This window comes from Leucopleurus acutus (genome assembly GCF_964270905.1).
Source record: "Leucopleurus acutus genome assembly, chromosome: 2".
NCBI lineage: Eukaryota > Metazoa > Chordata > Mammalia > Artiodactyla > Delphinidae > Leucopleurus > Leucopleurus acutus.
Window position 1 is genome coordinate 141,796,375 of NC_139143.1, and position 72,089 is coordinate 141,868,463.

The following is a 72,089-nucleotide window of genomic DNA, read 5'->3' on the forward strand; positions in this document are numbered from 1 at the left end:
TGTTAAAATTATTAGCTCTGTTTACCTAATCTACTGTCAGCTCATCGAGGTCAGGAACTGTACTTCGTTTGGCTTCTTCTTGAATGGAGTGCCTAAAAAAGGAAGGTTCTCAGTTGGTGTTTGTGAATGGAATTGAACTCAGTAGTATGTGTTTTGGAAGGAGAATCTATGGTAATTCCAGAGGTGGGAGGTTTTCTCAGCAGACCTTCCAACATCCTCTTCTTCCTCGGATTTGTTCAGTCCTTCTTTACCTTCTTTGATTGATTTGTAGAACAGGTTAGATACAACTCTAATGAAGCCAATTTTTTTTTAACAGTACCTCTGGGGATTGCTGTACTTACTTACCTCCTAGAGATGATTGTTCACTTCTCTTACTTCATTTTTGTTCCTTTATTCAGAGATGGGAATGCTTTATGCCTCCTAGAGGGTGAGAGAAGCTCCAAGTTATTTAAGTTGGTCAACATAAAAATGTGGTGACTATAGTGGGCATGAATATGCCATGTCTGTTTTCTGGGAGGGATTTGTGATTTTAGAAAACCATTGGATGGATTTTTAGTTCTTGATGTGCCCTTAATCATCTTTATGATCTTTTCCAGATATTTTCTTTTATTTTAATTTACTCTCCATTGATTTTTCCTGCCCTCAGACATTTTGGTGCTGTATTATCGGAATGAGGCTTCAAGAGCTCAAGGGTGGGTCAGGGCTTTCCCTCTATCAAAGGATGAGATTGATAGAGTTCTTTTCCACAGGGTAGCAAAGAGGTCCAGGATTGGGGAGCAGGGATGGGTTACCCAGTGCAGCCAGAAGCAAGGTACCCATTTGGGAGAAGGAGAGCAATCCATCTTCCAAGTAGTCTGTGTTCTTGACTGTAAAAACACAGTATGAGTAAAAGGGTGGAGGGAGACATGATGCAAACATGAAAAGATAAACCATTTCTAGAACTCTCTATGTTGGAACAGTGTGAGATGTGAGCTACAGAAAATAGAAAATGGTTAAGGAAGGAAGTCGTGAGTGGAAGAAGCCACCAACACAACACATTTAACTGGAGGAAGCCACCAACACAACTCATTTAACTGTTGCCTCATATAAAGTAGAGACAGGTGCAGCACCTTAAAGATCCCAGTAGTCTGGTTGGAAGATATAGACAAAAGGGTCCTTTTTATAGGGCTTGCCTTCACCCCATAATACTTTCCAGCCCCTGGAAACTTCTCTGGAGTGGGATTGTACTATCTGTGGAGAGATTAAATATCTCAGGCAGTCATGCCTTTTATGATTTTCCTCCAACATCTATTTCTCATTCATTTGATTTTACTTAAAAAAAAACCCTCAACCCACAGACTTACCACGCCTGTACTTCTCCCGTGTGGTATTTGAGCCTGTGGGATAGCTATGAAAAATCAAATAGAAAACACATGCCCAAGCCCTACAAACAAGAGAGAGCAAGACCAAATTGATTCCAGTACCATGCAAGAAACACCTCCATCCCAATCTGCAGCCTCCATCCCTCTTGTGGCTTCGACCCTCCCATACATATGCCGCATATTATGGAGCTGTAGCACGAACAAGAAAAGGATGGTTTCCATACAGTTCAGCTCACAGCTCTCCTGTCTCCTCTCATATTAATGCTGGCATATCCACCCAAAGAATAAGTCCATCCTCTCAACCCAGATGGACCACAATGCCATATTACTTTTTAAGATTTAAATTCTTACAGAGTGGTTGCCAAAGAGCAAGCAAGCCTTATACTCGTTCATTACAACCTTGGTGAACTATCTACCACAACCAATTCCAACTAGTTATTTCTTTTTTCTTTTTCTTTCCTTTTCTTCTTCTTTTTTTGTTTTTTGGCTGCATGGTTTGCAGGATCTTAGTTCCGCGACCAGGGATTGAACCTGGGCCACCTGCAGTGGAAGTGCCAAGTCCTAACCACTGAACCTCCAGGGAATTCCCCCAACTACCTATTTCATAAAAGGTACAAATTTCAGAAATCTAATTACTGAAAACCATGGACTGAAACTCAAGATGTTCAATTCAATAAGTGTCTCTTGATTTTATAATGGAAGTGAAAGAAATGGAAAATGCATGGCTGTCCATGGGAAGCTTAGTGCATCAAGTGATTCAATACACATATTCTGCGTGCTGACAGTGTTAGGCTCTGTGAGGACAACAGACATGGTTTAGACCTTGTTCCTGGCCTCAAGGAGCTCACAGTCTAGGGAGGGAGATATTCAAGGGCACTATCTGCTGATACAGCATGATGAATTCCACTCCTATTGGAGGCACAAATTAAACATTTCTGAGTCCCAGCTCCATTTATTGCAATGAGGCCTTTCTTCTCAACACAGAGTCACTACTGTAATTGAGTCAAGAATTCCCAGTAACTTGAAATACATTCAAGAGGTCAGCCCTGGTTAATATCACCATGCAGAGAAAACATAAGAAATTCTGCATTGTGACCTGCATTGGTCCTGTTCTCTGCTGTAGTTATTCTCAGAGGGAGTTGCCCCTCAAAATCAGGCTGTTTCTTGGCATATGGCCTGACCATTGCAGTAAGTGTTGCAGAGTCCCAGACCCAGTCACAGAGACCAGGCATGCCTGTCTGATGGGAGGTCAGGCAGTCAAATGCAAGAAACACTAAAAGTACAGACTTGTCCCCACCCCTCTGCCGTTGGTGGCTAAAAGGGCATAACATTGCCTTTGGTTTGGAGTTCAGAGAACTGAGAAGATGTTTTGATGTGTTTTCCGTATTAATGTTTAGGATCTTCAATTTGATAGAATTGTTAGGATGGAATTTCTGGGAACTTTTTACAAAGACAGAAATACCGGAGAAAGTGCAGAACTGGGGGGAGTAGCCCTAAGTTCAGGTTTGCTTATGTTGATTCTTGGGCCCCTGTGAATCATCTGAGAGCAAATTTCAAGTAAGCATTTGGATATAAAGGTCTGGAGCTGAAAGAGCGGCTGAGCTGGAGATATAAATTTGTGTATCATCACATTATTATTAATCTTACATTGACGATGAGGTTAAATAACTTGCTGGAATCTCTCCTATATCTTACATGATGTCTCTCTGGCTAACTGTGTTTCTCTCTCTCTCTCTTTCAATCATTCCTGTATGTCTCTGTGCCTAGAGTCGAGTCTTGTTCCTAGAGATGCTCACTAAAATTTTTCATATATTCTAAGGGCTCCCTAGATAGGCATCTCAGACCCACTTAAAATCTGCTGGAGACTCTAGTCATTTGGAAGAGTGTTTTGAAAATGTGAGCTTTATGACGGCTATACTCCGGGAGACAACAGACGAGGAAACGCACGGTGAGACTGCTAATTGCATTTACTGGACCACACGCCTTCCCTGGCTCTCAGAGGAATACACGTTTCCAAGAAATATGAGGTTTGTCTGAGGTCCAAGGGCACTTAGACAATGGAGAAAACAAGTCCCCCAGATTGTGGTGAATGTCTCTGCCTGTCTCAAGACCTAATTCACTATTGCCTTATTTATGTCCAAACAATCAGTGCTTCAGGATACTTGTGTTTAGATTTCATGGTTACAAATTTAACTCCCTATCCAGGGTTTTCATACTCTTCATGTGAAGTGGATATGGGGGTTTGGATTTGGAGACTGAAGACCAGGCTCTGTATGGTACTTCTGACCTCTAGAAGCAGATGACTTGGGCAAGTACCTGTAATTGTCTGAGCTCTGTTTTCTTTACTCATAACAAGGATTAACATTACCTGCCTCCTAGGGTGGTTGTGAGGGTTCAGTGAAATGGCCAATGTGAAAGCACGTGGTACACATTCATTAAAAAATAGCTGGCAGGTGGGCTTCCCTGGTGGCACAGTGGTTGAGAGTCTGCCTGACGATGTAGAGGACACGAGTTCGAACCCTGGTCTGGGAGGATCCCACATGCCGCGGAGCAACTGGGCCCGTGAACCATGGCCCCTGAGCCTGCGCGTCCGGAGCCTGTGCTCCGCAACGGGAGAGGCCATGACAGTGAGAGGCCCACGCACCGTGATGAAGAGTGACCCCCGCTCTCCGCAACTGGAGAAAGCCCTTGCACAGAAGCGAAGACCCAACACAGCCAAAAATAAATAAATAAATAAACTAAAAAATATATATATATATGGCAGGTGTTAGCAAAGTCCAGTCCTGCAAGGCTTTTTCCTGTCTTCAGCTGGAGAGGATCCTCTTATTCCACACTTCACCCCACCTGTGGATAAATTAAGCTCAACACTATGCCAGCCATTGTGCTAAATACAGAGGATAGAAAGTTTTGCACAGAATATCTATTTAAGAAATTTATAACCCAGGGATATATTTCCTAAAGCATCTTTTGAAAAGTTGGGCTCCATAGAACATTAAACATTTTATGAAGAAGAAATTTATGTTATCAAATATTTGAGAAATGTGGGGTTCAATTAAAATCAGACATGCTTTTTATTGTAAGACTTTTAGGGCATTTAATGTGCATCTATTAGCCCTGAACAAATGTTTATCAAATGAAGCTTATTGAACAAAAGTGCATTGTAAATCTCCAAGGTAGAGGTAGGATTCTCTGACTTCAGAGCTTCTTTACTCGAAACTTACATCTGAACTATTTTATTGTGGAAAATATTTTAGGAATGAGAACAGAAAGGGAAATCAAAGCATTCCTTTTCCATTTCTCTTTTTTCCTTTCAAGTTGACCTTGTCCAAGGCCTGAACTTCTGCCTCAGTTTCCCTGTGTCAATTCCTGTCTAATGATGAAGTATAGACACAGCCCTGAACCTCAGTCTGCTGGTTGAAATCTCTGACAATCTTTCTCACTCTTGCTAGGACTTCTTTCTGGGAGCTGTGTCCTGTGTCAGACACCTCATGGACAGACATCTTGCTTCGAAGGGAATAAAGTTCCAAACCATGAAGCCAGTATTCACCAGAGTTTGAGACTTTCCCATTCATTAGATTGAACCCCAAATGCTGCCTGCCAGAAGCATGCCTGAGTTAGCTGGCCTCTTCTTGGCGATTGACAATAAGACTAGTTACCATTTATGAAGGAATTACCTTGGGCCAAGTCCTGGGTGGAAGTATTTGCAATACTTTATATTAGATTGAACCACACAAAGTTATGACTTTTGTAGGTCAAAACAGTTAAATATTGGCAATTGTGTGGTTCCACTTAATATCACTTAATCTTTACAATGTTTCTATGAGTTAAACTTTGCTGGGCCAGAACAAGGCACATGGGCATCGTGGTAACTGAATAATTTGTGCCCTTTCAAATCGATCATCTTTAAATGTCTAGTACTTATAGAAAGGCTAAAGGAAAGATGCGGCAAGTAGATAAAGGGGATTCCTGCCATGCCAGCCATTCTTCTAGTTTACAAAATAATTAAGGTCTGACCGAAGATTTCATAAAAAACTCCGCTAAACAAAAGTCCTCCTGTTAACCAGACACACCTGTCTTTAAAAGGCGGTTTAGCAACTGTTTATTATAACTTAATATTGCCTCCCCCACAGACAATAATTGATTAAAACATTTCTTCCTGCCACATATTTTACTCTTTGTGAAAGAAGTTCTGGAACATACTTTTTTCTTACCTCATTTCATCTTCAATGATGTTTTGATGTATCATAGATAACTGCCTAGAAGGCTTGAGAGATTTCCTCTGGCTCTGGGTATTGTCTCCCCATTTTTCACATGGGGAACTCAAAGCTCAGTGGGTTAACGAGTTTGTTAAAGTTCATACTGCCAGTATGTGCTGGAACTGGGACTTGAACTTAGATCTTGATGACTCCAAATCCACCTGTCTTAACCACTATAGGGTCCAGCTCTGGCTGCCTTCAGACATAGTTTCCCTAGTTAAATTAACTAAAAATATGGTCTTAAGGCTGTGGGCAGCCTGGGCTTGAATTCTGCTTTACCACTTACTAGCTGAGTAAGTAGGGTAAATTACTTAACCTCTCTGTTTCAGTTTCTTCATCTGTACAATAAAGATGCATCCTTTAAGATATTGTGAAGATTCAATGACTTAAAAATACTAGCTACTGATATCATTTATTATTCTCTATCCTCATACCACTTATTTCTATCTTCCTTGCTTTTCCACTGGCTTATGTTGCTGAAGAGTCAGTATGCCTTGGTCTGGCACTTATTTAATCTGGAGTCAGCCAATTTAAGACCCCATAGAAGCTGCATACTCATTCCCAACTGATGCCCAAGAATTCTAAATGGCTAACATTAGGTCCTTAGATGGTACAAATTAAACAGCCACCAATAATCCCCTAGTGTAAGATATTTAGATTGTGCAAAACTTTTGCAATTATAAACGCAAAGAGCAGGTACAATTAGTAGAAAATGAACTGGAAAATTTAAAAGACTGAGAAACAGACAATGGCAAAACCATGTATGAAAATAGAACTCTGACCTCCATCTTACCCATGAGCCAGATATGCAGGCTATAGTAGAATTGAAACCATGAACCCAAGCTGAATTAAGAAATATAATTAAGGATTTCCCTAAACCCAGACATGGCCAGCAACAATTTACAGAAGAAGTTAGAAGTGTTGAGCATATGATCCAGGGTTGATCTATAGTCAACTTTTACAGATAATGGCTGGAAAATTAGATGCTAATCCTGGGTGGTGAAAGGAATTGGACTGACCCAGAAAGGGACCTACAGGATCCCTCTTTCCAAAGTAAACCTGAGGTTCAAAGAAAGGTCTAGAGAGTAGGGCAGTCTCCCTAAAGCCATACCTGAAACATTTCCAATAAAAATTGATTGGATCATAATTTAATTATGTAAACAGTAAAGATGAAACTATAGGAGATTTTGTTATAGACCAGGAAATAACTTCTGACAACACTTGGGAGTTAAAAAGGCACTGACATAACAGAAGCCCTATCACTGGAGACTTAAAAAGGAAACAGAAATTAGAATGGAAATCAGCCCTTTTACGTGAACTACATTACCTGATAGAAGATTTTGAAAGGACTCAAAAACAAAAACGAGACAGGACCACAAGTAAAAGTGTGGTCCTGAAGATCAAAAAGTTGGGTGGCCCACTTCCTAACAGACCACCTATTGACAAGGATGCTTGTAGAAACTATAAAGAACAATGAAAAAAAGATGGTCCCATCTTGGAAAAGAAAACACAAGACAAAGAAAAATTTCAGTTCAGATCAATGAGGGTGCTCCAAAGAGTGAAAAAATGTCCAGTATTTTGCCTTAGTCTTATTAAACACGCAAGGTAAATTAATTATAAGTATAAATTTTCAACCTCACTAATTCCTGGTAGATATGCATGCTACTCTTTCTACATTAAACTCTGCTATCTTTGATCAATCTCTTCCTCGGAGTAAACACACCACAAAGGTGGTAGGTATTTCAAATAACCCAGATTCTCTGTTTCCTAGCCTTTCAATATAACTCTTGGACCCTTGACTGAAAAATATTCCTTCCTGCTCTTTAGTTCAAATTTATGACATTCCCACTGAGAACTTGTCTTAATATTATTTCATGACGGATCATACTCAAAAGAGAAACTGGTGGTTATCAAGCAGGATATGGTATTACTAACTTAAAATACCCCTTTAGAATATACTCCTCTACCTGAGGCAACATCAACCTAGATGGCAGAAATTACTGCATTTATTAGAGCTTGTATACTATCCAAAGACCAGAGTGTAAATATATATACAGATAGCAGGTACATTTTTGGAGTAATACCCAACTTTGAGATGCTTTGGAAACAAAGAATTTCTCACCTCCTCTGGAACTTTTATCAAAAATGGACAAGTTAAGAAACTTTTAGATGCTACACTTACTTCCTAGAAAGATAGCTATTATAGAAGTTGAGGCCCATGCAAAAAGAATGGGATTTTATCCAGCTTCCACCCTCCATGGGGTTTAAACATGTTTTAGTTATTGTATGTCTATTTTCAGGATGTGTTGATGTTGAAGTATTTCCTTGCCAAAAAGCTACAGCTTTTACAGTTGCTAAAAAGCTGCTTGATTTTTTTTTTTGTTTCCAAGCTAAGATATACCAACTTTTATATTTATGTTAGCTGATTGAGACACACACTATGGGAACATTATAAAAAAAACTCTATAAGGCGTCATTAAAAACTCAAAAACTATACTGCCGTTACCATCTAAATCTTCTGGAAAGATTAAAAGAACAAATGGCATCCTTAATTAGAAGGCCTGAATAGACATTTTTCCAAAGAAGACATACAGATGTCCAACAGGCACATGAAAAGATGCTCAATATCACTAAGCTTCAGAGCAATGCAAATCAAAACCACAATGAGATATCACCTCACACCTGACAGAATGGCTATCATAAAAAAGACCACAAATAACAAATGTTGGTGAGGATGTGGAGAAAAGGGAACCCTAGGACACTGGTGGTGGGAATGTAAATTGGTGCAGCCCTATGGAAAACAGTGTGGAGGTTCCTCAAAGAAATAAAAATAGAACTACCATATGAACCAGGGTTCCACTCCTGGGTATATATCCAAAGAAAACAAAGGCACTAATTTGAAAAGATACATGCACCCCAATGTTCATAGCAGCATTATTTACAATAACCAAGATATGGAAGCAACCTAAATGTCCATCAACAGATAAATGGGTAAAGAAGATGTGAGATGTATATACATATATATATATATACACACACACATATATATTCCATAATATATATATAATGGAGTATTACTGAGCTGTTAAAAAGGATGAAATGTTACCACTTATAAAAACATAGGTGGGCTTTGAGAGTATTATGCTGAGTGAAATAAGTCAGACAGAGAAAGACAAATACTGTATGTTATCACTTATATGTGGAACTTAAGAAATAAAACAAACTAATGAATATAATAAAATAGAAACAGACTCACAGATATAGAAAACAAACTAGTGGTTTACCAGTGGGGAGAGAGAAGGGGGAGGGGAAAGATAGGAGTTGCGGATCGAGGCACAACTATTATGTATAAAATAAATAAGCTACAAGAATATACTGTACAGCGCAGGGAATATAGTCAATATTTTATAATATCTTTAAATGGAGTATAATCTACAGAGATATTGAATCACTATGTTGTATACCTGAAACTAATATAATATTATGAAACAACTATACTTCGATAAAAATTTTGCATAATTATCAAAAATTTCAGTAATCCTTGGTGAAAGATACTTCTACTAGCCCTTATGGCCATATAGTCCACTCCCCTGGGGATACAACAGTTATCCTCTTAAGAACTGGTAAGTAGAAGGCCCATGCATTAAGAGATTTCATCTCTAATACTAGACTCTTCCCTTTCGCATGAAGACATGGCAAAATATTGCAAGGGACTCATGTACTATCCTTGGTTGTTTCACCCATAGTTTAAGGCCTCTTTCCCATAAAATCTACCTGAACAACCTTTTCATGATTTTCAAACAGGAGATTACATACCCCAGAAAAGACATAGGAAAATAAATTGCACTTGAGCTTGATTGGAAGGTGCTTTCACAACAAATACAGTGGAGCATTCCTTGGGATCATGTTTCACAACTAAACAAGCAGCACAGAATTCCACACAATTCTACTCAAGTAGAAAATACAAAAAAAGGTTCTCATGGATCCTCTAGAAATATCTGATCTTTGGAAGTAAATATCTGACCCAGGATCTTCAGAACAATCTGCTGACATTAGCTCATGGACAGCTTGCACCCAACATGTTGGACCAACACCTCAGTATAATTCCTATTTTGTTTCTCATCTGCTTATTTATAATCATTTTCTATAGAGTTCTGATTGTTGTCTACCTGTAATGGCCCCTTTTCTTTTATCATTCTTCTTTATGATAATTGTTAGGTCAGAACATACTCATTGTAACACCATTCTTACATTATCCCAAACAATAGTTCTAACTTCCACTGTAACAACTTTTGGATGTGCCATCAACCACCAGACCCCCATGCTAAAAACCTTAGAGCAGTTCCAGTCTCATCAATTGCAGTCTCACAGAATTGCAGCTAATACTATTTCCATTTGCACCTCCATGGACAGAGGCCCTTAAATAAGTCAACCAGTGTCCCTCTTTCCTAGAAAAAGAATAAATTATTACAACCTATTGATCATACCTTAGATAATATAAATTTGAATTCAACAACCATCTTAGGATGAATGGCCAAATAAATACCCACCAACTGGAAGAGACTAATAAAGATACAAATATGTAACCCAGCTCAAGTGAGGCCTTGACCTTATGTCATGAACAACTTTTTCCTCTGGATGTCCATGTGCTCCTACCATGTACTTTATGGTTAGGACTTCCTGATTCTTTTTCCCTCAGAGTAATATTTCATGCACTTTAGGAATAGCATGCAGAAATTGTCAGAACACAGGAACCCTAATTCTATAAAACATCAAAGCTGGAACTTTCAACTCAGATTTGAGCTCCAAAGGAGGCCACCCTTGATTACACAGGCACTCAGCTTGGGGGAATTAATCATTGTTTACATGAACAATCAGAGCAATGTTCCCAATTGTGTGAATTCTACAAATAGAAAAGACTGTAAGAAGCATATCACTAACTCTAGAAGGGGTTATTAATGGTGCCACTCTTGCCCTAGACTGGTATGGATCAGTCTCAACTTGTTGGCATGAGTAGTAATGGACAATTGCATTGCTCTAGATTTTTTGTTGGCTAGTCATGGTGGTGTTTGTGTCATTGCTAATAGCCCTGGATTATGTAAATCAATGAAACAGGCAAGATAGAGCAAGCTATAAGTCACCTTAAGGAAAAAGTGATTTGACCCTCTAAGGCCAATCGTCATGGTCTATGGGATTTATGCTCTTTGCCTGGATTAGGCAATTGGAGTGTCTAGTTCCAACCATTTTAAAGAGACTATTGTTCTTGTTTTTGTCATATTAGTTATAATGCTGGTTCATTACATTCAATGCAGGGTTGTAAATTCTTCTGTGCAGCATCTCTCTCATCACCATACTGATTCAACAATTAAAGGTCAAGAAGATCTTGGGATACAGTTAACTATGGAGACAACTGGACAATCCCTCATCAGCTCAATCTGGATTAGTCTTCTTTGAATTGATCAACCTCTTGCAGGTGAAAGAATGATCAAAAAGGGGACTGAATATACAAATGGAAAATGGCCAGGTTGTATATGACAATAGAGCTCTGACCCACAGCTGTAAATAAGGAGTTTGGATTTGGATAGGTTACATCAGGGCTCAGTAAACTTTTTCTGTAAGGGGCCAGATAGTAAATATTTTAGGCTTTGCAGGTCATTTGATCTCTGTAGCAACTAAAGCAGTCATAAGCAATAGTAAACAAATGGTCATGGCTGTGTCCCAATAAAACTTTATTTGTGAAAACAGCAAATAAAGTTTTATTGGAAAAACAGATGGCACGCTCATTTGGCCCACTGGTTGTATATGCTGACCCTTGATTTACTTCTTTGTAGGTGAGAAAGCTTCCCCCTTCTTTGACAAGAGGGGCAAAGTGGAAGGACATTAACCTTGATTGAGTTCATACTATAAACTAGGCACTGTACTCATGGGTTTTATATTCATTCTATCACTTAATTCCCACAATTTAATCCCTATACTACTGATCAAAAAATGGAGTTTTAAAAAGCTGAAATAGATTGTCCACAATCATATGACTGGTGGGAAGCAGAATCCTTGGAATCCAAAGTGCTCTTTCTTCCTCATCATCACAACTTCCCTTATTTCCCACACACGTTTTACCCCTAGTCTCTAGTCACACTTGCTTCCGTCTCTATAATAACAACGAAGACAAAGAAACAACAATAGCAGCTAAATTTTATTGAGAGAGATTCTCCCCGTCTCTCATTTTTATTTAATATCCACAAAAATTCCATGAAGTATATTGTCCCTTCTTCACAGAGTTGGATCCCCAAGTTTGAAAAACTGGAAATTGGCAAGTCCACCATAAGAACCCCAATTTCCTAACTCCTAATTCTCTAACTAGGACTTTATTTCCTGGTCAACATTTGTTTAATTAACACAGGAGAATATTTTCCTCTCTCTGAACCTCTCTAAGTACAGCTGCCAAGTCAATTTTGACACACAGAATTACCTGAGACTGGGTTGATGGTTTTGGAGGGAATATCAAGTTCAATGCAATGAAATCCTGTTAAAGCAATATGGATTGGTGTCCAGGAAATATCACAAATGCTGGTGCTTTGTCAACAACTTGGCTATCAGGTTGAAGGCCACCAGGATTCCTTTTTAAGGAGTTTCCCATATGAAAAATGTCTTCTCAGAACATCTGACTCTTAGATCACTCAAAGTTCTGGGCAGGAAGAAGCCACTGTCTTTGGCTGACATGTCCCAAAATATAAATATAGTGGCTCAAGGGTAGGAAATCTTTTTATTTTTTTAAACTGTGCATTGAAAGAGAGAGAATTCAGAACTATTCCCACATGATACTTTTGGAAACTCTTTAGCTTTTTTCCTTTTGCAGACTCATTTTAGGTAGTTTTCTGGTTTGACTTGAGGCAAGCTTCTGCAGGAGAAGGCTCCCTGTCTTCCAGGCTCCCACTAAACTTCCCTGTGCCAACATAAGTGTTGGGGAGCACAGAGCAGGTCTGAGGGGAAGCTCTCAGTGGAACTTGTCTGATTAGGAGAGTGTTATGTGAGCCCCAGCACTGCTCGACTGTGTCAGGATCTGATCTTGCGACATTAGACACTGAGATGCCATTAAGGAGGGGAGGAAAAGAGAGGAAGGAGGAGCAGGGGAGTGGAGGGGAGGGAGGGGAGAGGAGAGAAGAGGGGAGGGTAGGAGGGAAGGGGAGGGGAGGGGAGGGGAGAGGAGAGAAGAGGTGAGGGTAGGAGGGAAGGGGAGGGGAGGGGAGGGGGGAGGGGAGGGGAGGGGAGGGGGGAGGGGAGGGGAGGGGAGGGGGGAGGGGAGGGGAGGGAGGGGAGGGGAGGAGGGAGGGGAGGAGGGAAGGGGAGGGGAGGGGAGGGAGGGAAGAGAAGAGGGGAGGGTAGGAGGGAAGGGGAGGGTAGGAGGGAGGGGGAGGGGAGGGGAGGGAAGAGAAGGGAAGGGGAGAGGACATATGTACTTATGTCCCTAGTTCCTGGTTCATACCTGTGCTTTAGATGCAAATGAGTCTGGGAAAGCAAGTATCTAGCGTCTCTGCCTCTATAAGAAGAAGTAATTTTACCCTCCAATAAGATCCATGCTGAGTAGCCAATGTAAATGACTAACGTCCATTACAGTCTCGTGCCGCAAACGAACTCTTGGCTTCTGAGGAACACTATGACAGCAACCTCTGAGGAGGACACTCTGAGTTCCAAACCTTTCCCTCCTTATCTTTGACCTCTCAGAGCCCCCCTCTCTCATAACAAGCTTGATGTATAAACCACAGAACCCTAGCATCTCTGTCACAGAGGCACCTGAAGGGCCATCCAGGTCAATGTTTTCAAACATGCTCTGGGGAGCCACAGGGCTTCCTCAGACACCCCACTGAGGTGAAGATCCCCTTTCTCCCTTCCCTTCCCTCCCCCTCCACACACAGCCTGTTTCAATTTGGAGCAGCTCAGCTTGGAACTGTGTTGCTTTTGTTCTTTTGAAGGAAGATGACAAGACTCAAAAATGTTTGATAGTCACTGGTGCAGGCCAAGCCCCTCTGTGAGTCTCATTCATCTTTGTAACCCTGGTGCCTACCACGGACCCTGGTGTAATGGAGGTGCTTCATAAATATTTACGAATGAAAACAAATACAAATTTCATTCATTCATCTAGTCACCAGAGAAACACTTTTTCATCTGCTGTTGGGTTGTGAGGAGAAGTTGCCCATAACTTCTATGACCCCATTGACTGCCAGCCTTTTAGTTAGCCAGTGTATGTGGTTAGAAAGCATCCCTTTCTTCCCTCACCATCTCTGTGGGACCCAGGCCGTATCCCAGGCCAAATCAGCCTGAGGGTTAAAAGTGAGGTCATATTAACAGGAACAGACATTATTGTTTTGGCTTAACTCCCAGTCTGTTATTGCACATTTTCTCTCCTTTGCTGGCCTCATTTCTCTTTGAGACATGCTCTGGTTTTAAGCTTTGTCTCCTTCCTAGCACACAAGATAGAAGCGGTGGGAAGAGCCTTTTGCTGCAAAGAATGTATATCTGAAAATTCTTTGAGCAAGGGAAACTGCTCTTCAAGGGTCAGAGGTTGTTATTAAGTAGGACTGCCTGCCAGCCAGCCGGGTACTTGTGAGAAATTTAGGGTGCCAGGGAGAAGATATTCACCCAGAATAACTGATGCTGTTGTTAAAAAAGCACGTTGTGGTCAAGTCACAGCCAAATCTTAGTCTTCCCCATGGGGAAAAGCCACAGCTTGTTGGTTTTGTCTCTATGTGGTACTGGTATCATTCTATCAGCTATCTGAGCTAAACTATGGCCCTTTGCTTCATTCAACTAACATTTAATGAGTCTCTTTTAATGTTTCATTCACTCATTCATTCACTGATTCATTCAATAAATACTTATTGAATTCGCACTAGGTGCTAAGGGTACAACATTAAATGAAAGAATCAAGAATCTTTGCCCTTTCTGATTTTATATTCTAGTGGTGGTAACATTTAAGTGAAAAGAGAGATACAGTTGTAGAAATATATGGAGTATCAGATGGTGATAAGAACTGAAGAGAAAAATACAAGCAGGGAAAAGAGAGAAGGAGTGTTGGGGGCCTGGGGTTACCATTTTAGTTAATATGACCCAGGTAGGAAAGACCTTGTCACAAAGTTGATGGCAAATCTATGAATTAGGTGTAATTTCTATTTTATAGATGAAGCACCTTGGCTCAGAGCGGTGAACTGACTTCGCTGAGGTCACATAGGGAGTTAATGGCTGAGTACGTATTTGGACCCAGATCTGAGTGACCTTGAATCCAGGCTATTTCTGCAATGCTACACTGCCTGTGGTTTTTCATTCGTAAAACATAGGGCTAGACTAAGTCAGGACATGTAGAATTCTTTTTCTCTGACTCTAACATGCCTTGTGCCAGTGGTCTTTTCTGAAGGTGATAGAACATTCTTAGCTGCTGTCAGTAATATCAGACATAACTGATGTTATATTACCCACCTTCCCACTCACTTTAGAATAAAGTTAGAGATTTGACCAAAAGTTAGATCCTTAACACACAGACACAATCCTAAAAAGTAAAAATGGCCGAGCTGCAGGTTGTTGTGAAAATGTAGCAATGTGGTTGGCATCAGTATTATTTATGGTAATAAATTATTTAGGTCTTTAATAGTCAAGAAGCTCCTAGAATCATAATGCTGAATAAATCTAAATACTTGGTATACCAGAAAATCCTGGAAGGGTGGGTCACACAATCAGGCTGTGGGTGGTGTGTGAGAGTTGGGGGCCAGTGAATCCTGTGGGGTGTGATGTAAGAGGCACGTTGCTACTCGAAGTGCCTTGAGGGCAGAGCCCGCAGGATCATGTGCTGAATGTTGCAGCTAAGTTCCCACCATGAGGGCAGGGACTGCCTTCTCATCCTCCTGAACCTGTAAGGCCAGGCACAGTACTTAACTGATGTTTCAATAAATATTTGCTGAATGAATAAATGTATGATGACAAAGAGATCTGAAGCCATAAAAGACAAGGAATGGATACTGGAATTGAGAATATACATTGCTTTGTCCACATCCCCTCATCTACCCTTGAACTTCACTTCTGCTCCCTAGGATTACCTCTATATTAGTTTTCTAAGGTTGTGGTGAGAAATACCACAGAATGGGTGGCTTAAACAACATGAATTAATTTTCTCATAGGTCTGGAGGTTAGGAGACCAAGATCAAGGTGTTGGCAGGACTGATTTCTTTGGCGTCCTCTCTCCTTGGCTTGTAGATGGCCATCTTCTCCCTCTGTCTTCACAAGGTCTTTCCTCTGTGCCTGTCTGCGTCCTAATTTCCTTTTCTTATAAGGAGACCAGTAATAATGGATTCAGGCCCATTCATATGACTTCATATAACTTTATCCCACTTTAAGGGCCTATCTCCAAATATAGTTACATTCTGAAGTATTAGGGGTTAGGACTTCAACATGTGGATTTTGGAGCAACATAATTCAGCTCATAACAACCTCTTAAACAAGTTACTTGCACATAAGTCCTTCTCCCAGCTCTGCTTTTGCAAGGGAACATAAGCTAAGCTATGATACTACTAAATCTCTCTTTCTCTTTCCCCTCTTATATAAATGTACACATCTACACATTATCTATCTATCTATCTATCGATCATCTATCTAACTGGTTGTTTTATTTTTGTTGTTGTTGTTGTTATTGGTGGTGGTGGTGTGTGTGTGTGTGTATGTGTGAAATTGCATCCAAATACAAAATCGCATCATCTCTTCAAGAAATTCTGTTAAGAAAATTATAACAGTGTCTGAGAAGAAATAGACTTTTCTTTCATGCCCGATGTTTAAGTAGCCTTAATTGTCTAGTGCTTTCGACAATGCCCTGCTGATGCCTGAGTTGTTGTATGCTATGTAAACCCCAATAAAGACTATACAAACCCCTTTTGAGCTTTCTCACAGCTAAGTAATTATGCCTTGATTGATGGAAAAGTAAGCACACCTTGATTGCTTATGTAATTTTGAATTAATTACATTACTTCCAGATTCGTAGGCTATTGAGGAAGGTGCTTATCTACTGATTCTAATTAATATATAACAACTTTATGATATATAGAGAGGCTTTAAACACTTAAGATAATATAACCCCCAAGGTTCAATTCATTCATTCATTCAACAAATATTTATAGAAGTTTTAATATGTAGAATTTACTTTGGGAGTCAGCGTGGTGACGAAGGTGAGGGTTTCTGGAGCCCAGGGCTGGGTTTCACTGGGAGAATCTTGACGATGGCTAGTCTATAAGATGGGATCTGTACCTATGGAAATGATGTGGCTCTCGAGCATAGAGAAGGGGTGGGGGATGCTCTACTTCCCCCTCCCTCTTGCCTCTTCAGTCCTCTCAGAACCTTTCCTGGGAGCTGCAGGCTGTGAAGGTGAGCCTCAGCTATGATACGGCACAGGGGAAGGGTGAGGGCTGGATCTGAAGGCAAACTGGCCTCAGCCTTGCACAGAACTCTAAGATTTATCACTGCCTAATACACATTACCCTTAAATGTAGAGAAAGTGTATACATCACCCTGAAAACACATGTAAAGTCTGCTGTTTGCAGAGGAAACTCTCAGTATGAGTGTTTCTCTGTGTGTGTGTGGTATGCACACCTAAGTGGGTGGGAGTGGGGTGGGGTAGACAGCTTGCCTGGGAGAAAAGGGAATGACAAATTCTTCCCAAGTAGTGGATAAATGGGAGATCGTTAGTGGCAAACTGTCTGCCATCAAGGTAAGATATTTGGTAAAGAGGACAAAGGATTGGAGCTTACTTCATGATTGAGCTGAGGTGGGGATCCATAATATAGAGGGTGTAAAAATATAGCCTCCCTGAGAAGCACTTAGCAGTGATTAATCCATTAACTAATTAATTCAACAAACATCATTAAAAGCCAACTATGGACCAGGTGCTAGCGATAATAATATTTGCAAAAATAGACTTGCTTCTGGCCTTTTGGATTTTGTAGTCAGTGGGTGAGAAAGATGCTTATATTTCAAAAGTGATAAGTGCGGTAAAGGAAGACTGCAGGGAGCTATAATGGTATATTGTAGGGGATACTAGTCTAGCCTGGCAGATTAGGGAAGGCTTCCTAGAAAAAAAAGTAAGTGATCTGAGATTTTTTTTTTTACATCTTTATTGGAGTATAATTGCTTTACAATGGTGTGTTAGTTTCTGTTTTATAACAAAGTGAATCAGTTATACATATACATATGATCTGAGATTTTTTTAGTATCATAGGAGGACTAAAAACAAACAAACAAACAACCCCCCCACAAAAAAAACAAAGAGAGGGTGTGGGGAAGAGAGTTCTAGGGACAAAGAAGAGCCATGCAAAGGCCCTGGGGTGGGAAGGAACCTTCTAATGAGATGGTCTGTGGTGGGAAATAGAATCTTTTGGTGGAGTTTTCCAACAAGTTAATCAACTATAGCTAAGAGGACTCACTCATCACACCTTTCCATAACCTTCCAATCCTAAAATGACATGATTTACAGCATTTAATTGCTTGGGTTCAATCCAGTGAGAGCTGCTCTGAGAAATAAAAGAAGAGCAAGAGACAGGGTGCTTTGGTGAGTAGAACCTAACACGCCAGCAAGTTGAGCAACCATATATGACAGCATATGATTAAGGACCACAATGAGGGGTCTAAGTGGCTCAGAGAGTTGGAGGTCAGGGAAGAAAGCAGAGTGGGATGGGGCTTCCTGTTGTCACGTCTCCTGATCAGACAGCTGGAATTCTCCACTCTGCAGAAGGGAGTCTGACTGAAGAGGAGAATTCTTGGCAGCCAGTAGGTAATCCCTCCATCAGCCGTCAGCGAGCAACTCTCAGGAAGGAGCAAGGACACTGGGGAACCATTGCTGCTTTGTACCAGATGCTTCAAGTGTACTGTCTCAGTCTTCACACCAGCTGTATGAAATAGTATTATTATTCCCATTTTACAGACAAGGAAACTAAGATTTAGTGATGTGGAAAACATGCCCATGGTCACGCATTTAAGCAGTGACTGGAGTTAGAGCCCAATTCTGTCTGGATTTAAACTCAGTGTTCCTACCATAGTCCTAGGTTTTTTCCCCACTGTGGAGTGTGAGTGTGTGTGTGTGTGTGTGTGTGTGTGTGTCTTGCTTTATTCTATTTTATATATTTTTAAAATATGTATCTAAAAACATATACTAGAGTATATGTTTTTAATAAGGGAAGGAGATGAAAGAGTGGGGAAAGGAAGTAATTTTTTGAAAAATCTGCTCTTCACCAAGGAATATGCTTGCTTATTACATAGACCATTTCACTTAATGTTAACCACAAACTGTGTGCCACATATTATTCTCTCCATTTTAAAGATGAGGAAAATGAGTTAAGTGTTTTGTCTAAGACCTTTCATCTACTAAGGCAGTAGAGCTGGGATTAGATTGCAGGTATGCTTGAGTCCAAATTCCGTGCTTTTTATAGCCCATCACCTTAGTCTCTGGGGCCCTCAAAGTCAATGTTATATTCTGCACTGTGTCATGTGCCTTCTAATGTTCAATAAATATTTGTTCACTTATTTACAAAAATAAATTTATTTATTTATTGTTGACTATGCTGGGTCTTTGTTGCTGCATGTGGGCTTTTCTCTAGTTGCGGCGAGTGGGGACTACGCTTCGTTACAGTGCGCAGGCTTCTTGTTGCTGTGGCTTCTCTTTTTGCGGAGCTTGGGGTCTAGGCATGCGGGCTTCAGTAGTCGTGGCACATGGGCTCAGTAGTTGCAGCTCGCGGACTCTAGACACAGGCTTAGTAGCTGTGGCACACAGACTTAGTTGCTCCACAGCATGTGGGATCTTCCTGGACCAGGGCTCGAACCTGTGTCCGCTGCCTTGGCAGGCAGATTCTTAACCACTGTGCCACCAGGGAAGTCCCTGTTCACTTATTTACTTTTAAAACAAACACGGTGCACCATTTTTGTGCTGGACACCATAGTGAGCATAGAGAGTGGAAAAGAATTCTTTTAATTCCTTTTCGCTGTTATTGTCAGTACCAAACTGTGTGACAATTAATTGTTCTCATACTGTTTCTTGGATTTTACTCGATGGATATTAGAATTGAAAAGGATCTTAAAGATCATTTAGTCAATGTTTTTATACTTTAAAAGATTCTTGTAATTAAGATGCAAAAGTTTAAAAGTAAAACATTAGCTCGAAGAACCCAGCAGCATATTAAAGAATACTACAGGGCTTCCCTGGTGGTGCAGTGATTGAGAGTCCGCCTGCCGATGCAGGGGACGCGGGTTCGTGTCCCGGTCTGGGAAGATCCCGCGTGCCGCGGAGCGGCTGGGCCCGTGAGCCATGACCACTGAGCCTGCGCGTCCGGGGCCTGTGCTCCGCAACGGGAGAGGTCACAACAGTGAGAGGCCCGCGTACCGCAAAAAAGAAAAAAAAAAAAAAAAAGAATACTACACCATGAGGAAGAGGAATTACTCCAGGAATATAAAGATGAATCATTATAGAGACATATATTAATAAAATTCTTCATACTAATAGATGTAATGACATAATTTCTATGATCATATTCCAGAGATAATGAAAGGCAACTGATTAATGCAACATCCCATAATTTTATGTATATACAAATTATATATGCATATATAAGACATTATATACATGTATAAAAGCAAGCACACACTTGTCCACTTGTCTACATGTGTACAATATACACACACACACTTCTGAAATTCCACAAAAGAAGAGCTGAACAAATAGCAAGGCATATATTAAGTTCTTGGATAGGAAGACCCAACCTAATAAAGATGCAAGTTTTCCCTACATTAATTTATAAATTAAATATAATTCTAATAAAAATACCAAAATAATTTTTAAGAAGTTCTTATGGAAAAATAAACAAATGAGAATAGCCAGAAAACACAGAAAAAGAGTAATGAGGGAGCACTTGTTCTAGAAAATATTAAAACATATCATAAATCTTTAACAAATTAGTGAGGTATTGGCTAGTAAATAAGACCTATAGAAAAGAATAAATTTCCAAATATGTATGGAATTCCAATATATATACAAATTAGGATATAATAAAGTTAGCAACTAAGCCTGTGTGTGTGTGTGTGTGTGTGTGTGTGTGTGTGTGTGTGTGTGTGTGTATAGAGGAAAGGAAACAGACTAATCCATACAGCAATAACTAGGTAGCCATTTGGAAAATAATTGGATTGACATTCACACTGTACACTAAGATGAGTTCCAAATGGGTCAAAAATTTAAAAGTAAAAAAAGAAATTGTAAAGGTAGTAGAAGACATGTGAGAGTTACTTTATTACCCAGGAATGGAAAAATCATTTCAATTATTATACAAAATGAAAAAGCCAGAAGAGAAAAAAAAAACTCACTTTATGTATTTAAAAAATCTCTCTGCAAAAATGCCTTAAGCAGAGTCAAAAGACAAATGACCCTTGGCGAAATGTCTGCAACTTATCACAGAAAAAGGGGTAATGTCTTTAATATGTAAATAGCTTTTACAAATCAGTATAGAAAAGATCATCAAACCACTAGAAAAGTGGGCAAAGGATATGCATAGATAGGTCAGAGAAAAGGAAAATCCAAAACTAAACACTCTATAAAAGGGAGAATTGACTGTCTTTTTGCATAATAAAAGAAATGAAAATTTAACTTATTCTCATATACCATTTTCATCTTCCAAATTGGCAAACTTTCAAACATTTGATAATAACTTTATGTTGCCAAGACTATGTGGAAACACTTTTATATGCTACTGGTGAGAAGTAATTGGTACAGTTTAAACAATATCAAACAAAATTACAAATACATCTATTCTTTGACCCTATAATTCCACATCCAGGAAATTATACTATGGATATATTTGCCCATGTGAAAAATGACATAAGCAATATTATTCTTCACAGCAAAGAATTAGAAATCACCTAAATATTCATCAACAGAAGACTGGTTAAATGGAATTAGGCAGCTGAAGCTTTTTAGGAACTGATATTGAAAGACCTCCAAGTTGCATTTTTGAGTGAAAAAGCAAGATGTAGAAAAGTGTATATGGCATGGAAGAAATGGAAAAAAAGAATAAATATTCATCTTTGCTTCTGCATTCATTAAAATATATACCTGAAAGGACAGAGTTGACTTAATGACAGTGATAACTTTTTCTGTTCTCGTTTTGTTTTTTTCTTTTGGAGACAGGCGAACTGGCAGCTGTAGGATTTGAAGAGGAGAAAGATTTTTCATTGACACAAATTTTTTACTTTTTGAACTTTGAACCATGTGTAATATAAAAATTATTTTAAGAAACTCAACACCTACAAAATAGATCAATGAATAAACCCCAAATTTTCAGGTACTTTTTCTGGGTAAAGTTGGGATGGCCAAACACAGAGGCCCATCCAATGAACCTTCTTGCTTCTCAATGACCTCTAAAGCATCATTTGAGAATCCTGTTACCATGTGGACAGTTTGAAAACCAACTTTTAAAATCCAAGAGTGAGTGGATATAGAGCATCTCTAAAAAGTCTGGCACATAGTGATTATCTTGGCAAATCTTAGGTATTATTTTTATTTTTATACTTTGTAGGTGGGCAAACAATAACACAGAAATAGTCAGTGAGATTTTAAGATCCTCTTTTTTTCTTTCTTATATGGTGCTTATTAATGTCTTGACACACAGTAGATAGTCAACAAGTGCATGGTGATGGATTGACCTCATCCTGTTGTACCGTCAGTGATTAATAGAGGTCATATTGTTGGTGGAGGGTAACAGATATCACAATATGGTAGCTTGTCCTGTTGGGGCCTGAGGAGCTTCACCTCCTGAGGGAAGAACATTCAGCAGGCAAAATTAATTTCAAATCACGGCCTATGGAGGCCACATGGCATCATGGAAGGCACATGGAATTTGGAATCCAAAGATCTGTTTAGATTCATGATTCATTCACAGAGTAGCTTAGTAGACCATGGTTGGTTCTTTTCACCTGTATCAATCATTGACCTCATCCCTGTGATATCTGTCCTCCTATCCTCATAGGCTGTTCTAAAGCTTGAAAGATCTAACTAGATTTGAAAGCTTTTCAAAACTAAAAAGTAGCACAGAAGTGTGCAGCATAATACATAACGATTTCATAATAATGTCAGGCCTGTTTGCTCTCTGCATAAGTGGTGGAGGATTTGTGGCTGGTGAGGACAGTGTTAAATTTACAAAGCAACCTAAGGAGAGACTCGCCTGCCATAAGGGGAGACCCAGGACTGATGGCAGGCACTTAACAGCATGTTCCAATTACAGCATTTAAATCTAATTGCATACTCTGTTAATCTCTGTCAGTGCAGCATCATTTAATATCATCTCGGCAGCCTCTAATATCGTGAGCAATGTGAGCTGAGCTGAGACTATTGAAAAAGTTCAGTCCCAGGTCTTCATATCCCCTTTAATTCTCTCTGTCAATTATGCCTCAGCCAAGAGTTCAGATAAAGGTCTTGGGATCCGGGGTAGGAGCTACCTTTTTGAAGCAAAGCCTCTTATAAATATATAGATTATGTCAGGAGCCTCCAATTCCTTGTGCTGGTTATTTTTGACGGGTTAGTTGCAGTGACTAGTCCCTAGGGTATAACTTACTGTAGACTTATTCAAACAAATACTGTAAATGCACTCTGTTCCATAAATTATAGTTCTGGAAATAACATGATACCACTTGCACATATATTTTCTCTCCTCCCCCATCCCCCTGGCTTGAGTAAGGTCGATGGGAAAAAAAAAACCTCAGACTCTTACTTAGCTCAGTTTTTTGCACATAGTAAGCTTTTAATCTTTGTTTATTCTTACCATAAATTTTAGTTGATTAGCATGAAACCTCTGGTTATGGACTTAGATTTTAAAATACAATTCTCGAATCAGAAAAATCAAATTTAGGAATATCATCAACCCTATTTAAATCCTATTTTAATTAAGAATCATTTATTCAATCAACAAACACCAGATAAATGAGTGCCTGTTGTGCCAGAAATTCTGGCTGAGGAGTTATGTTCTTTCTGAAAGAACTCTAGGGCTCCAGTTTCAGATCCATGTTTTACAAGTCACATGGTTAGGTAATTTTCTAAGCTTCTCTAAATCTAAACTTAGTTTCTGTAATATTTCAATACTTTTGCCTCCCTTGAAGCACTGTTTGGGGGATTAAATGAGATAATGTATGTAAAGTACCCGGAACAGTTTGGGGCACTTTTTATGGCTGTTTAGTTTTTGCTAATAGTTAATGAGTAGTTATTATCTGTCAGTCAAAGGACTAAGCCCCTTCCATGAATTATTATTTTATATAATATTTTTGGCAGCCCTATAGTTAGATACCATTATTGCTCCCATTTTACAGTTGAGGAGATTGAAACACAGGGAAATTAAGAATTTTGTCCATGGTGCTATGGCTGGAATGTGGAGAGCAGAAATTTAAACCTAGGAGATGAGAAGCCACAGGTGTGTTCTCTAAGATCATAGTAGGATCAATTCCATGCCTTCAAGGACTTTCTTCAAATCTCGTTAGGGAGATGAGACTTACCAAAAACTATAATTGGTTAGCCACACAGCCATGTGTGATTAAGTGCCCAAAGGGATTCTGCCTGTCTTGGAAAGCCCTGAGACAAAGTGGCTGGAGAACAGGCTGAGCTGCTCAAAGAGACTCGAAATCACATAATGGAAATAGAATAGAATATGTTTCTCTCTCAAGGAGTTATCCAGGGATGTGTGGTCCTGGGATGCCCGGTTTTGTCTGCCATCCTCACGTGAGGGTTGGGTCCGAGGCAGCTGCTCCAGTTGTTACTGGTCTTGGGTTCCTCCTATCTGGGTGGACACCTGGTATAGTGTAGTGATTAAGACCTCTGTCACTTTATGTCTGTGGGAACTCAGGCAGGGTATTTACTCTCTGTGCTGCAGATTTCTCAACTGAAAAATAAGCAGAATAATAGAGTTATTGATATAATTGAAAAATGTCTAGAATAGTGCTTGGCATATAGTGAGTGTTATATTATGTGCACGTGATTTTTATATGTATATAGTGGGGTCTTAGTATTTTCCCATCAGTTGGTTCCTGGAGATGGGTGTCCCCCTTTCTGGAGATGCCTAAGGTGAAATTACTCACTGGAGATAAATGAAGTTTGTAATCTCCTCCACCTGGAATTCCTGCAGTGGAAAGGGGGACCCAGATAGAGACTAGGGGAGATGGGGACAGAAAGATCAGCCCACAATGCAAAGAGTGTAGGGCAGGCCCCTGTGTCTGCAGGGGGAGGGGATGGGAAGCAGTCTGGGTGAGTGATGGGACACCTGCACCCTCTAGTTGAGGTGAAGGATTGTTCCATCTTTCCCTTCATTTCCTTACTCCTTAAGAGAAAATGAACTCCAATTTTGGCCGAGGACATACCATGGGCCATGGAACTAGGCAGGGATGGTCTAGTATTCTGGGCAGTCTTTCTTTGGGAGGTCTTGCAAACATATTAAAATGCAGCCACATTCCCTAGTTCCTATAATTATGAATAACCCTAGGAGTAGAGTTGTAATCTAGTAGCTGACAAAATGTTACGTTTATATAGATGCTTAATTCAACATTCATTCATTTTGATTTGCAGGGTTTTTTCCTTATTTTGGATCCTATTAAATATATTTTTAATTTATTTTATTCAAGTATATTTGATTTACACTGTTGTGTTTATTTCTGCTATATAGCAAAGTGATTCGGTTATACATATGTATATTCTTTTTCATATTCTTTTCCATTATGGTTTATCACAGCATATTGAATATAGTTCCCTGTGCTATACAGTAAGACCTTGTTGTTTATCCATTCTATATGTAATAGTTTGCATCCACTAATCCCAAACTCTGGATCCATCTTTCCCCACCCCCTCCTTCCCCTTGACAACCACAAGTCTGTTCTCATGTGAGTCTGTTTCTGTTTCATAGATAAGGTCATTTCTGGATCCTATATTTTTTTCTGCATGCAGGTCTAAGACCCTGAGCTCACAGTACTGAATAGATGAAGCCACTTTGGCACTGGTGGTTGGGAGCAGATGATTTGGTCAAAACAAGAAATTGGTTGAAATGACGATTTTTGGTTTTCACTGATTTATTTTTGGAAATTTTACTCAAAACTTTTGTGGTTGGGATTTCTTATGCATGAAAGGGGAGAAAGAGGTCACAAGCTCTTGTGTTTTTTCTTCTTTTTGTTTTTTCCCTCTTCATTCTGGATGGTGAGGTTAGATTATCTGGGGCTTCTTCTCACTGAGGAGGTAGGACTCTACCTCCAAAGGCACCTCAGAGTCAAGATGCTGCTCAGTGAAAGGAACCTGGAAATGGATGCTTAGGTCTGATGCTTGAGTGGGAAAAGGATTCTGGAAATGTCCAGTCCAGATAGTTAGGGTGGGGAGAGGGCTTTAATAGTGGCGTGACCTTCAGCAGGGGTTAGTGAGATCACAGATGGGGGAAGTTGGAAGCTATGGGACCAGGGATTCCAGTTGAAAATCCGGCAAACTCCCCATTGATATGACCAGCAGAAGGTTTTGCAAATATATCTTTCTTTGTTCTGCAGGGGCCCAGAACCTTCTGGGAGTCACTTAATTCCTAGCATCCTGGAAGCAGTGACCCTCCCTAGGGCCAGAGTTGGGAGAATTTCCCTAAGCCAGTCACTTTTCTTACTCTACTAGACCAGAGAAAGTTCTGCAGGAGCTTAGTAAAATGCCTTAAAACTTTAAACTTCTCCTTTTGGCTGTTTTGGTGAACACTTACCTGTTCCCTGGCAGTGATGAACAATACAAACCCTTATAATAAAAAGGGCTAACGAGCTTGCCTTCCAGGCAGCAACATATATTTTAAAAGATACTTAATATAACCTGAATGAGAGGTACTTATGGAAAGGCAAAGGTGGGTCCACAGTTGGGGACAGGTTTGAGATAGGGAGAAAATAAGTGGTCAAGGACCCAAGTTTTTGAGTTAGATCAACTTGTGTTTGAATTTTACTTTGGATCTTATTAGCTGTGTGATGCTGAGCAAATGATTTAATCTTTGTGAAACTCAGTGTCCCCATCTGTAATATAGACCTAATTATTGCTGTGACATAATTCCTATAAAATGCTTATCATGGTGGTTTGTACACACAGACATGTAACATGGAGAAGTAGAATAACATAGAGGTAGCTCACAGCTGGGAACAAATATGCTGTTGCCTCCCCTTCTAAAGTCAAAGAACCCTCTGCTCCAATGCTCAGTGATGGCCACACATTGGTTTTGCACAGCATGGCACTCCATAAGGAAGTGTATGACAACCCTACCCCCACTTGTCTAAACAAATAGAGGGGTGTGTGTGTGTGTGTGTGTGTGTGTGTAGAAGTAACTTTGCAGAAAGAGTTTAATGGAGAGTATTATGTGGAAAGTTAGCTCCCTTTCCCTATTCTAATTGAATTCTTGGTTTTTTTTTCAAGAAGGGAAAAACTGGTAGCTCATTCTCCAGATGGTTGTTTGCTAAATTTAAGACATGCCCCCAAGACCTTGGAGTTTGGAGACAGAAGTGGTGCTGGATGTTGGAAAGGGACAGAGACTGTCCCACATACTATTGTGGGTTCTCAAGGGACAGTGAAAAATCCCACTTGCTTCCACAGACTTTGAGTTTGGGATGAGGAGGGTAAGGATATTGGTAATCTGCAATTTTGCCAGAGATTATTGTGTATCTTGAAGATAGGGGTCTGGAGTCAGACTGAAGATGTTCTTGAATGTCTTGGGGTTCCCTGGAATAGGGCCATGTCCATGAATCAATTCCCACCTATCTCAGATGAATGCACAGACCATGACAGAGATAGGAGAAAGGTCACTGGAACTGCTAAGTGTGCCCCTCACATTCTCCTGGGAAAGAGATTGCTTCCCCACCTACCCCTCCCCCAGGTTAGCCAGTCCATGAGACATGGAGGAGAAAGAGGAAGCACAAGAGCGCGAGAATGAACGGTCAGGGGTGAGCAGGCCACACTTCTCTCCTTTCTTAGCAGCCCCCTGCAGCTTCTTCACAGAAGGTGCAGGGATAGGGGATGGTAATTCCTGTGAGGGATTAAATATCTGCCTGGAATGAATCAGAGGATCAGTCCAAAAATTGCTGAAACAGGTTGAGTTATTGGAAGGACTAAGATATTGTCAAGTGGTTATTTGATAACCTTAAGGCGTCACCAAACCCTTCCCCTCACTGCCCCTCTCCACTAACATGTGGCGGTGATACTTGAAAAGCAATCAGCATATCAACAAAATATTATAAAAGAATGGGAAAATAGTGTGGTAGAGGTAAGTAGGGGATGCTATGGGTACACAGTCAAAAACTGAGGACTGAGTCCATGGAGAACATATGTGTGCAGAGGTGTAAATATTGAATAATGGCTCTCTGGAAAGAAAAAGCTGTGATTTGTAACATTTGCCAATTTCTGTGGTGTAAATACTCCTACCATGGCTATCGACATGATGTTACAAGATGACAAGTTGAGAAAAAGTGTGCACAATCTGCTCAAGTGAGCTATTTCAGATACCTCCAGCATACCTGTGTGTGTGTGTGTGTGTGTGTGTGTGTGTGTGTATGTGTGCACATGCGTCAGTGAAGGCTTTCTAGGAGAACGGACCCCTGATCTAAGTCTGAAATGATGAGTAGGAAATAACCAGGCAAAGAAAGGTAGGAAGGACATCCCAGGTAGGGGAACAGAACGAACAAAGGAAGGAAGCCCAAAGTGCAATGACGTATAAGGACAGAGTGTTTAGTCCACTTTAGGGTGGTTATCGAAGGTTAGCATGTGTTCATTTCTGCTCTCTCTCTTTTTTTTTTGTTATAAACTACATGTATGTTATGCAAATAAATGAACTCAAATAAATTATTGTCATATTTAAGTCTATTCATTGTATTTTTTCATCATTTGTCAGTCACAACAAACATTTATGAGAGCCTACTTAGTGTTTTTCCCTGAAACGATTTAAAAATGAGTAGAACATAGTCCCTGTCCTCAAAGAACTTGTCGTGTGGTTAGAACCAGAGCATAAACAGATACATACAATACATCATGCTGAGCACACTGGGTAAAATATGTATATGTTCTAAGGGGTTGGGGGATGCTGAGTGATGGACCCCAAAGATATGGACATCTTAATTCCTAGAGCTTGTAAATATGTTGCCTCACATGGCCAAAGGGACTTTGCAGGTGTGGTTAAGTTAAAAACCTTGAAATGGGTAGGTTATCCTGGATTATCTGGCTGGGTCTTGAATGTAGTCACAGGGATCCTTATAAGAGAACAAAGATGTAAGGATGGGAGCAGAGGGAGAGCGAAGATGTTGTGCTACTGGCTTTGAAGATGAAGGAAGGGGCCATGAGCCAAGGAATGTCATCAGCCTTAGAGTCTGGAAAAGGCAAGAAAATGGATTCTCCTTTAGAGCCTCCAGAAGGAATGCAGGCCTGTCATAACTCGATTTTAGCTTATTGAAACTTGCTTTCGGACTTCTGACCTACAGACTGTAATTCACATTGTTTTAAGCTACGAAATATGTGATAATTTATTAAAGCAGCCATAGGAAACTAATACAGGGGTATGAAAAGGAGAGACATAACATGGTAATTAAGAATCTTGATTTGAGAGTCAGAGTGCCTCTTTTATAATCATAACCTTATCTCTGAAGAGTTCTATGACTTTGGGCAAGTTACTAACTGCGTCATGCTTAGTTTTCTCATCTGTAAAGTGAGACAATTATACCTACTTCATAGATTTAGAGTGTGGGTGTTGTGAAATTATATACATATTGCACTGAGTCCATAGTGAGCAATCTGTGAATGTTAGCTACGATTTTCTTTTAGACGATTAAGTTTCCTCCTTCTCTCTGCTCTCTGACCAAGTTGGTGAATACGTTGGGATTTTAAATGGGATTTTGTGGTCTGGCCTGGGCAAAGGGCTGCCATTTCTAATGTTATTTTTATGGGCACATACGATCTCAAGTTGGAAAAACCCAATCCTTCACAAATTTTGGAGCCACAGAACAATTTTAATTCTGAGTATGATCTCGTCTCTCTCAGAACAAACATTCATATCTGATCAGCCAATAAAAGGGTTAAGAGTTTGTATCTTTTCCATCTCCCTGCCACCCCTCATCCCCGCCCCATCAATAAAAATCATGTTTTGTGCACCCTCTCTTTGGCCCAAGTATTATTCTCTGCTCTGTGATTCCGAGTCAGCCTGTCTGTCCCCAGACTGAGCAGGAGCTGCTGAACAGCTGTGAAAACAATGCAGAAGCTGAGGAGAGCTGTGATTAGTGGGGGAAGCTGGGGAAATCTGGGACCCACCAGGCCCACTTCCCACACCAGCACATAGCCCGCAGAATCTGGGTATCACTTGGCACTGCTCAGCCTTGGCAGTCCCGCTCCCAAGCTGGGGCTCCCCATCCCGGGCACCGCTCTTCTTCTCTGGCACCCTCTCTCCAGAAAGGCAGGGTCTTTTTTCTCTTATTCCCTCCACGTCCTTGGGACCACTACATAAACATAGTGTTGCTAGGCAGCCCTCAAGCCTCCTTTCATTCAGGATCTCAGCAAATTCTGTCCAAGCAACTTCAGAGGAGTGTACTTACAGCTGGTGTTGTCCCCCTAGCCAGCTCTCCCCTCTGGCCCCAGGTTTCCCCGTCAGAAATCTCCCAGCCTCTGCCTTGTGCATTTGATTTTATAGATTGGGATATTTAAGCGAGTTTAGAGATCCCCCCCAACTCTTCCCCCTGCTATTTACTGTCCCTTACTCGGCGGGCTGTGCATACAATCATAGCCCTTTGCAAGTCAATCCAAGATTGCTGGAGAACAAAGAATTTCTCTTACTGCCCCAATGAAACACCCGGTGACCTCCCAGCAGTGCTCACCATTTTCACTCCACTTTTTCAAACTTCTTGCTGCCAGTGGCTTCCAAATGCTCACCCTTTCTTGGTTCCCTTTACCTAAGTGACAGTCTTTCTTCAGCTTTTTGTTTCCCTTCCTAATGACAACAGTGCTGCATCTATCTTCATAACCTCAGCAACCGGCACAGAACCTGGCACACATTGGGTTCAGGAAGCATTTGTAGGGTGAAGAAATGATGAAATCATTTAAATGTGCTCTTTCCTTATTTTTCCCTTTGAAATATAATTTTAAAAAAATCTGTTACTATACCGACCTAGGTTTAGTACTTTCTCATCTGGATTGAGTCATCACTATAATTATTCTTAGTTCTCATTTGATCAAAATAATCTACATACATTATAAATATTGACAATTATTAGACCTAAAATTAGAATTTCATTGAAAAAAGCCTCTCTCAATAATGGACTTATTCATGTAGTTTATGGATCATTGGAGGACTACTAGTTATTCTAATGACAGAGGCTTCTATATTAATTCTATTTCAATTTTCTGTTTTTCTTAAATATTTTATATTATTGGAGATTTCAAATATGCGCTAACTAGAGAGACTAGTATAATACAATTATCATTTGACCTTTTTTAAGGTTGCCAGCAAATTGCACATTCTACTGCATGTAAGCTATTTAACATGTATAAGTCTTTGCTTAGTCCATTTTTATTGAGTGAATGGTGTGAGTGTCTGTCCTTATTCAACTTTTCTACTTGTTATATACAAAATATTACTCTCATTTTTATTAGGCCTTTGGAATGTTGACTGTACAGCCTGTGTGGCATCACTGCTTCTTGAGAGCCATGGCAGATTGACTGATGAATCAGAGTATTGTTTTCCGCTGAGCCTTGATGCGACTCAAAAATCCTTCTTAACATGCTGCTCCAGGCAATTACTACCAACCAACAGAGTGGGCATGAGAACTGACAACAATTTTATGTCCTTGTGGGGTTTTATGGTAGAGAATAATATCATTATTATATTTGCAAATATGGTACGTAATACAAATAAAAATCAAGCAGTATTGAAAAGTTCATAGAAGAAAGTAAAATTTCACAACAAATTCCTCCACCCATATAGTAGCATTGTAATGTGAGAGTGTATTATTTTCTACACTCCTCTTTAGAAACATAGGGATAAAGCTCGGCAGAAACAATTATATAAAAGTGTGGCCCTTAATATGCATGTCCTTTTTAATAAAGAGTATGTTTATTTTTTCTTGAATCTAATGGGAGAATAAAAACAATGAATTGCTAAACCTCAGACTGTTTCTTTACAAGATATTTGTTCTTGAAAAATCCTTCTGAAGTTAAGAAAAACATTGTGAAATACATTAAGGGGATGAGGAAAAATTGCTTTTAAATTACATGCTTCAAATTGGGCCGTATCTATTAGTGCCTTTTTTGAAATATGAGAATAGTGGGTTATCTATGTCTTCACAGCCCTTCCTCACACCTCTCATTTTTTCCTTAGTGAAATTATTTTACCTTGTTGGAATTCATAATATTAATATTCTAATTTATAAGCATAATTCCCAGTTGTTTAATCTTAATTTAATATTCAAATCCATTTAGTGCTCACTACCAGCCCTTTTACCATGGCTTTGCCATTGTAGAATTCTTCTATTTTGAAGCATCATTGATTTGCTATATTTTGTTATTAGGCACATTTTTCACCAAAGTCTCAAAGGTGTTGTGTTTCTGAGTTTTTAATGTGCTTGAGAATGCTCTCATCTTTATGCTTGAAGGGCAGTAATTAAATTGTTTTTATGGTTCTGTGATCCAGACAACCAAAAGATGCTACTACTTCTTTGCAGGGTGACTTAAAACAGCCCGCATCTCCAGCGCTTAAGTGTTCCCTGGAAAACTGCCTGAGGTCTGGAAGGATAAACCTTTTGCTCACAGCCAGCATGGCTGTACCCAGGAGGCCCACTTTGCCTTCTCTGTATCACTTTGTCTCTCTCCAATCCTTTCCTGCTCTTGGCTCAGCCTAATACCTCTTCCTTGTTTACCATGTGGATAATAATTCTGGCCTTAGTCCATCCTCTGTGAGATTTAAGTTCTTCAACACCTGTTCTGGAAAGATCTTGTTTCTCACAAAATTTCCTTTTTCTTACTCACAAGGAAAATGCATTCTGTCCTTGGCACCTCTGAAAATTGAAGTAAATGATTTTTCTAAGTTTTCCTGCAGGTTTTGCTACTTATTCCATTTAGGTTTTCCATGTCATCTCTCTCTCTTATTTTGTAGCCCAGTGTTTCCTCAGTTCAGGATATAGCTGCTTGTTTTGAGCAGTTCTTTATTATATCTAAAAACGAGATGTGTATTAAAGACCTATTACCCTACAGTTCTAAGATGCTGACTAGTTCAAAGTCTGATAACTGATCAGTGACATCTAACTTGGTTTCTCCCTTCATCCCTTGCCCACTAAATTAAATAGCAGAGGCCACTGTAATAATCCTTTTTATTAGCATGGTACAAACACAAAATCTCACTAATTGTGGTTGATGACTGGTTTGTGATTCTAATGGGGAAGACACACAAGGCAACAATTTTAATATAATATGAGTTTTGCCTTAATTGGGCGAGAGGAAGGATTATGGGAGATGATCTACATCTGTGAAGACTTTACAAAGGATCTGGCTTTTGAAGGGAGGTTTGAAGATCAAGTTAGAGTTTGTCAGGAACGCAAACCCTTGGGGAGAATTCAGCAGAGAATGACAGGATGTGCAGAGAAGTGGCAGCAAGGAAAAGCACAGTGGGCCATGGGAACTGGAAGAAGGTTAGCATGGCCTGAAGGGAGGAGAGTTGGAATCTGTGGCTGAGAAGGTAGGCAGAGCTGAGCTTGCCATAGAGAAGAGCTTTTCGATTTTATCGCATAGGTTAAGGAAAGTCAGGGAATTCCAATTTTGAAAGCCAAGACTTTGACATAATCAGGTGTACATGTCAGGGGGGTAGCTCTGGCAGGGAGTCGGGGCTGTTGTCTGAGGGTGAGCCTAGTGGCAGTGAGACAAAGACTACTGTAAGCGCACAGGTGAAAGGTGGCGGGCATGACTTGGCCCTGACCGACTAGGAAGGCAGTGGAGGTGGGGATGGGAGGGGGCTGCCGTGAGAGATTTCTTAGATGATATCAAAGCCAGAGAGCAACTCCTTAGAGAAAAGCTCTGGATGCACCTGACCTGGTGGCACACTGGCTCTGTCTCTGATCGGCTGTACGATCATGGGAGAGTCACTAAACGATCTTGGACTTGGATTCCTCATCAATATATGCGAAAGAAAATGCTCGACCTAAGATTGTTGTGAATAATATACGTAATAATATTCTCCCTTGGGAGAATGCCTGGTGCTCTGTGACCCTGCAAAATGAGTTAGCTGTCCCCATTCCAACCTTCCTTGCCCTGGAAGGTTGTTTGAGAACGGTTATGCCGTCAACTCTCTGAACAATTTGATGAAAATTCTATACTTTGGGCTACCTAGCACCCACTTTGTAGAACTGAATAGTTCAGAGGGTGAGTCAAGAATATAAAATCTATCAAACCCTAGCTGAGTAAATTTTGCATAAGACATCTTATTAGTCACAGGATGAAATAGGTATTTCAAACAAACAACCTGTTTGCAGTTCCTTGGGGCTGGAATCCATGTGGACAGTAGAGTAGGAAGAAAGTATATTGCTACTTCTACTATCAATATTATACTGCCACTAATCTTAATACTCTCACTAGTGGAGTATTTAACATGTACCAGTCACTGTGTGACAAATATTTTAATTATATAGTATCACTTAGGTCTTGCAATAAACTTATGAAGTAGGACTTATTCATCTATTTTACAGATAAAGAGTATTGAAGGTAAAGCACTGTAAATAACTTGCTCGAGGTCATTTAGCTAGTAAATATTAACTCTGGAAAAGGAACTTTTCAGTTAGCTTTTGCTGAATAACAAACCCACGGAAACAGGGTGGCTTCAAAGAACTACCATTTATTATTCCTTGAGAATTGAGGGGTCAGCTGGGTGTTTTTGATGATATGGGTCAGGCTTGGCTGGTGTCAACTGGGCTTACTCCTGCATCTGTGGTCAGATGGAGCACAGGCTAGTTTTGAATGACCCCTCTCAACAGCTTTCTCTGGCTGTTGGCCTGCTGTCAACTAGAGCAGTGAGAGTGACTGGACCTCATTAACTAGCAGGCCAGCCGGCTTATTCACATGGCACAGAGGGAATGTTCCAAGACCAAGAGCAGACATGAGCAGACACTTGTAGCCTGGGCTCAGAATATTGCTTCTGCTGCAGGCTTTGGGCCAAAACAACACAACACAGATACAAAGGATGGAAAAGTAGGTTCTACCTCTTGGTGGAAGAAGTGAAAAGAATTGTGGCCATTTGTGTTATATGCTACACAAACCTAGGTGTGGCTTTGGACCACAAAGCCCATGATCTTATGGTGAAGGACATTATTTTTCTCCTTATTTACAGATGAACAAACTGAGGTTCAAATATATTAAACAACTTGCTCAAAGTATCTTGAATAGTGAGTTGCTAAACCTTGGTGTGAAAGCTGGCATGTCTGACTCCAAAGCCAGGGAATTTCTGCTGGACCTGGATGGTGACATTCAAGGTTCAGAGTCTGTGAGATGTGGAGCCGTTCACTCTTTACTCTTGGGGGTGGAAGAGACCTTAGAGGTTGTCTGGTCCATTGGCTGATAGGCTTTTGAATTTCCATGGGTCACTATCATTTCAAAAGGTATTTTGGCAACCAACACAGATTTCTCAACCTGCTATTTTTTTGCCAAGTCAAGGCACTGTTAAAACCATCTCCTATCATCCTCATATCATTAAAAGAATGAAACTTCAACACCGAAAGGCATAATTTTTTAATTAAGCGCTATTGTTTAAATTGAATTAGTTCAGCTTTGTGAAAACTTACTACTTTGTTTTTATTTTTGCTTATTTTGTTGTCAGCCAAGGATGTCTTTACATTGGTCAAAGGACCATCGTATAAAAGCCACTAATCTAGCCCTGCCTTTTCACTTTCCTGGTACTTGAATCCCCTCTAAAACATTCCTAACTTGTGGTCTTCAATCGTTGTTTGCATACTTCTAGTGACAGAGAGCTCACTATTATCTGAGGCAGTTCACTCCATCTTTAGATAGCTGAACCAAAGAATAATATTCTTTTATTATATTGAACCCTAATCCTTCTCCCAGTGACAACTACCCATCAGCTGAAATTCATCTTTTGGTGCGCAACTAGAAAAATTAAACACACTAAGGTGTTTGAAAACAGACACGGCTCCCCTGAACCCTAGTCCCTTTGGTCGCCACTGAGACAGTGTTGTCTTTGAGTGCCATCTGCTCTCATCCTGCTCTTAGGCTTCATCCAGTTTGACTACATCTGCCTTCATGTGCATGTAGAAGTCCGTTTATGTCTCTGGGCTTGGCCTGATCAGCTGCAGTAGATTAGGTCATCCACTTTTTCTTTCTACATATGATTCTTTTGTTAATGAGGTTTAAGATCATACTTGCCTTAGCAGAAAATCTTATCAAGCTGTTGACTCAAGGCTCAAGTTTAAGCCTCAATTTGTATATGAATAAAATGTGAGCATTATGGAGCTGTTTTAAAGGCTCAGTAGATTGTAAATGCAAGGGATTCCTTAATTTCTCTTTCAGATTTTTCATCATTAGTATATAGGAATGCAAGAGATTTCTATGCATTAATTTTGTATCCTGCTACTTTACCAAATTCATTGATTAGCTCTAGTAGTCTTCTGGGAGCATCTTTAGGATTCTCTACGTATAGTATCATGTCATCTGCAAACAGTGACAGCTTTACTTCTTTTCCAATTTGGATTCCGTTTATTTCTTTTTCTTCTCTGATTGCTGTGGCAAAAACTTCCAAAACTATGTTGAATAATAGTGGTGAGAGTGGAAAACCTTGTCTTGTTCCTGATCTTAGTGGAAATGGTTTCAGTTTTTCACGACTGAGAATTATGTTGGCTGTGGGTTTGTCATATATGGTCTTTATTATGATGAGGTAAGTTCCGTCTATGCCTACTTTCTGGAGGGTTTTTATCATAAATGGGTGTTGAATTTTGTTGAAAGCTTTTTCTGCATCTATTGAGATGATCATATGGTTTTTCTCCTTCAATTTGTTAATATGTTTGTCACATTGATTGATTTGCATATATTGAAGAATCCTTGCATTCCTGGGATAAACCCCACTTGATCATGGTGTATGATCCTTTAAATGTGATGTTGGATTCTGTTTGCTAGTATTTTTGTTGAGGATTTTTGCATCTATGTTCATCAGTGATATTGGCCTGTAGTTTTGTTTCTTTGTGACATCTTGGCCTGGTTTTGGTATCAGGGTGATGTTGGCCTTGTAGAACGAGTTTGGGAGTGTTCCTCCTTCTGCTATATTTTGGAAGAATTTTAGAAGGATAGGTGTTAGCTCTTCTTGAAATGTTTGATACAACAAAAAGAATAAAATACCTAGGACTATACCTACCTAAGGAGACAAAAGACCTGTATGCAGAAAACTATAAGACACTGATGAAAGAAATTGAAGATGATACAAACAGATGGAGAGATATACCATGTTCTTGGATTGGAAGAATCAACATTATGAAAATGACTATACTACCCAAAGCAATCTACAGATTCAATGCAATCCCTATCAAACTACCACTGGAATTTTTCACACAACTAGAACAAAAAATTTCACAATTTGTGTGGAAACACAAAAGACCCCGAATAGCCAAAGCAATCTTGACAAAGAAAAACGGAGCTGGAGGAATCAGGCTCCCAGACTTCAGACTATACTCCAAAGCTACAGTAATCAAGACAGTACGATACTGGCACAAAAACAGAAATATAGATCAGTGATACAGGATAGAAAACCCATAGATAAACCCACACACATATGTTCACCTTATCATTGATAAAGAAGGTAAGAATATACAATGGAGAAAAGGCAGCCTCTTCAATAAGTGATGCTGGGAAAACTGGACAGCTACATGTAACAGAATGAAATTAGGACACTCCCTAACACCATACACAAAAATAAACCCAAAATGGATTAAACACCTAAATGTAAGGGCAGACACTATCAAACTCTTAGAGGAAAACATAGGCAGAACACTCCATGGCATAAATTACAGCAAGATCCTTTTTGACCTACCTCTTAGAGAAATGGAAAGAAAAACAAAAATAAACAAATGGGACCGAACGAAACTTCAAAGCTTTTGCACAACAAAGGAAACCATAAACAAGACGAAAAGACAACACTCAGAATGGGAGAAAATATTTGCAAACAAATCAACTGACAAAGGCTTAACTTCCAAAATTTACAAGCAGCTCATCCAACTCAATATCAAAATAACAAACAACCCAATCCAACAATGGGCAGAAGACCTAAATAGACATTTCTCCAAAGAAGATATACAGATTGCCAACAAACACATGATAAGATGCTCAACATCACTAATCATTAGAGAAATGCAAATCAAAACTACAATGAGGTATCACCTCACACTGGTCAGAATGGCCATCATCAAAAAATCTACAAACAATAAATGCTGGAGAGGGTGTGGAGAAAAGGGAACCCTCTTGCACTATTCGTGGGAATGTAAATTGATACAGCCACTATGGAGAACCGTATGGAGGTTCCTTAAGAAACTAAAAGTAGAAGTACCATACGACCTAGCAATCCCACTACTGGACATATACCCTAAGAAAGCCATAATTCAAAAAGAGTCATGTACCACAATGTTCATTGTAGCTCTATTTACAATAGCCAGGACATGGAAGCAACCTAAGTGTCCATCAACAGATGAATGGATAAAGAAGATGTGGCACATGTATACAATAGAATATTACTCAGCCATAAAAAGAAAAGAAATTGAGTTATTTGTAGTGAGGTGGATGGACCTAGAGTCTGTCATACAGAGTGAAGTAAGTCAGAAAGAGAAAAACATATACCGTATGCTAACACATATATATGGAATCTAAGAAAAAAAGAAAAAGAAGTCATGAAGAACCTAGGGGTAAGGCAGGAATAAAGACACAGACCTACTAGAGAATGGAGTTAAGGGTATGGGGAGGCGGAAGGGTAAACTTTGACAAAGTAAGAAAGTGGCATGGACATATATACACTACTGAACGTAAAATAGATAGCTAGTGGGACGTAGTTGCATAGCGCAGGGAGATCAGCTAGCTGGTTTGTGACCACCTAGAGGGGTGGGATAGGGAGGGTGGGAGGGAGGGAGAGGCAAGAGAGAAGAGATATGGGAACATATGTATATGTATAACTGATTCACTTTGTTATAAAGCAGAAACTAACACACCATTGTAAAACAATTATACTCCAGTAAAGATGTTAACAAATAAATAAATGAATAAAGGCTCACTAGATACTCAGCACAACCCAATACAACTTCAATAGCATTTAAGGAATATCTATCATGGACTAGGCCCTGTGATAGTTGCTGGGAATATAAAGAAGAAAAGACAATTTCTGTTCTCAAGGAAGTCAAAGTCCAAAAAGTAAAACAGACATGCAAAAACAATAATACAACAAGATTGTCAGTTTATTTTTTTTGGTAATGGGAACCAACTGAGATGGGAGAAAGGGAAAAGTAGTATCAATGTCTCCTGGGGTTCAAGGAGGGCTTTATAGAGGATGTAGTATCAGAACCAAGACCAGGAGAGTGTTAAAGTTTGCTCTGCGGGTCTGATCTCTCTACCTCTGGGGCAGGTATTAAATCCCAGAGGTTAAGGAGCACAGGCTTTGGGACCAGACCGTTGGAATTCCAGTCATGACATTGCCACTTCTCACGGGTTAAAGCCCCTATATCTCAGCTTCTTTCTCAAGGGCATTATTGCTCCCTCCCCAGTGTTGTTATGAGGATTAAATGAGACAATATCCATAAAGTTCTTGGCATAATCCTGGTGCATATGTGGTAACTACTCTTATTCCAAATGACCCAAGATGACTCAAGTTCCAAGCCAGATCAAGTATACCCTTTAAGTTCCTTTACTTGCAGTCTTCCTGATACAATGATTCAGGATACATCCAGGATGCATCCTTACTTGTCAGAATCTTAAAAGAATGGCTTTAGGAAGAACACATGTGTGGGCCAAAAGGCTGCTGCATTCAGAAGTGCTGATATCCACTGGAGTAGCAGGATAGTCTGAGGCAATCAGGTTCACATTTCTCTTATGAAATGTAATCATTGGAAACCCAATCCAACATTAAAAACTTTTTTTTAACTGGAAATAATTTCAAACTTAAAGAAAAATCATAAGAATAAGAATAGTACAAGGATAGCCATATGTCCTTTACCTGGATTCTTCTATTACTAACATTCTGCTCCATTTGTTTTCTCATTTCCTCTCTCCTTCTGTCCTGTACACACACACACACACACACACACACGCACACACACACGCACGCACACACACACACACATAAAATATTTTTTCTGAACCATTTGAGAGTAAGTTGCATATATTATAGACTTTACCCTAAATACTGCAGTGTCTATTTTCTAGGAACAATGGTATTCCTTTACATAACCACAATGTAGTTATCAATTTCAGTAAACACTGAAAAAATACTTTCATATAATCTACTGTCCTTATTCCAGCTTTGTCAATTGATGCAATAATATCCTGTACAGCTTTTTTTAAAAATTGAAGCTTAGTTGATTTACAATGTTGTGTTAGTGCCAGGTGTACAGCAAAGTGATTCATATATATATATATTCTTTTTCATATTCTTTTCTGTTATAGGTAATTACAAGATAGTGATCCTTTACAGCATTTAAAAACCTTCATTATAGAATCCAAAAGTCAAAACTATATAAAAAGTTACACTCAAAGGAGTGTCACTCCCTCACCTCCCTTTCTCCCTGTTTCTTTACCCCAGTAGGTATCCAATTTAATTGTTTTCTTGTTTACCCTTCTTTTTTGAGTAAAGATAAACAGAGATTTGTATGTTTTCTTATTTCCCCTTTTGTTTTACATAAAAACTAGCATACTATATATGTTATTTTACATTCTGATTTTATCAATTAACATTACTTCCTGGAAATCATTTCCTGTCATTATATAGTGATCACCACTCTTTTTGACAACAGCATAGTACTCCATTGTGTAACACTGTGGTTTATTGAACCAGTCTCCTATGCTTGGACATATAGGTAATTTCCAATGTTTTGCAAATAAGAATGATAAATAACCTTGTGTATACGTAGTTTTATATTTTTAGAGGTATATGCCCAGGGTAAATTCTTAGAGGTGATAGATATTCTGTGTAGAAGAGTAAATACATATGCAGTTTTATTACATATGGACAAATTGTCCCTATGGGGGTTATGCCGTTTTACATTCCCACTAGTAAGAGAGTGCCTGGGAAACCCAATATTTTGACTTTTTTTTTTCACATGATGATAAATTAGAAGGGTTTCAGGAGCCAGGACAGAATGAAGATCAAATGTCAAGTGCTGCACAAAGTGGGAAAAAAGACGCCCAACACAAAACCAATACACAAAGTGCTTTTTCAGACCCTTGGACACCGTCTGCTTAAGGGCAGGGCAGTCTTATTTAATTTTTCTCTTTAGGGCAAGGCAGCTCTAGTAAGAGATCTTAGCAAGATGCCTAGCACATTGTAGATGATCTATAGATATTGACTGTTGAAACGAATGGAAGAATAAACTGGCAAAAACCTGGCATTGCCCCTGGGAATAAATAAACCTGGCTGGGAGATTATTTTGAAAGAACAAATCTCACCTCTTCTTCTCCCCTTCCATCCTAGACAGACACTTCCTTGTACAGCTGTTCCTGGGGACTGAGCAGTTTGAAGTTTCCAAAGATGAAAACATGTAAGCAGTCCTTGCATTAGGAGATGGGGCCGCACAGAGGTCTATTGTCTGCAGGGACACAGGGAGCTCTGTGGTGAAAGGGGAGTGTCCTCCAGTGCAGCCTGGTCTTTTCAGCCTGAGCATTGCCTTTTCTCTCTGGAATGTAATATTCTACCCATGCCCTCGGAGTGGCATTGTGCAGTAGTGGGGTCAGCAGTGGGGAGGGGGCACAGGCAGGGAAATGATCTCTGTACGGGGAACCCAATAAGTCAGAGGCAGCATCAGAGGGCACGGCCAGGACGGGGCCCCTGAATGAATGCTTTGTGCAGGTCTTGGTGGCAGTGGCTGGAGAGGCACCTTCCTCTTGCAGCTCACCTGGTGGTGAACAAAGCTGCCTTTCAGGCCTCGGGCCCCACAGCAAACATTGCGCAGGTGATAGACCTGCTTTCCTGCCCTGCAGTGGCCCAGGTATCGCATTTCTGGCTGGCGTTTCTTGTGGGTTGCCACTAGGGCTCGTCCTCCCTCTAGGATTATGAAACAGCAGAACTCGCCCATGAGAAGATGGACCACCTGTTCTGAGGCCACCAGGGTCACTGCAACTCTAAGGACTTTTTTTTTCAGAGTCACAGGTGAGCAGGCACAGCTAATCTAGGTTTCTGCCGACTTTTGGCCTGGTCCACACTAGCAAGCACTCCTTGTGCAGCCCACAACATGTATAAAATTCCTTTTCTCATTTGATTTTCGTGATGGTTTTGGGAGGTCAATGGGACAACTTTTACACAAAAGAAAATGGAGCCATGATGAGCTGCAGTGGGTCCAGAGGGTGGAGTCTTCCAACTCCGAATTCAGAGTTCTTCCCAGGTTGCTATTATTCCACAGTATCATGGGAACTAGAGTGATGGTGGGGCATACTACGTTGCAACATGATATTGGCATTTTTTTTCTGTTATCTATCCAGACTTGAAAGAGCAAGCTCCCTTGATATAAGAGACAAATCTCTGTTCTGAGTTTGGGTTCCTTGTCTAAGGGATTGTTAATAGTTTTTTGTTTTTTTTTTAAATGGTTTTAATTCAGTAAATGTTCAGTTTGATTAGTTGAAGTACTTCCTAAACCATAATTAAATCTATTATAGGTAACACTGCCTGATTCCAAATGCTTCTACCCCAGTCCCTGGAGTAGTTAAAGTTCTCATTGCTGAATTATCACCAACTGAATTCTTTTTTTTTTTTTTTTGCGGTACGCGGGCCTCTCACTGCCGTGGCCTCTCCCGTTGCGGAGCACAGGCTCCGGACACGCAGGCTCAGCGGCCATGGCTCACTGGCCCAGCCGCTTCCCGGCACGTGGGATCTTCCTGGACCGGGGCATGAACCCGCGTCACCTGCATCGGCAGGCGGACTCTCAACTGCTGCACCATCAGGGAAGTGCTGTTAATAGTTTTTATGTGTCAGAGTTGAAAACAGAAACTGTGAAGCACTCATTATATTTGGGCTTACAAACTCATGGACAGAGGCTGGTGCTGTGATTCAAGGAAACAAAAAGGGTTTATCTTGAAGTAGAAGGATGAATTTCCCTTTCTCTGACTGAGACAGGGTTAGTTAGGATTTGGGGTGCTTCTATGAGTGGCAGAAATCCATGACCTATGTGGACGAAGCAGCAAATAATGGGAAGATGTCTATGCTAACACTGAGGCTTTTGGAGCAGGTGTTGGATCTGTGGTTGGGCTTGTTGTGTGTGGATAGCACTGCTGGGGAAACATCTCTGAGCCCACCTGGAGCACCATTACCTGCTAGATGGTGGAGGACTGTTTGCCCAGTACTGTCATGCACAAGATAGATATGACTGTAATGAGCTTAAATACCATGAAGTAAGCCCTCATTTTGTACATCCATATAAACCTTCAAGATTGTTTTCAAAACCCTAGGCAGGGAAGAAAATCACCCTCAAAAGTGACTGAGATTGAATCCTCTCTGCCCCTGGCAAGTAGGATCTCAGAGCTGAATTTAATTTGCTTAAAGAAAATGAAACAATTTACTCATTCAACAATATTTATTGAGTTGTCATTGTGAGTTGGTATGATCTCAAAGAATGTCAGTATATCCTTCTCTGGACAGCTTAACAAAATTTGTTTAAAATGGATTATTTTGATATTTGGCCTCTATAATGTTTCTGCTTTCTCTGTCATGCTTTCTCTTCATGAATCATTTGTTGCAGTGTTTCCATAAATCCTACTCTGCCTTCAAAATATGGCTCACATACCTCCTTTTCCACAGATACTTTTTTCTCCCACCTAACCCATAAATTAAGGTGTAGCTGGGTCTCAGCTTGAGTATGGGCCATGTCTACCCGTGGATCTAGGCATGCCTGAGAGTGTCTGGAAAACTGCAGATTGAGGCCTGATGAAACTCTATTTTGTGGGATATTGAGAATCCTCTTGTGAAATAAATCATGTTTCCACTTGTGGGAACCAGACAGACACATCTCAGCATGTCTGGAGAACCAATCGAGTGACCTCAGGTTTTAAGGAGGGGATAACAGATTCTCAAGCAAAACACTTATCCTCTCGTGAGGAGGAATCCCACTTAAAGATCTTGATGCAGTGACAAGCTTTACCCTTACAGGTCAGAGAGATACAGCTCCGAATATAGTACCATGTTTGCCATTTGGATTTGTCTCCTAGCTTGTGAAGGTTGTGTCTTGGGAGCACAAGAGTTTCCATCTATAAAAAAACAAACCAAACCAAAACAAAACAGAAATAACGACTTTGTTTAAATCTCTGCATTTCAACATTTTGGTAACACCTCCCACCCCCTCATTCCTGGAGATTTACACAAAAGGAATAGAAATATTCTCCTCCATTTGACCATAAAATTGTACTGTAGCTTTGGCACATTGAAGTCTCTGAGTCATTGAGGGTGAACCTTGGCAGAGCGGAGGTAAAACAGCCATAAACATTGGTCTAGGGCTTAATTGGGTGGCATAGAGAAGCAGTGAACATGGAGCTGCCTTGTGTCCATAGAACTCTGCATGGGTGGGTTTGTTCAGGAGTGAGATCTGCCCATGGAATTCTAGAAGTTACTGGAAGGAGAAGTCTTGAAGGTGGTTAGTGTTAGTTCAGTGGAGGCAAAATGTCACAAAGGTTTTGGTTATTCAGGTCAATGTGATCCAGAAGCAGAAAGTGTAAGAGGAGGAATGATGGGGACAAGCCTGAAGAGGATGATAGGGAAAGACCATGGGCAACCTTGTAACCTGTCCAAGGTAGCTTGAATCAATTGTGAAGACAGGTCAGATTGTGTTTGAGAAAGATCACTTTGGAGGCTGGTAGGTAACTGATTGGAAAGGGGTAAAATTGAAGGAGGGGAAACTAACAACTTGAACTAATTCTCAGTATTTCTAGGGCTGCTCCTTGCTATGGGATATGCCCGGTCCAGGAAGTGGTAGCATTTCCTCCCCTAGGTCCTCTATTTGGATGGGCTAACTGTCCAGGGAATGAGGTGAAAACTTAGTCTTTATCTTGAATTCTCTTTTGATGGCTTTGTTTTCCAGTCATCAAAGAGTCCTTTAACTTAGAGACTTTTGTTGAAGAATCCTTCATTTTATGAGCCTTCTTGATAATCAATGCTTTTGTCTCAAGAACTAATTTCTGCCTTTATTATAGACTTCTAGAAGATCTGATTATTCTGGGACAGTAGTTAATAAAGAAACAATGAATGAAATCTGAGCCCTACAGTTGGATCTTACCCTTTCCATGTTTTCTCCAGTTCACTCTAAAGCAACAGGAATATTCCTTTCCTTAAAACTTATGTTTGCTTTTTAGTGTACCTAGTAATGTTTAGTAGTAACATTACATCTACTAATGTTACAGCCATCATCTCTCTCTTGACTGAAACACATACCACACACATACACCAAACCCCCCGCACACACGATTTACACACCACCCCTGAAGTGCTTGAAGCTCTCCCATCAGAAACAGTGGTTCATTATGGCAAAAGATCAGGATCTTTAAAGAGGCAACAAATCATGCAGTTTGAAAATTTTCACATAGACATGTTGCTCTTTCTAGAAGGGCTGAGAATCACCAGCCTTACAGGTTGGAGGCCCATTGTCCCTTTGCATCATTCACACCTACTTTCAGGATCCACCTATACTGGCCTCTAAAAAAGGAAAATATTTATTGGATCCCCTTCTCTGTACTACATATGGGAATTTTACATGTGTGGCAATGGAAGAAAATTAAATAGGAATTCAAACACAAGGAATTATTGTTAACAAATGTGTAATTGATGTTATTATTGTCATCCATTTGACATGCCATTGGGGTCATCAGAGGATGCTTTCATATGGTACATGGTGAAGATCCACAGGGCTGTGGAAAATGGGCTGAAGGATCATAGGGTCAGAGCGGGAGGGTGATTTTCATGGGTGACTCTAGTGACATAATGAGGAGATTGCTGGTAATTGATGAATTTATTATAGTTTTTAGCTATTTACATGTTTTTATGACTGATAACTATTTTAAAACATTGAACTGAAATTGGGCCATTATAATATTACCTTTGAAAAAGATAATTAAGCTCCTGAACGGTTTAGATATCTAAACTTTGAGAATATCATTAAATCATTATATGGTTTGTGGTCATATAATTTTTCAGAAACCTTTTCTCCAAACAAGGTTGTCCGTGTAAAGAAATGCTCAAACCTTTCATAGTGCTTCAAATCCTCTTCTACCTGAATACCACGTTTCCTCAGAAATGGCTTAACATGTTGTGGTCAAGTCATAGTCGAGGACTATTCTTTTCTTACTCCTAGGAAAGAATCTCCTCTGTCTCATTTTTATTTGTACAAAAAATGGTTAAAATGGGACAATGCCATTTTTTACCCTGAATGGTGACTGCCAGCTATTAAAATGCTAATTTCCCCCCCAAATACAAAAAAAGAACCAAATAGAAGAGCCAAAGACAGCCAGGAAACAAGAGAAATGAAGTCTATGGAGTGATTAATCATTTGATTGACCAGGTAAGTCTCTGGCACATTACTAATTAGCTCACTTACAAAGCCCTGGCCTGAGAAGCCCTGGTTTGATTAAAGAGGTGCCGAGCCATTCAAACTCTGTTACTTGAGCTCCTTTTATAAAACAAAATACAATGTTCACGCTAAGCTCATCTCTTTAATCCAGCTGTGATTTCTCAGGTCTCTGACACTCAGGCCTAGGCACATAAATCAAAAAGTAGAAAGCAGTCCTTGTGAATGTTTGGAGACTAGAATCTATATTTTAGAACTCTTTTTTTTTTTTTTTTTGCTAATTTGAAAAAGGAGTTGTTTACATTCTGAGGTTGCAGGAACTACCTGTTGACTGTCTTAAAGCTGCAGCTTTTGCTGACCCTTTAGGTTACCTGGAGGCATCAGTAGAAGACTCTGCCTTAGGAGGAGGGTATAACTCCGTTCTAGCTCCACTCTATTCCTCTAGGAGGATTTATGAGCTGTGAAAAAGGATATTTGACATGAATAATAAAGATCTTCTCAACTTTACTAGGGAGTCTGCCTTTAAAATATACTCAAAGCTGATTTCTTCTTGGTTAAGTATTTCTATTCTTAGTCATGTTAAAGGTTTTGTTCTTTCTCCCTAGACTGAAACATCCATCTTCTCAGTGGTACTAAATTAGGGCCACCCTCACTACTTAAAGGATAAGAGGTAGAGCAGATTCTCCCTGATTTTACTTTGAATCCTCATACAGGATATATGCTTCTTTACCCTTAGGTTTGATTAAAACAGCTGAAGACTTTCTCAGGTACTCTCGCTGGACTCATGAGTTTGGCAGCTCCATGGTAGTTTTCTTTGTGACTGCTGCAAGAATAGAGAAACTAACAGAAGCCAACAGAAATGTGTGGCTGGATTAGCTGAAGTAGAGGGTTAAGGCCAAAGCCAAATTCTCCTCCTGTGATAGTCCAGGTTGATAGTGGAATTCATGGCTGGATGGCGTCTCCATTGTGGGTGCCATATTTTCAACAGGCATTGATAAAAACAACTCACCTAGTGAAGGCCAGGGAGAAGATGACTCCATGGGGAAATCTTGTTTTGGGAGAAATGGCTAAGAAACCAGAGAAAACTGGAGTGGAAATGGCGTGGAGGAACATGACACCTGTCTTTAAATAGCTGAAAGGTATCATGTTGTACGTAGTATGAAATGTATTCTTGTCCACATTGAATCCCTAACATGTAGCACAGTTCCTGGTAAAAAGCAATCAGTAACAACAGTAATCACCACTTTTTGAGGACATACTATGTTCTAGTCATTGTTATAGTGTTTTGCTTGCCATGTCTCAATCAGAAATGATTATTACCTCCAATTTATAGCTGAGGAAACTCAGGCTTGGAAAGATCGAGAAACTTATCCAAAGTCACATAGTAAATATCTAAGTTAGGATTCAAGCCAGATCTGTCTCCAGGCTCTGAGTCCTCTTTATGGTGCTCTGCCTCTCAAGAGACCTCTCCAGATGCTTCAATGAGGATGATATCACTGGGATCCATGGGTGGCCAAATTCTATCACTTTTATCTTTTCCCTTGTGGATGAGGAACTGAGGTTTGGAAATGGGGTTTCCACAGCCAGTATGTTCCAGAGTCAGGATTAAAACCATGTTTGTTTTTGTACAAAATCCAACCTCTTGATCATTATGTTCTACTACCTCCCTGGTACAAACAAACTCAATACATGTTTTCCCTGAGTGAAATATTGCTATTTCAAGTCTGAATCTCCGCTGCATCTACCTTCTTCTGCCTAATTTCTAAAAACTGAGGACTCCCTTGGCCGCTGTACCAGAATTTTTGGTTTGCCCTCATCTGGTGCTCAGTTCCTCCCTGGATCCTCCATCTGCTCTGCTCCAGCTGACCTTTCTCCCTGATGGTGATGGGGATAATATAAGTTTATGAAGTGTTTTGTCACTGTCAAGATATTAGACTCAGTACTGAGGCTTATTTAAATGTTTCTTATTTAAATAAAGAATTTAAATATTTAAATATTCTTTAGATTTAAATATCCCTTATAACAATTCCATAAATAGAATTATTATTGCCTACATCTCACAGATTAGCAATCAATGTCTCAGAGAGGATATGTGAGTTTTCCCAAGGTAACACAGCTAGTTAATTGATAGCCAATTCAGGCTAATAATTAATAATAATAATAATACATATATTCTTTATATTGCATGCGTGCTAGGAATTCTTTTCTCACTTCTCATCTTCACTTGCCAACTTTTTCCTTCTTGCCCTGCAAAGAGTATGAAAATCCCCTAGTTCACGAGGGCATCACCAGATAAGTAACAGCACCTTTATCATTATCAATCTAAGTAGAAAACTATAGAAAAAATATAAATAAAATAACTTTCATTCTGTTCTTAGAGATAGGAATTCATTATTAAGTAAGGAAACTGAGGTTTACAGAAATGAAGTGACTTTCTCATGGTCATCCAGCTAGTGAGAAGGCTGTGCCTTGATGTCAGGACCTTAAAGTTTGGATGACATGTGTTGTTAAACAGGAGCAGATGGATAATCCAGATGTTAGTGGAGGAGGAATAGACAAAGATGGAAAAATGTTTAAGAAATCTACAAAAGGTAGTGAAAGGTCATAGAAATGTCTTGGAAGCCTTAGTAAGACATAACTAAAATTTTTAGTGATATTAAACTGTCTGTACAGGTGGACAAAGTAGCCCTTTTTAGTTCAGAGGAGATTTAGTCAAGTGGCCCCTCTTGATTAAGGAAATGTAAAACTTAAGGAAAATATGTATCTATGGTCCTAGTAGGAGAGCATAACTGGACGTGAGTGCACGTGGGCACATGTGTGTGACTTAGCAAAAGCTGTGCCCCTTAGATCCTTTGACATATGGAACCTCCAGGTGGGGAGAGATCAGTTTGCCTGCTGAGATAGAGGCATAAATAACCAAGCACTTACTTCGCATGATGCGGATGTAGGGAACCTGACTGAGTAGACTAGAGTGGGACTGACCAAGGTGTGCTGGCGAGAAAGGACTTCAAAGAACGCAAAGACCCCAAAGAGTAACTGACTTGGAGCAAAGGGAAACTCGGTGACTCTCAGATTTCTATGCCTGGACTCTTTCTCTTTTGTAAAGCCCAGACTTGTACATCCATCCTGACATTTCCACATAACAGGTCCAAAACCAATCTCTTGATTCTGCTCCAAACCCTCCACTAGTTTCCCATGTTGCTCAGAGTAAGAGTCTAAATCTTCACATGGCCTCCGAGGCCCTTTGTGATCTGGGCCCTGCTTCCCTCTCCTTCCTTGTTTCTACTCTTCCTTATTTGGTTCCTGATGCTGCAGCCACACTGGCCTCCGTGATGTTTCTCAGCTATGGCAGGCAGTCTCTGATTTCAGGGATTTTGGATTTGCTCTTCCCTCTGCCTCAAATTCTCTGTCTCCAGATGTTCTCCATGCTTGTCTCTTTGTTTCATTTAGAGCTCAGGTACCACCTCACCTGAGAGGCCTTCTGTAAGCCACCCCCCTGGAATAGCTATGACTCTCCCTCACCACCTCCACCTTGAAACTTTCTCTCTATGCCTTGTCTTGTTTCTCTTCCTTGCACATATCACCATCTGACATGTTCTCTCTCAATATTTTGTTATTTGCTTGTTATCTGTCTTCCTCAACTAGAAATATGAGCTACTGTGTCTCCTTTGCCTGGAACATACAATGGACACCTAATGGGCACTTGTAAATATTGTTAAATGAATGAATAAAATGGGACATCTGGGCATGTGATCATGGTCAACCTAAAGGTCTAAGCAACTGTGATGACTCCCATCCCAAGAGGTGATGGGGGCTGTTGATGGACCAGTGTCTGTCAGGTCTTACAGGCCCAGCCTTCAGTAGTGACACTCTGTGGAAGGAGAAACAATGCTGGCAGAGGGCTGACTGTAGATCCTCCAGTTTTCTGTCAGTCTGGCATTTGTAAGTAGGATTGAGTAAGCTCCAGAGGTCTTGGGCAATTCTAGGTGATGTGTTTTAAAAACTTTAATTCAACGTATGATTGTGGTAAGGTAATATATTCACATGGTTTAATTTGCAAAAGTGGCATAAGGTATATGTGAGGGTTCTAGTAACCCAGAACCCCTTTTTTTTAAACTAAGATATAACATGTACAGTAAAGTGCAGAAATGTATACAGTGTGGTGAATTCTTCTTCCAACATATACCTATGTAATCACCATCCAGATCAAGATATGTATTTCTAGCACCCCAGCACTACCCTTGTGCCTCTTGCCAGTCTCTCCTGAGATCATTACTAGCCTCACTTTTATCACCATCTATTAGTTTCTCCTGGTCTCAAAGGCCATATGGATGGAATCATATCGTATGTGCTATTTGGTTTCTGACTGTTCACTCTAGATTCTGTATTTTTTAATATAAAAATGTATCTTGATGATTGTATCTCATAAAGATAAGGGACATACATACATTTTTTTCTCATCCTCTTTTACGATTACATGGCGTCCCATTGTAAGAATGCACCATGCTTTAGTTAACCACTCTGTTCTTATGTAGATGGAATTTGCAATAAAATATGCACAAGCACATGTGCAGGTATATCTGTTTGATGAATACAAGGAAGTGAAATTACTAGGTCACAGGTTACGTACCTGAGTAATTTGGAAAGGTACTGCCAATTTGTCCCCCTGTGCATTTGTAGTAAAGTACAAAAATGTCCTACCAACAATATCCAAGAGTGTTTGCTTCCCTCATCATCTAAGCATATTTTCAAAATATGGATCATTGCTGATTTTTAAGAGAAAAGTGGCATCTCACTATATTTTCTCACGATGAGTGACATTGAACATTATTTCTTTTTTTGAAAACCCATTTGTACTCTTTGGTAAACTAGGTACATATAAGTTTATCATTTTCAATGTGATTGGTGATATTTTCTCTATTTCTCTCCAAACACCTTTTATGTATTAGGAAAAATATCTCTTTTATGTGATACGGGTTGCAAACATATTTTTTGCGAACATTTCATTTGTCTTCTGACTACTTTTTAGCCATTTATAAATATTTTATTTTTATGTGGTCAAACATCGATTTGTTTAAAGTTTCAGGGTTTTGAGTTATTCTTTAAAAAGTCTTCCCTGCTCCTAGATTGTTAAAATAAATCATACATTTTCCTCTAGCCTTTTTTTAGTTTCCTTTTAAATTATTGAAAACTTTGATACTTCTAGAATTAATTTGTGTGTGAGGTATGAAGTAGGATCTAACACTTTTTTTTTCAAATTGTACCTATCACATTAATTTTGTTTATCCACTGATACAGTTTTCCTAAAACTGATATGTCACTTATCATACACTAAATTCCTCTATGCATTTGGCTTTATTTCATAATTTGACATTGTTCTATTTATATGTGTGCCAGTCTAAATACTGTGCTTAATATCTGGGGCTTATATGAAGGGGCATGTCAATGTAGAGGTACTGTTTTTCCTTATAATAATGGCAAGAGACCCCATAGCGATTAACTATAATAATAAAAGATATGAATATTCACATCTCAAATTTGGGGAGAAGAACATAGTAGCTAGAAAAGAATAAAATGTGGCCATGAGAGGGATCTTAGACTAAGATTCCAAAGTACATTCCTATCAATCACCCCCAGCCCCAGTACACACACACTCAGAAGACTGCCTGCCTGGAGCAGGCAGGACCATTTGCCCTGAAGAGTGTGGATGGTAACATGAAAGTGACAGGTTAGGGTTTGATTGTGGATGCTCTCTCTTTACTCCCAGTCTTCTAAAAGTGATAATGTAAATAACAGATTTTATAACTCTACTTTCTTAATGATTTAGAACTTTATTTCATCTCAAATTATTACTAAAACATTTATTTATTGAAAAAATACTTGTTGACTATACACCTATTAGAATGGGCAAAATCCAAAACACTGACAACACAAAATGCTTGTGAGGATGTGGAGCCATAGGAACTCTCATTCATTGCTGGTGGGAATGTAAAATGGTACAGCCACTTTGGGAGAGAGTTTGGCAGCTTCTTACAAAACTGAACATACTGTTACCATACGATCCAGCAATCATGTTCTTTAGTGTTTACCCCAAAGAGCTGAAAACTTATGTCTACACAAAAACCTGCACACAGATATTTATAGAAGCTTGATTCATAATTGCCAAAACGTGGAAGCAACCAAGATGTCCTTCAGTAGGTGAATGGATAGGTAATTTGTGGTATGTCCAGACAATGGAATATTATTCAATGCTAAAAAGAAATGAGCTATCAAGCCATGAAAACACATGGGGAAACCTTCAACGTATACTATCGAGAAAAAGAAGACAATCTGAGAAGGCTATATGCTTGATGACTCCAACTATATGACATTCAGGAAAAGGCAAAACTATGGAAACAGTAAAGAAATCAATGGTTGCCAGGGGTTAAAGGCAAGGAAGAGATGAATAGGATGAAAAGTAAGACTTTTAGAGCAGTGAAACTATTTTGTATGATGCTCTAATGGTGGATTCATGTCATTATACATTTACTAAAACCTATAGACTGTACAATACCAAGAGTGAACCCTAATGTAAACTGTGGACTTTGGTAATAGCGATGTTTCAATGTAGGTTCATCTATGGTAACAAATGCATTGCTCTGGTGCAGGATGTTGATGGTAGAAGAGCCTGTGCGTGTGTGGGGCAGGAGGTATATGTGAAATCTCTTCCTCTCAATATCGCTATAAACCTAAAACTATGCTAAAAATAAAGTCTATTAAAGAATTTTTAGAAAAAAATTATTGAGCATCCATTGCATTTTAGGTACTTTAAAGGTAGTATTTGGGATTAAATGTTAGTCCCTGCCCTCACAGATCTTGGGAGTGCCAACCAAAAGGTTATGTGATGTCTGATGAAAGAGTCCTAAGAATTCTCAGAGGGGGAGCAGTAAGAGTTGAAAGGCTTTGGAGGTAGTCAGGAGTGGATTCGAATTCTGACTATGCAACTTATAAGCACAACTCTGGGCATATTTTCGAGGCTCATTTGCTCAACTACAAGAAGGAGATAAAAATATTTCTCTTGTAATACTATCCTGAGGATTAACTGATAACTGTAAGGGGGGGCAGCACCTGACATATAGTAGGTGCTTACTAGAGAGCATAACCTTTCTTTGCTCTGTGTGCCACTCCACTGGGGCAAACTGAAGGGCAAGGTATCTCAGTGAGTGCTGGCTGATGCTTTCCAAATACGTAGTGTACATACCTCAGAGAGAGCTTGCCTGGCCTTGGCAGTCCCTCCCACCATCTTCCTAAATTAAACGTGTTCTTGGCAAACTATTAGACACAGACTAAACATTCATCCTCTGTTTCCATCTACCTTTCCTTGGGCTTTTCATGTTTACTCTCTCCTCTTGCCCTCAGCTGAAATACCGACTTTGTAAGAAATCTCCCACATAGAATGCTCTTCTTTTTAACTAAGAAAATAGATGCTTCTGACAACTGCACATCATTATGATAGTTATACTACATACAATAATCCTAACATATGCTCCTTTGTCAGCTTCCCAAGGCCTAACTGACTAATAACATGATGGGCTGATATAAAATCAACTGTGTTGGTTTTATGCACAGGTCTGCTTTGGGGGGAAGGCATTGGAGGTCACAGCTGAGTATTCCCTTTAGTATTAGCCTGAATGGAGACTGATTTATGTAAGTCAGACAGGAAATGTGTACCATTCTTAGACACTCAGGCTGGACTAGACTCCTTCCTTCTCTGCTCCCATAGCTCCTTGTGTGTTTGCCCCTGGACAGGTAGTGTTGGGTAGTGATTAAATCCTGTGGGCTCTGGAATCTGCCTGCTAGGTTCAGAGCCAAGTACCATCATGAAAGCATTCTGGATCTGTGTTAAATTGCTTATCTGCTCTGTGCCCTGGTTTTCTCACCTGTAAAATGGACTTTAATAATAGCACTTATGTCACATTGTTGATGTGAAGCTTGAGTGAATTAATGCATAAGAAACACTTGTGCTTGGTACTATTCTAAGTGCTTCCTATGCATTAGATCATTCAATCCTCACAATAAACATACTAGGCAAGTGCTATTATTAAAAGTGCTCGGGCTTCTCTAGTGGCACAGTGGTTGAGAGTCCGCCTGCCGATGCAGGGAACACGGGTTCATGCTCCGGTCTGGGAAGATCCCACATGCCGCGGAGCAGCTAGGCCCGTGAGCCATGGCCACTGAGCCTGCGTGTCCGGAGCCTGTGCTCCGCAACGGGAGAGACCACAACAGTGAGAGGCCTACGTACTGCAAAAAAAAAAAAAAAAAGAAAGAAAAAAAGTGCTCAAAAGTGCTTAATATGTTTTTCTTTTTTTAAATGTTTTTAAAAATAATTAATTTAATTTATTATTTTTGGCTGTGTTGGGTCTTTGTTGCTGCACACGGGCTTTTCTCTAGCTGTGGCTAGAGGGGGCTACTCTTTGCTGTGGTGCCCGGGATTCTCATTGTGGTGGTTTCTCTTGTTGCAGAGCATGGAGCTCTGGACACACAGCCTTCAGTAGTTGTGGCGCACGGGCTTAGTTGCTCCACGGCATGTGGGATCTTCCTGGACCAGGGCTCTAACCCGTGTCCTCTGCATTGGCAGACAGATTCTTAACTGCTGCACCACCAGGGAAGCCCCCTTAATATGTTTTTCTATGTCCAAAGAGTTAAAACACCAAATTGCAGATGTATGTTTACTTGTGTCTTTACCCCACTAACCTGTGAGGTGTTTTTTTTTTTTGTGGTACGCCGGCCTCTCACCGTTGTGGCCTCGCCCCTTGCAGAGCACAGGCCCCGGACGCGCAGGCTCAGCAGCCATGGCTCATGGGCCCAGCCGCTCCGCGGCATGTGGGACCCTCCCGGACCGGGGCACGAACCCGCGTCCCCTGCATCGGCAGGCGGACTCTCAACCACTGAGCCACCAGGGAAGCACACCTGTGAGGTTTTGATGGCAGGAAATGTGTCTTGTTTGGTGTTGTATCATCAGAACCTAACGCTGGGCTTGCACATAGTCTGTGCTCAATATTTGTTTAAAAAGCAACAACATGGATGTCTTGATAGAAACATTTTTCTGTCTATTCACACCATACTACCTCAGTCCTCAAACTACTCAATCAATGGGCTAGAGTGATATATTAACCATTTGTCCTTTTTTTAGTTTTTTAATTGAGATATAATTAATATATAACATTGTATACTTGTGAAGGCTTAACTCTGAAACTTAAGACTTTTCATTGTTAAAAAGATATGTTCTTATGGTACAACTAGATTTATTTAGTAGCCTTACTTTTCATGAAATAAGAAAGCCCAGCTGTGAATAAATGGTGAAAACTATGGGAAAAAAGGACAATGAATGATCTTTTTATAACATGCGCTCCAAATAATTCAGTACAGATTGAAGAGTTGTGTTATGGACAAAAAATATGGACATTTTTGACTTGGTCCAGTGGTGAAATCTGTGCATTTAGACAGGGAACCCAGTAGTAAATAGCCTGATGGGCTTTCCTAAGGTGAGAAAATGCCCTAGAACTCTTAGGAAAATATGTTGCTTATCTCGGGTCAACATCAACTTTGCATTTGCTTTATTAATAGCCCTCTTTGAAAGTATGTGCCATTTCATTTTCACTGATTGACCTTCTACTGTTTTGAGAACTTGAACAGGATTCCTGAAGCTCCTTGTGGAATACCACATTTTCTAAAATGGTAGCTGTAACAGAGATGTGTCTAGAACTTAAGTGGCTCAATATCAAGACCATGCTTCAGTCTCTCAAATTTCATCTCTATCTGGGAGACAATTCTAGAGTCACAGTAGTGAGCTTATCAGAAAATGGAGATCACACAATGACTATCATGTCATGCTGAGTCTTCCCTTATTCAAAAGTTCCAGGTACTAGATACAAAGGTTAAACAATATGAACAAAGATCTGCCTTCATAGAATCAGCACTTCAACGTCATGGGGGCACACTTAGAAGGGCCAACTAAATTGGAATTTCAGGGTCAGGAAAGGTTACTGGAGAAAGTGGCATCCAAGCTGAGATGCAAAGGGCAAATGAGAGTTAGCCAAGGGCAGCTTGGGCATGGAGGGTCCTGGCCAGCATGTATGCCACCCAGAAGAGTGAGAAGTTTAAGTGCTGGGAGATTTGCAAATCATTTGTTACTATTGGGGTTGAGTGAGACAAAGGAGTGTCTCTAGGTGAGTATCCAGGGTTTAGGTCATAGAGGGTCTTGCTAGCAATTATGAGAGTGGGCTCTCTAATAAGGGCAGTGGAAAATCACTGAGGGGGGTTTAAATAAGGGTGAGGGCATGAGAAAGTGTTTTCTTTTTTTTTTTTTTTGCGGTACGTGGGTCTCTCACTGTTGTGGCCTCTCCCGTTGCGGAGCACAGGCTCCGGACACACAGGCTAAGCGGCCATGGCTCACGGGCCCAGCTGCTCCGCGGCATGTGGGATCTTCCCGGGCCGGGGCACGAACCCGTGTCCCCTGCATCGGCAGGCGGACTCTCAACCACTGTGCCACCAGGGAAGCCCGAGAAAATGTTTTCTTTACAATAACCTTTCTAACCACAGTGTGAAGAATGGGTAGAAAAAGAAAGACAAGAAGCAATGAGACCACTTAGGAAGTTATTGCAATAAAGTTGCAAGAGGTGGTGATGACTCACAAACATGGTGCTCTTAGGGATGGAGAAGAGTAGATAGATTCTAGAGATATTTTACAGGCTTAATGTATGGAGCTCCATGATTTATTGGATATAAGGAGTGAGAAAGAGGTGAGACATCCAGGTTTAAGCAATTGACTTATGTGGCTGTCATTAGTTAAGGTAAGAGGAGAGGAGCGTGTTTTTCAGGAAAGAAAATAAATTCAGTTTAGGACCCAGTATATCCAATTAAGACGCAAGTCGGGAGATAATGACACCAAAGCCAAAGGAAGAAGTCTTTTCTAGGAGGAAGGAATGATCAAAATATAAATTCTTCCAATAAGTCAAGTAAAAAAGAAGTAAATTAGAAAAGTCTACCAAGGAGATCCAGGTTTCCGTTAGGAAAAAAATTGTAGAATTATTATACAGGTTAAAGATGCAAAAGGGTGATGTTTCCATGGAGAAGGGTTTCTAGTGCAGAGGTTTGGGAGAGAGGGGAACAGTAAAAAATGGGTCTGTGAAAAGTAAAACAGCAACATCAATACTAGTTATGGAGTGCTTAATATGTACCTTGGAAAGTGCTTTACCAGTATTACTGAATTTAATACTCTCACTATCCCCTGAAATTGGCACTCTCATAGAACCCCTTTTACAGATGAGAAAATTGAGGTTCTGAGAAGTTAAATAAATCTCCCTAAGGTCATGTAGCTAGCAAATGACAGAGCCAAGATTTGAACACAGCCCTTGGTTCAGAATCCTGTTCATAATTACCAGCTATGCTGCTCCTTAGATGTCATATACAAAACACTATAAAGAGTAGAGTACAGGAAATAACAGGTGACCACAAAAACTTGAATCTTTGAGTTTGACCCTGTGAATTGCATTATTTGGGATCACTTGCTGATTGCCTTCTGATTGGGTTCAACCATTGGGAGATTGGTGGGCAGAAGGAGAGAAGTCTCTCCTGTTTTGGTGCCCCAAATTTGGCAATAGCTACATCCCTCTGCCTAGCCCCTCCTCCTTTAGGACTCCAGTCCTCACTGAGCTCTGATAGAAGGTATAACTCTGTTCTTTCATCGACAGTGGGAAGTAACTTCTTCCAGCTATTGCTGGCCTCTTGGTACCTCACCATCCTTTGTTTATTCCCTTAACACTATCTACACTTTTCTAAGTAGGGGCTTCATTAGAGTCTCTCCTTTGAATCATCTGGAAATGAATTATGTCTTCCTGAATGATAGAGACAGTAGCCAAGGGGTAATGGGGACATGAGGACTGAAAGATTTAACTGGCTGCAAATCCTATATGCTCCACCACCATAAATAACAATGATGAGAGTTTTAACACTCATAGTTATTAGCACTTTACAATTTATAAAGTGCTTTTACATAAATTATATCATTTGAGTCAAGAAATAATCGCCAATAGTAGGTCCTATTATTTACTGTTTAGACAAGCAAACTGAGGCTCAGAAAAGTCTCCCAAGGTCTCCCAGGTGACAAAACTGAGCTTCCTGAACCTGGCCTCCTGAGACCAAGACCAGCATTCTTTCTACCGCACCTTGTCTTCTTTTTAGTTAGTGAGATGACAGGACTCCTTTCCTGTATAAAGCCTCCTGCAGTGGGTAGGCGAAGAACATCTAAATCATGTCAGGAATCCCAAGGACTCAATGCATTTCACACATAGCTAGTTGCACAAGAAATAAAACTTCCCGCCACCTCCTGGGACCTGTCTCACGGTGTGTAGGTTGCTGAAGACTCATAAAGCCTGCCAACTTTATGAACAACGTCAGTATAGAGTGGGAACTGATAAAAGGTCCCTGGGGGCTGAAAATAACTGGACAAAGTGCTAAAAATCACCCCACAATGCCAAGAGATCATGCTGATGATTTCATTGAGCTTATTCCTTGGGTCTACGGCCCTTTTCCAACATATCTAACATCTCCTGTATGAATGCTACTTATTTCTCAAGTTCCATACTCCCTGACTATAGACTCAAATTTGATAAGGGTCTTCTGAGGGCCTACTCTGTGCCAGATGTTTCCATATGTATGATCTCCTTATAATTCCCATTGCAGCCCAGACAGGTGAGGCCATCTTTGCTCAAGGCCATAGGGCTGGTGAGTGAGAGGGTGGAGTAAAACCCAGGTCTCCTGGTTCTTTTCACAGTCTAATTCCCTCAATTCTGCTGCCACAGGTTGGGATGCAGTTTCTGCAATTTCTTCCCCTTTCTTTTCCTTTCCTTAGATGTGCCCAGTGGACACTTGAAGGGGAAAGGAGTCCATGGTGTTGAATCTGTTAACTCAGTCTAGGGGTATATGGAAGGGACTCTGCTGCATAAATAGGGAACAGGGTTGCTGGCCTGGGGATTTATGTTGTCCCAAAGCCAAGTCTTTTCTCATAGTTCTGAACTTGTTTTTTGGATTAGGAGGAAATTGGCCTGGAAAACCTCTCTACTAAAAGTAGCCTTTGAGAGGTTATGTTCTGATACAGTGCTTCAGCTCAGTGACTGTGACAATCAGTATATACTAGTCATTGTTCTTTTTATTATTGTTTGCTGCTTATATTATCAACATAGTGTACCAGCCTCGGGGTTTATATCCTTAATAACTAATGATTCATCCAAATAGTCTTTCTCAATGGGAGTCTTCAATTTCCAAGTGTGACAGTAACAACCTGAATAGGTAGTGGCAATGGGATTATGCAGAGAAGGGGACTGTTGAATAAACTCCTAGACATTTAGTACGAAGTCCAAGGCTTCTCAGTTTAACCCAGACTTACCCTCTTGCCATATAACTTGCTTATGATTCTCCTCCAGGCAACCTGGGTTAAAGTCGCAGCAAATTGCTCAAGCTCTTTGAACATACCATACTTTCATGCCTCTGTGAGGTTTTCCTGCAATGAACTTCCATCTTTTTCCACTTGAGGAATGTCTGTGTTTATTTTAGGACTCAATTAAAAAATCATCTTCTTTCTGGAAACTTCCATGATCTCCTGTTCTCATCCCTATGCTAGAACTCATCACTTCTTTTTCTAGGCTCCGTAAGTAATGATGTTTTACCTTTAGTGTAGGATTTATCACTTTATAGAAAGAAAGCTCTTTGTATTCCCAACATTCTGATAAACTCTCCTCAGGGGAGGTGGCTGTTCCAGAGTGGGCACTGAGTGGAAGTTGATGCTGAATAAGGGGTTGAATCCTCATTCTATGTGTTAAGGATTCTGGGATTTGCTCATTCTCTGATGCTCACAAAGCTCTCCAGATTGTGGTTACACAACGGCAATTTATATCTCTGCTTTCAGATAGGACCAAGCTTTGGCTGGGTGCCTAACAAGATAGTGGACATAAATTAACAGTGGAGCAATTTACAGTCTGTCATATCTTACTGCTGAATGAATTTGTCACAAATCATATTACTCTGAAAACTATGGCAAGCGGCATCCATGGGGCTTAGGTCTTTAAGAGCGAGATTGTTCCAGCCTCACTCAAGTAAAACTGCCTTACTATGTTCTTCTTGTGTATGTGGACACCAGAATCTCTGAGCACTTCTGTTTATTTATCAAATCTCTGTTGACATTCACTTTGCATTAGGGCTACCAGGGATGACCTTGGCCAGTTTGCTAATCCCCAACCCCAGTCCACCTGCTGTCAGAGCCAAATAGGATTTAGGAGTCTCTCTTAAACTCCTGATTCTATGCTAATATGATGTCATCCAGTCCTGGCTTATGCTCACCCCACACGTTATTACTCATTTTTCAAGCAAAGCTAAAGCTTTGTGCTCTGTTTTGAGGGCGCCAAGCAGAACCCTCTTTTTTGCTCTGCCCCATCTTCTCCTTCATCCTTCTTCCTCCTCTTCTCTTCCTCTTTCCCTATTCATTTGTTCCCCGAACCTTTCCCAACATTTGTACCCCTCTGTTTCTCACAATATCTCTGAGAACCTGTTTGCTGTTTCACAGGGTAAAGAATCAGTTAGATTTGGGTTTCCCTGGGCATTACTTTCCTCATTTGTAAAATGAGATTAATAACTGCTAAGTTACTGGGCTCGTGTGAGTATTAGTGTGCCTGGTATCCATCCATTCATCCATCCGTCCATCCGTCCATCCATTCATCCATCCATCTATCCATCCATCCATTTAAAATACATTCATTCACTTTATAAATATTGTTTGAATACCTTAAATGGGTCAGGCCAAATGCTTAGCATTTAGGATACATAGTTGAACTCTAGACTATACTGTCAAGGACCTTGGAATCTACTGGAAGGATGGACAAATTAAAAGATAACTAAAAACTAAGGTGGGAAGTTCCGAGATTGAGATATGCTCAGACAATATGACAGTTTCATAGCAATCTTCACAGGGCTCCTGGGAGGTGTTTGGAGAGCTGCCAGGGCTCTGTTCTCGGGGGAGGGCTGCTCTTAGGTTTGAGGCCATAGTTAATACTCAAAAATGATGATGGCACTGCTGGTGGGGATGGCAGCACCAGCAATGGTAGCTCTATTATTATTATCACCTTTCTCAGTCAGTTTCTCTCTCTTCTTTTTCTCTGCTTCTCTTTCAGTTTCTTTCTGCATGTTTCTCTCTGTTTTTTTCTTTTTTATTTTTTTACTTTACATCTCTGGATTTCCCCTTTCACACCCTGTCTATCTTATAATTCTTTTGGGAGCATGTAACTATGGATGAACTGATGGCTGATTAAAACACAACTGGATCTTTTTATTACATGTTTTTCCTAAGGAAAAATTGCCCCAATGGCACCTGAACATATGGAAGAGCCACGGCTGCGTTGCAAACTGGTGGGGGCTGCCCCATGGAGGTAGATGCCCAGCGGCAACTCCCTGGCTCATCCCGTGATCTGTCTGGTTGGCCAAATGGAAGCAGGCCAGCCATCTAACAGTTAACTGTGATTCTTTTCTTCCCCATTTCATTTCAATCTCTTTGTTCTATGCAACCAAAGAGCTAATGGCTGGCGAATTTATTACGACCCATTGTTTGGCTCGTGGAATAAACTGATTCTTCCCCTTTCTGTGTTCTGACTCCCCCCCCCTTTGTCTGCAATTTTATTTTATGGTTCTTTTTGTACACATCCAACACATGCTGAGGTTATTGAAAAGCGCAAATTACACAGAATTCTATTTGCATATCTATTGAGGGTCCAATCCCAGAGTCCTTAGTCAGGCAGAATGCCCACTGACTCTTACCTCCTTTACTCTGCTCCTTCTTGGCACCAAAAGCACAGTCTGCCCCTCTGTTGCTTCTAGCAGACCCAGCAAATGGCCTTCGTGGACTGAGTAAGCAGAATCACACTGTAGACCACAACGGTTTGGGCTTTCGCAAAGTTCCAACAAAGTTACTCAGTATCTTAGTGGGCAAGGTGCAGAAGAAGAGGTCAGATGACAGTACTATTTGGGACCAATTTATTACTGGTGTGACTGGAAAAGTATACGTATTGGAGTCACACAGGATTACATGTGGAACCCTGCTCTGCCAATTACTTGCTTTTAAAAACATTAAACTTTTTATTTTGAGATACTTGTAGGTTCACAGGCAGTTGTAAGAGAGAATACAGATATGTCTCATGTACCCTACACCCCATTTCTCCCATCAGTTGCTTTTTTTTTTTTTTTGAGGTACACAGGCCTCTCACTGTGTGGCCTCTCCCATTGTGGAGCACAGGCTCCGGACGCGCAGGCTCAGCGACCATAATTCATGGGCCCAGCCGCTCCGCGGCATGTGGGATCTTCTTGGACCGGGTCACAAATCCATGTCCCCCGCATCAGCAGGCGGACTCTCAACCACTGCACCACCAGGGAAGCCCCATCAGTTGCTTTTGACCTTAGGTAAGTTACTTCATGTACCTAGGTCTCATTTTCCTCATCTGTAAAATGGGAATAATAATAGTACACACCACATGAGACTGTTTGGAAGATCATCTGAAATAATGTCTGTGAGACATCCTAGCACAGCACTGGTACCCAGTCTGTTCTCAAAAAACAGTCTCCTCAGCATGAAATGACAGTAGCCAAATAATTCTGATTAATGGAGGAATATTGACCTGGAGAGGGTCTCTAGCAGTATATTCATTGTTTTGATTTAAATCCTGTCATGAAAAATAGCATATGTTTTTAAAGTTTGATATAAGAATGATGTTTTTGTAGAAAAAATCAGAAAAATAGAATAACAAAAAATAGACTAAAATAACCCATCATCCTAACACCCAGTTAAAATTATTGCTAATATTTTATTGTATTTCTCCCATAGTCATGTTTTAAACAAGAAAAAAGGATGATCATACCTCTCATACACCACATTAGATTGTGGTGTCTGATGGAATCATTATAAAAAATGCAGCAGTCGATTTTAGGGCTGTGTGATATTATACAGAAAGGAGTATCACATTTATTCACTTTTTGGGGGTGTCCAGTGGCCTGCTGCTGGGCAACCAGTTTTTTTCCTTTCTTTCCTCCTTCTCCATCAACTTCTTCAATTCTTCTGCCTTCTCTTCTTCCTGGTCCTCCTCCTTTTTCTACTTACAAAGAGGTATGTGTTAAACATCCTTGTAATCGAATCTTTGCACTCATCTATGATTATTTCCTTGGAGTCCATTTCTAGGAGTGAATCTTCATGGCTCACAGGATCTGCACATTTTATGGGTTTTGATACACAGTGAACCACATTATTATCAGTTATTTAGATCAGAGATTCTTTAATCAGGGTGCATATCAAAAATCATCTGGAGAGCTTTTTAAGGCTATACTTCCCCAGGCTCGACCTCTGGAGGTTTTTATTCCAGGGATCTGGCACTTTTAAATGTTCCCGGAGGATTCCCATATGCACATCTGTTTGGGTACCACTGGCTGAGAGGAAGACAGAGGTAAAATGTCAACAAAATTTTCAAATGACAGGAGGCTGGAAAGAAGAATTAATTAATTAGGTGGTAATATAAGTTTTCCCCAAGATGTCCATATGCTGGAATAATAAGTGAGTGTGCTGAGGGGTCTTCATATAAATGGAAAACCTTCTGTAAGTGCCGCACTGTGTAGCTACAGCACGTAGATTATCTGACGGTTGCAACAACCCAGGCAGGAATACGTTCTCTTATTTTACAGTTGAGGGAATTGAAACTCAGGGAGTTAACTTACTTGTCCAAGGCCAGCATTTGCAGAGGAGGTGTTAAACACAAGTCTTCTTATCTCCAAAGCCCATGCTTTTTATTCTTCACCACGATTTTTCATTGGTGCTTTTAAGAGGTATCGATACAAAGTTATGAGCTTGGACCCTCAAATCCAAATTCACAAAGAACACCATTAGGAGATACGCTTTATCTAAGGCATCTGTGAGATCGATTTAAAGCAACATTTCTCAAAGTACAGTCCCAAAATCACCAAAACAAGAATTATCAGTGGTGGTGTGGGGAGGACTGTTAAAAATGCAGATTTTGGAGCCATGCCATAGATCTACTGAATTAGGATCTCTAAATTGGGATCCAGAAATCTAGCAAACATCCAGGTGATTCACATGCACACCAAAGTCAGAGAACCAGAGGCTAAGAGTTTAATTAAACTTGGGTTTAATATAAATCAACAGGGTAATAATTCTGAAAAGACAAAAGAAATCTGGGGGCTTCCCTGGTGGCACAGTGGTTGGGGGTCTGCCTGCCGATGCAGGGGATGCGGGTTCATGCCCCGGTCCGGGAGGATCCCACATGCCGTGGAGCGGCTGGGCCCGTGAGTCATGGCCACTGAGCCTGCGCGTCCGGAGCCTGTGCTCCGCAGCGGGAGAGGCCACAGCAGTGAGAGGCCCGCGTACCACAAAAAATAAAAAAAATAAAAAAATAAAAATAAAAAAAGAAATCTGAAAGTGAGACAAATTTACGTTGATCAAGGAGCAAACATATCTGCATTGCTGAAGTCACTTTTGAGCAGCTCATTTTAAGGAGATTTAAAATTTGCAGTGTACTCTGAGAAGAGCAATCAGTGTGATGAGTGTCCTTGCTGTAATTGAAGGAGCTATGACCACTCAGCCTGGAGGAGAGAAAACTTGTGGACCAAATAGTGTTGCTACCATCCAGTTCTAGTTAAGTGATGCTCCTTGCAATTTAGTGTAAACCAGAACCCAAGTTCTAGGAATATCAAAATTAGACATTAAACTCACATAGCAAATCTTAAGTTCCTGCTTTGAATTATCATGCTAAACTACTCTTCTATATGTTGACTGAATGAACCAGTCAGTAAAAGAGCTTATGGAAATAACTACTTTTTCTTGAGTCTAGTGAAGTTCTGCTTCCAGCATGCTATCTCTTTTGCTCATAAGAATAAAGTTTACTGACAGTTTTTTCTTAAAGGCTAATGAGGGTTGGGTCTTTATTCTAGGACCAAGAGTTTAAAAATTATGTATAAGCTCTTCACTTAAAACTCAAGGGAAGGTCAGTGAAATATTTCTTAAGACAAAAAAAGTATGTATCATAACAGAAAAGATTGATAAATTGAAATTTATTGAAATTAAGAATTTGTGTTCATTAAAAGCCCATTAAGAGAGTGAATATGCAAGTCACACACTTGGATAGAATATGTACAATACGTATCTCTAGAAAGAATTTATAGCCAGAAGACACAAACAATTCCTACAGGTCAACCAAACAACAAAAGAAAAATACCACAATTTAAAAATGAGCTGAAGACTTGAACAGTTATTTCATAAAGAAGGACAGAAAAATGGTCAATGAACATTTGAAAAGTTATTTAACATCATTACTTATCAGCAACATGCAAATGAAAATCACAATAGTATTTCAGTCTACATCCATCTAATTGGCTAAAGTGACTAATAAAAATGTTGGTGACAATGTTGAACCCATACATTGCTGCTAGGAATGGGAATTGGTATAAGTAAGTTGGAAAACTGACTGGCAGTGTATACTAAGGATAAACATATGTTTACCTTAAGACCCTCCTAGATATATACCCCACAGAAATGAATGCACATGTGCACCAAAAGACATGTACACGGATGTTCATATAGCAGCTTCATTCATTATAGCCAAATCAAACAACTCAACTGTCCAATAGCAGTGGAAAAGATTAATGACTTCATATGATGGAAAAGTACACAGCAATAAAAAAGTGATGTATTGCTGTACACAATAATATGGATGAATCTCTAGACATAATAATGAGTGGAAGAAGCTTGACTGCACACTTCATTGTTTCATTTAGTGAAGGTCAAGAGTAAACAAAGCTAATGATAGTGATAGCAGTCCAAAAGTGGTTATCTCTGGAGAGGGGTGGTGGATATTGATTGGGAAGGAGGATGATGAGGGAAATTTGCAGTCTTGGAAATGTTCTATGTATTGAACTGTGTTGTGGTTACAAGGATGCGCACATACTCACACACACACTTCATATAGATGTAACCTAAGATTTAGGATTTACTGTAAAACTTTGATAATAATAAGAAGAATGAAATGTAAAAGAAGGAAACCAGCACTTCTGAAACCCTAATGTAAGCCATATACTGAAATGGGGGTTTTAAGTGACATTGATATGAACAAAAAGACAAACTACCACTGTTTATTAAGTACCAGTCTTTTAAGTTTGTTACCTCACCTAAAAACCACAGTGATCCTATGAGACAGGCATTATTATTTTACAAACGAATAAACAAAAACTGAGAGAGGTTGAGTCACTTTCCTGTGGTCTGTCAAGATAGGGTTCAAAAACAATTTTTTTGTACTCAATATTCACCTGTAGAGGATGAAACATGTCTGTTTAACTTACTTGTGTATCTCCAGCACCTGGCACAGGGTCTGGCATATATTAGGTACTCAATAAATAGAGTTAGATAAACAGGGTAGATAATATTGAATGAAAGAATAAAGGTATATTCTTTCCCATCTACCAGGCTAGGTACCTCGCTGCTGGTCACGTCAACATTAGTGAGGATCAAAACATATTTTTTCAGATTTGGCTAGTGTGTTGACTGGAATCTAAAAAGCAGCTCAGAACCAGGAATGCTCACGGAATGGGCACATCATGGGGATCCCAGCCAATCATGAAATGCCTTGAATTAGTGGCTTTCTCTTCCCTGCCCCACCTCCCTCCAGCCCCATGCACCTTACTCAAAGGGCCTCCTGCAGATAAGCAATTACACCTGTTCTGTATAGCCTTAGGGCTTGACTTGGACCAGGTCTGATACGCAGATGGCATGCACTGCATCAGCCTGGCAGGTTGTTAATACTTTGAATATTACCCTAACTTGAGACCAAAGGGCAGTAAGCTTCATGGAGGGACTGATCACTGCTTAACACAGTGAAGAAATTCCTAACAGCTGAAGATTACATGAACTGCTTCCTGCAGTAGCCATGTTTCCATCAGTGGGGATGTCAAGTTCTTTAGACAAGTTCTTGCAGATGCTGTAAAGAAAATTTGAATACCAATTGAGAGCATGGACAAGATTTGCGATTTTCAAACTATTTATTTGCTTATTATTCATGGCAGAAACTTTCTGAATGGAAATCTTAGGCAGAGGCTCAATCCATGAAAGAAATAAAAGAGATCCTGAGATGGTGACTCAGGGCTTCCTTCTTACCCTCCCCTGAAGACCCCAGCAGTGCAGCTGGAAAACCTAGCACTGGGGAGCTCATGTTCTGTTCAGCAGGGTAGTAGAGGCTTTCATCTCTGTGGAAGTCTTTCCCTAGCAGGAAGAAAGGCTGTCACTATAACAAGGGACTAATGGCAGCTCCTTTCCATGTTGCAGGAAGCTGAAGATTTCATCTGTCAGGCTGTCATCACTGTTAAATAATTTCATAGTGCCAGAGAAGTGCCCTCACTGTTGTCCCCTTCTGGAGGTACAGCCGTGTTCATCACCTCCTTTCTCCATAATGTGGGAGAATAGATGGAGTCTGGGCTTCAGCATCAAGATAACTGGGTTTGGCCACAGGTTTGCAATTAACCATGTGGCTAAGCCAGGACCTGCAATCTCTTTGGAGTGTTTCTTCACCTGCAAAATAGTGATCATTGTGGCTGCTCTGCTTCATCATGATATGGCCAAGGGCCAAATTAATAAAAGACAATGAAAATGGAACAGCCATAAACACTGTATATCAAGTCAGGAGTTAATACAATTCCTACAACATATTTTATTTATTTTTATTTATTTTTTTACATTATTTTTTTCTTCTCTCTGCCTTAGATGGTGTTTCTGACAATGTCTGTGACTCCTTTGGTTCTTGCTTCTGCCAGGTGACCCTGACCCCTTGGCTTTGGTAACCCTGCTTCTTCCCTTTGTCCTAAGAGCCTAAGCATGCAAGTGCCTTCCTGTTGCTAATCTCTGTACTGCTGTCTCCTGTTCTCAGCTCTTCTGTCACCTGTGCATTAATTCTCTGCATTAAATTCTGTTTCACATAGAATGGTTTTTATTTTCCTGGTTGAATCCTCATGGATACTCATTGTTTTTGCATTCCCTTCCCATTCCCTTTCACCCTGTGGAATTTTGAACCTCAGTTGTCAGGCCTTTCTTTCTTTCTTCAGGCCTTTCTTTTTTAAAAAAATAAATTTATTTATTTAATTAATTAATTAATTTATTTTTGGCTGTGTTGGGTCTTCATTGCTGCACGCGGGCTTTCTCTAGTTGCAGCGAGCGGGAGCTACTCTTCGTTGCGGTGCGCAGGCTTCTCATTGCGGTGGCTTCTCTTGTTGCAGAGCAAGGGCTCTAGGCACACGGCCTTCAGTAGTTGTGGCACACGGGCTCAGTAGTTGTGGCGCATGGGTTTAATTGCTCCGCGGCATGTGGAATCTTTCCACACCAGGGCTCGAACCTGTGCATTGGCAGGCAGATTCTTTACCACTGCGCCACCAGGGAAGCCCTCTGCAACATATTTTAAATATATATATTTAAACTATGTTGTTTGCAAACTGAGAAAAAATACTGTGCATTAACCTAAGCTCAACTGTAACAGAACAGATTATGCTAAAATAGGATGAATTGGAACAAATTAATTATAACAATAAGTGCCTGTCTCTTTATCCAAGCTCAACTTTCTACCTGATAGGGTTATTGTGAAGGATGCATGAGTACATGTGTGTAAGGAAGGACCATAAGTCTGCCAAATGGTTTAAATGCATTGATTACTATATTCCTACCAAAATCCTTGAGGAACAGCTATTGGAAGCACCCTGTTTTACAGCTGAGGAAACTGAGGTCCAGAAAGTGTAAGCATCCTTCCCTGAGCAGTCACTGGCTGCTCCACATCACTTTAGGCAGTGGTGATAGGGGAGGGGACTGTATTCTTCTTCTCTGATGTCATTGGTGAAAAAAAGGTACCATAATTTAGCTCAGATGGAGAGTCCAGGAAGGTATCAGGAGCAGAGAAGTTGAGAAATACAGTGGGTCTGGGATGATCTTGAGGCTGGTTGGTCCTGTCTCACATGCATTTAACGGGGCTCCTGCTCTGAGTTACACACTCCACTAGTTATTGGTGGCATAGCCAATTACACATGGTTCCTGCAATTACAATGCCCTCGGTACTAGTGTAAACAGTTTACATTTACACTTTCTTGCTGTAGCTTCTGCTTCATTCCTCCTCCCTCCTTTTCTTCCCTCAATTCTCAGCCTGTAAACACACCACGGAGATAGTTTGGCTATTCTTCCTTCTCTCCCTCATTCTCTCTCACCCTTTGCCTTCCTCTTAGTAACAATTTCTTGTATATTTACTATGTGCCAGACTTTGCGCTGCACACTTTATTTTTTTATTTTATTTTTTCAACTTTATTGGAGTATAATTGCTTTATAATGTTGTGTTAGTTTATGCTGTACAACATATTCAATCAGCTATACATATACATATATCCCCATATCCCCTCCCTCTTGAGCCTCCCTCCCACCCTCCTTATCCCACCCCTCTAGGCCGTCACAAAGTATCAAGCTGATCTCCGTGTGTGCTCCGGGTGCTATGCAAGCGCTACACACTTTAATTAGACCATCTCTTTTAGTCTTCATAACAGCATTATGGTATGTTTAATTATCTTATTTTAAAAAATAGGTCTGGGGCTTCCCTGGTGGCGCAGTGGTTGAGAATCTGCCTGCTAATGCAGGGGACACGGGTTCGAGCCCTGGTCTGGGAGGATCCCACATGCCGTGGAGCAACTGGGCCCGTGAACCACAACTACTGAGCCTGCGCGTCTGGAGCCTGTGCTCTGCAACAGGAGAGCCCGCGATAGTGAGAGGCCCGTGCACCGCGATGAAGAGTGGCCCACGCTTGCCACAACTAGAGAAAGCCCTCACACAGAAACGAAGATGCAACACAGCAAAAATTAATTAATTAATTAATAAACTCCTACCCCCCCAACATCTAAAAAAAAAAATAGGTCTGGGATATTAAGTAATTTATTCAAAACAACCTGTTGTGGCAGGTAAGTTTCTGAGCTGGCTTTTAAGAGTGGGTCTTTGGACTTCAAGGACATCACACTTAAATGATATAATAGCTGCCTTTATTCAGCATGCATATATATTTGCTGTTGATGTGATAATCACTTCAACAGAAGAATAAAAGTGTAACAGCTTCTGGAAACCATATTTGAAGAGAGTCGATGTGCTATATATATGAGAATTATAAGTAAAGCTTCTATGTCTTGGAGTTATTTATCTTGCATGCAAAAATAGTAACGGCTACTTACAGGCTATCTTCATTAACAGCCTGTAGAGTTAGAAAAATTGGATTGAGTCTTGACTGTACCATTTAGTTGATGTGTGACCTTGGAAATTTAATTTTGGTAAGCCTCATCTGTAGAATGGGAGTCGAACATACGGTAATTATAGAGATTTGAAACACAGCATAATTCCTAGTATATAGTAAGTGATCAATATAATAATAACAATAATTATTGTTATTGTTATGACTATGATTGAGTCTTTCATGTTTCTCAGGTACTCTCAGAGGATGCTGTCATTCTTCATTCTTTTATACTCAATACATGTAGAATGGATGGAAATTTGGTGAGTAATTAAACACTGTTAGAAGGGAACACCTTTTCCCTACACCTTGCCCTATTCATATTCTTAGTCTCCCTTTCTTATGGAATTGCTCTGTCCCAAGAGAGGTGTCAAGACATTATGAAAATATTAGGTAAGAATAACTGGATGTTCTCTGTTCTTTTTTCCAGTTAATTTCTCTTCTCCTTAGCCACATTATGAGTGTCATCTGAGCCTGCTTCCCCTGGCTAATGTGCTATAACTGAGCCTATGTTGCCAGGTTTATGTTTTCAGTGCTAGGAAAGCCATTTTGATCCTCTAATCTATCAGTTCAGGCACTAAAGCTGAACTTTTGACTGTCATCTGCCACTCTTTTGCTTACTTCTCAATGTGTTCAAGAGTCAGGAAGAGAAGAGGGGTGCCATACACTGTGGTCTCCCTTAGAGAATCCCCAACAACCACTTTCCAGCTAATTTGACAATAACATTAAACAAGTCAAGTGAGATCCACAATGCAAGGAGCTGGTAAGTTCAGGCTGAAAAGGGATTACAGTGATATGGGAAAGGCAGGACTTACCCATGGGAAGCCTATGGTCCCAAATGACAATGTGAGTGGTGTGAGTGGTGCAGGCAAACCAGGGAAGAGCCAAAAAAGGAACTGGTATGGGCTGGAGTTGGTGGGGAGGTGGGCCCTGAGATGATGTCTGGAAGGATGGGAAAGATGGGGTAGTTCAAAAATACTTGGCAGGCCTTCCAGAGAGCAAGGGAAATAGTATTAACATCAAGAAAACAGCTGGGCCCTTGAGTTTGAGAGACTTTGATTACTGGGCAAACTGAATGTAGACTTGGTACAGGGTTTGGGGGAAGGGTCCTCATTTTTGTCATTTATTCACTGAATGAGCTTGGATAAGTGAATTCCCCTCTCTGAACTATGATTTCATCATCCATAAAATGAAGACAATAATTTTGCCTTTGTCTGGCAGTTGTGAGATCTTAATGAGACTGGATAGAAGGCATATAGCCCAATGCCTGACACATATCAAAAAACTTCATATATTTATTTGTG